General features: G+C 35.4%; 1 long non-coding RNA gene and 2 pseudogenes across 5 annotated transcripts; 1 reads left to right on the plus strand and 2 right to left on the minus strand.

Annotated features, from left to right (window-relative positions):
* Positions 1-19,607: 19,607 nt before the first annotated feature.
* Positions 19,608-45,248, minus strand: LOC135150239 (uncharacterized). Of its 5 annotated transcripts, XR_010288532.1 has the most exons (7): positions 44,536-45,248; positions 43,879-43,939; positions 33,609-33,702; positions 21,052-21,300; positions 20,427-20,916; positions 20,036-20,235; positions 19,608-19,862 (listed from the first exon to the last, which is right to left on the minus strand). It is a non-coding gene; the product is annotated as an uncharacterized LOC135150239 (long non-coding RNA). The 5 variants fall into 5 exon arrangements; XR_010288533.1 differs by lacking the exon at positions 43,879-43,939 and having other exon boundaries at positions 44,536-45,247; XR_010288531.1 differs by lacking the exons at positions 33,609-33,702; positions 43,879-43,939; positions 44,536-45,248 and adding an exon at positions 23,633-24,010 and having other exon boundaries at positions 20,427-20,489; positions 20,583-20,916.
* Positions 21,352-23,341, plus strand: LOC108203416 (thylakoid lumenal 19 kDa protein, chloroplastic-like; annotated as a pseudogene).
* An 18,058-nt stretch (positions 45,249-63,306) lies between the features above and the next one.
* LOC135150296 (uncharacterized) overlaps positions 63,307-72,089 on the minus strand; it is a 13,853-nt pseudogene continuing 5,070 nt past the window's right edge.

A 72,089-nucleotide genomic window follows, 5' to 3' on the forward strand; every position in this document is an offset into this window, starting at 1 on the left:
ACTTCTGCATCACCCATTACTGTCCCTGTCCATGCACCTATGACTGCACCTACTCAGTTTGAGGGACCACCCCCTATTCCTGATCCTGCATTTCCTGCTTTCGACTTTCCACCACCATTTGAGCACCAGTCTTTTATTCAGAGGTACCTACAGGTGAGAGAGTCTGTGCATCAGATGAGAGCTGGTTTCCAGGGATCACAGGATCCTCTGTTTGCTCATGCGAGGCCAGGCTTCTTGGCCCGTGATACTGGCTCAGAGATCATGTACCAGATTGCTATATCAATGTTTCAGAGACTCCGAGCAGATATGCAGACAGTTCCGTCTACCAGTTCTGGCCTTGTTAGCGGCCCTATGATCTCGATGATGGTAGATAGGGCATTTGCTGAGTTCCTACGTCGGGTGTTTGAGATATTCTACTAGTAGACTGGTTGTATATGTATAGTCTTTATTTTTGGGGGATAACACATGTAGTTGTGTGTATCCCAGATATAGTTTTTTATGTACTTAGTAGACTTGTAGACACTGGATATCATCCACTAGAGTATCGTGCACTATCTTTTATTTTGATGCAGATGCTCTAGTATCGATCTATATACATATCTGGCAGTAGTGTTGTAGTTAGGACCCTTTTGTATAGTTATAGCCAGATTAGATATGATGTTGTAGGAATGGCATGATCAGATGTATATTTGTTTCTATCATGACTTGTACTACTAAAGCTTCGGATATTATGACCACCTTTATGATGTTTTCACTTATGAGTTTTGTTGTTATGTCCTTCCTGTTTATTTTTACTCTCGACTTGTCATTTACTTTCAACCTGTTCATTATTGTCAGATATTTTGCATATCAATTCTCAACCAGAAGATTTTTCTAGAAACAGGAATAAAAAGAAAAATATTTTCAAAATAATTAATTATTGTTTAAATTGTTTTAAAAGGGTTTTCAACGACACTTAAGTTTTGCAGATTTCTTTAAAAAGTTTTCAAAATATGCAACTTTGACACAAAATCTATTTTTAAATGAGACATTCAAACTTATTTTCAACTTATGTACTGAGTTTTAAAAAATATTGCACCCTGTTTTACTTTCAAGTAACCATGATTTATACATTCTGATGAAAATTATTAACACGTTTTGTCTCTTCTTAATAGAATCAAGATGAGTTCAAATCCAAATGACAACCCAGTTGATGAGTCAACTCCTGAAGTTCCACCGGGATTCCAACCCCAACCCAACCCTGTTCAAATGTTTGTTGATTTTCTTCAACAAAATCTTCAGGCTAACTCAGAGAAGAGTTCTTCAAGTCAGCTTACTAAACCCACTATTTCTTTTAAATCTTTCAAATCTTTGCAACCCCCAGAATTCAAAGGGACGGTAGATCCCGTCGAAGCCAAGATATGGCTACGAGAGATAGAGAAGACTTTTGAGATAGTCGGTGCAGAAGAAGAGAAGAAAACTATCTTTGCCGCTTTTATGCTTAAAGGTGAAGCTAACTATTGGTGGGAAGCTAAGCGAGTATTAGAGGGATCTAGTATTATATCTTGGGCTAGGTTTACTGAGTTATTCCTAGAAAAATACTTTCCTACGCATTTGGAGAATCAGATGGAGCTCAAGTTTCTCGAGCTCAAATAGGGGAATATGTCTGTAGCAGAGTACGAGGCTAAATTTACTGAGCTTTCTAGGTTCGTTCCGCATCAAGTAGATACGGACGAGAAAAAGGCTAGACGTTTTCAGCAGGGCTTAAAGCCCTGGATCCAAAATAGAGTTGTTGTTTTAGAAATCACTAGTTACGCAACACTAGTACATAAGGCTTGTATTATTGAGTCAGGGAGTGAGCTTTATAACAAAGAAAAAGGCGATAGGAAGCGAAAGACCCCGCAGAATAGTCAGAATTCTGGCAAGAAACCTTGGAACCCGAGTATGAAGAAACCTTTTATAAAGAAAGAAGTGCCACAGAATAGAGAGGGAAGTCAAAAATTTAGGACTACACCAACTGCAAATGTGTTGCAAGGAAGACCCCCATTACCAGATTGAAAGACCTGTGGGAAGAAGCATCCACCCCCATGTTATCGAGAGTCCACTACTTGTTATAATTGCGGAAAGAAAGGCCATTACGCCTCTGCCTGTTAGGAGAAGTCAATTACATGTTTCAATTGTGGAAAGAAAGGACATGTGGCGAAAGAGTGTAGACAAACTCAACAGGAGAGTGCTACACCGAAACTACCTGCACCACTAGAGAACAAGAATAACAAGCCAACTGCGCGAACCCTCAACATGACCCTGAAGGATGCTATGGTGGATAATGATGTCATATCAGGTACGTTCCTAGTAAACTCCGAAAATGCCTGTGTGTTAATTGATTCCGGAGCAAGTAGATCTTTTATTTCTATTCGACTTATGCATAAGTTGGGAATGGAATCTATACCTTTAGGAGAAGTGATGAATATAGAAATAGCTAATCAAGAAGTAATCACACAGTAGATCAGGTGTGTCCAAACTGTGAAATATTAGTTCAAAAACAGAACTTTGCGATAGATCTTATCCCTATTAAACTGGGAGAGTTTGATGTGATTCTTGGAATGGATTGGTTAACAAAATATGATGCGCAAATAAACTGTAGAAGAAAGCGTGTGAGTTTGAAAGGTGCTAATGGAAAGAGAGTCATGGTGAGAGGTCAAAAGCAAGCTAGAAAATTTTTGACAATTATTCAAGCCAAAAGATTTCTTAGACAAGGATGTCAAACATATTTAGCTCATGTAATAGACGTAAGTAAGGCAAGCCCTAAGATTGATGAAATTCCTGTAGTAAAGGAATACAAAGATGTGTTTCCTGAGGAATTACCCGGAATACCGCCTGATAGGGAAATAGAATTCACCATTGATCTTGTCCCGGGTACGGCACCGATATCTAAAGCCCCTTATAGAATGGCACCAGCAGAAATGAAAGAATTAGCAACCCAATTGCAAGAATTGCTAGATAAGGGAGTGATTCGACCGAGTGTGTCCCCTTGGGGAGCCCCTGTTTTGTTTGTTAAAAAGAAAGATGGAAGCATGAGATTGTGTATTGATTATCGAGAATTAAATAAGATGACAATTAAGAATAAGTATCCTTTACCTAGGATTGATGATTTGTTTAACCAGTTAAAGGGAGCATCTTATTTTTCAAAGATAGATTTGAGGTCTGGATACCATCAATTGAAAATCAAACCCGAAGATGTACCTAAGACGGCCTTTAGGACTGGATATGGGCACTATGAGTTTCTAGTAATGCCTTTCGGATTAACTAATGCTCCTGCAGCTTTTATGGATCTTATGAATAGGGTATTCAAAAAGTACTTAGATAAGTTTGTCATTGTTTTTATCGATGATATCTTGATTTATTCTAAAACGAAGGAAGAACATGTTGAACATCTTAAGATAATTTTGGAAACTTTGAGGAAAGAAAAGTGATATGCTAAATTTTCAAAATGTGAGTTTTGGATGGAGCAAGTACAGTTTTTAGGACATGTAGTTTCTAAGGAAGGAATATCAGTAGATCCTGTAAAGATTGAGGCAGTATGGAATTGGGATAGGCCTAGGACCCCGACAGAGGTAAGAAGTTTTCTTGGATTAGCAGGATATTATAGAAGATTTGTGAAAGATTTCTCTAAGATTGCAACTCCTCTGACCAAATTGACTAGGAAAGAAGAAAAATTTGAGTGGACCCCTAAGTGCGAGGAAAGTTTTCAGGAATTGAAGAAGCGACTTACAACGACACCTGTGTTAACTTTACCTGATGAGACAGGAAACTTTGTGATTTATAGTGATGCATCTCATAAGGGACTAGGATGTGTGCTGATGCAACACAGAAAAGTGATAGCATACGCTTCTAGGAAACTTAAGGATTACGAGCTGAGATACCCTACCCATGACCTAGAAATAGCTGCTATAGTGTTTGCTTTAAAGATTTCGCGTCATTATTTATATGGTGAGAAGTGTGAGATATTTACAGATCATAAAAGTTTAAAGTATCTGTTCACTCAGAAAGAATTGAACATGAGACAGAGAAGGTGGTTAGAATTGATAAAAGATTTTGACTGTACAATTAATTATCACCCAGGGAAAGCAAATGTAGTTGCTGATGCTTTAAGTAGAAAAGAAAGGATCAATGTGATGTCTCTACCAAAGGAATTGATTAAGGAAATGGAAAGGTTAGAATTAGAAATTAAGGATTCGGAGCATAAGGAGGGAAGGATTTATGAGATGTTAGTACAACCGGAACTAATAGAAAGAATAAAAAAGAGTCAGGAATTAATGATTGAAGAAAGACGATCTGAATTGACTGGTGATGAGTACTTAAGTGTTAAAGATGAAAAAGGAATTAGGAGGTTTGCCAATAGGATTTGGATTCCTAACCTGATAGATCTAAAAAGGGATATTCTAAGTGAAGCTCATGAGTCAAAATATTCTATACACCCAGGAAGCACCAAAATGTATCAAGATTTAAAGAGAAATTATTGGTGGCCTAATATGAAAAGAGAGATTGCTGACTGGGTAAGTAAATGTTTAACATGTCAGAAAGTAAAAGCTGAGCATCAACGACCTGGTGGATTGTTGCAACCACTAGAAATCCCAGAATGGAAATGGGAACATATCACCATGGATTTCATAGTAGGATTCCCTAGGACTTGAGCAAATCATGACGCTATTTGGGTAATTGTTGATAGATTGACAAAATCTGCGCATTTTCTTCCTATTAGTGAGAAATATACCCTCGAGAGACTAGTGAAAATGTACATGAATGAAGTTGTGTCTAAACATGGGGTACCAATATCAATTGTTTCGAATAGAGATGCTAGATTTACATCAAGATTTTGGCAAGCATTTCAGGTATGCTTTTGGAACTAGGCTCAACCTAAGTACTGCATACCACCCTCAAATAGATGGACAAAGTGAAAGGACAATCCAGACTATAGAGGATATGTTAAGAGCTTGTTCTTTGGATTTCAAAGGAAGTTGGGATGATCACTTACCTTTAGTAGAGTTTTCTTATAACAACAGCTATCACGCTAGTATTGGAATGGCCCCTTTTGAGGCATTATATGGTAGAAAATGTAGGTCACCACTTTGCTGGGATGAAGTTGGAGAGAAAAAGATTTTAGGACCAGAGCTAGTTCAACATACCAAACAATCAATTGAGAAAATACGGAAAAGATTAGTTGCAGCTCAAGATAGGCAAAAGAAATATGCGGACTTAAAAAGGAATGAGAAAGCCTTTGATGTAGGAGAAAAAGTACTTCTAAAAGTATCGCCTTGGAAAGGAGTAATTAGATTTGGTAAAAGAAGTAAGTTAAACCCGAGATATATAGGACCATTTGAGATTTTGAAAAAAGTAGGAAGTGTTTCTTATCAATTGGCCTTACCCCCAGATTTACAACATATCCTTGATGTTTTCCATGTATCTCTGTTAAAAGTTTATAAGACAGACAACCGCCATGTTTTGAGCTACGAGCCAGTAAATATTCAACCTGATCTAACATACGAAGAGCAACTAGTAGAGAAAGTAGATTCAAAAATTCAGGAGTTGAGGAACAAGAGAGTCAAGTTAGTTAAAGTAATATGGCGAAATCAAGCTGTTGAAGAAGCTACGTGGGAGTTAGAGGAAGAAATGAGAAAGAATTACCCGGAGTTGTTCAGCACTAATCGAGATTCCGAGAACGGAATCCCTTAAGGAGGGAAGAATGTAATAACCGAGAAATTTACAAGTACGTAAGCGTGAAATTATTTAATTTAACTAATTTACATGTCAGAAATATTTTCTAGGTCGCGATAGATTTAATCAAATTACAGCACGGACTTAAATTCTCTTATAGAGAAGTGATACTTGGTATGGCCGGGATTTAATTTTTTTTGAGTACGAGAATATTAGAATATTCATTTAAATGAATATGATTAGTAGACGCAAAATTTTTAAATATTATATTCCGTCGTACGAAAAATATAGCTGGCTAGCTTAATTATTTATTTAATGAAAAGAGCAACACTATTATCCTCCGATTTAATAAAATTATAAAATATTAATATAGCATAGTTGAGACTAGATTATAGAAAACATGTAGCGTTAAATTGTGCAGGCCAGGTATTTAGAATTTTGTTTGTATGAAAATAAATGCAGCCTCGAGTATTTATTTAGTTACCGGCTCAGGAGCCAATATTATATTTTGAATGAGCTAATTATTTTATCTCTATATTTTTATTAATTTAGAAATTGATCCAGAATTATTATAATAATTAATAATATATATTTGTATGAATATTTTATTTGATAATTTAAATATATATTATATTTTAGTCTCGGAAATTATCCGAAAAATAATAAAAACGATACGAGAATAGCCGAAATACATGAACTAAGCAGGGCATTAATTTTGTACTAATATGAGTCTCAAATTGTACGTGGTGCCCAAGTAGTACATGAGTACTGTCCAAGGTTTTTAAGTACTGCCCAAGAAAGACACGCAAATCGAAGCAATAAAAAATTAATTAAGCTACTAGTATAAAAACCTGAATAGTAAGCCAAGTTCCATTTTCACAAAACTTAGTAAAAAAAAAGAAGAAGATAAAAGCAGGGAGAAGGTTAAAGAAGGAAGCAGCAATCAGAGTAGTATATAAAGGTAAACAAATACAACTCAAATCTCTTACCTTTCTTATCACCATAAATTAACTAGTTTATGTTGAGTATTTATATGGCCTGTATGACCCTGCTTTACCAACTCATATATGTCTATTATACTACTAATAAGCACCTAGTTTTCTCACATCTCTTTTGGTATCATAAACTATTCTCTCGCAATTCTTGGAGACTACAATTAGAGCTATATATTTATAAAATTTCTGGAACTTATTTGTTTGATTATTGGTATAGGCTGGACCTTGGGGATTGTTGTGGTTTGGATTATATGAGCAAAACCGGTGGTGATGAGTAGGCGGGGCTCACGTAGGAACCGCCAGCAGAACCACGCGCGGCGATAACAAGCGAGGGGGGGAACTTTGGTCGGAGACGGTGGAGAGACGATGGAGAGGCGGTGATTTGGGTGGACGGCATGGGTGCCAAAGACGGCATCGTCACCGTAACATAGTGCGGGAGAGAGGAAACTGATGAGAGGAATAGTGAAAGAGGAGGGGAAACAGGCGGCGCCGGTGAGCACCGCCGGAAACCGATGACGGTGGTGGTAAGGTGAAGGGGAGGATGTTGATGGTGAGGGTGTTTTAGTAAAATCATAAATAAGATTTAATTTATTAACAATAATAAGATTGGTAGATATAGAAATTGGAATAATATGGTGGATCAATTAAATAATATTAGAAGGGAGCAAAATGGATTATGGATGATTGAGTGAATAAATTAAAATCAATTTAGAGAATAAATAGAGTTTTAAGTCTAAAATGAAAAAAAAAAAGACAAGGATAAATTAAGAGAATCACAAATAAGGATGGAAATAGAATAAAGAATTATTAAGAGAGGAGAAAGTTGTTAAGTATTAAAGGTTGAAAAGAATATAGTCAAATTTAGTATATAAATTGGAATTAAGATGGAAAGTCGAAAGAATAATTTTGGGTAATAATAAAAGTTAGTTGATAATTCCTCATTACAATAAGTTTAGACTAGAAAAAGGGTTCTTGTAATAAGTGAAGGAATAATTAATTCAATAAAGCTAAGTAATGGATATGTAAAGAATTGCTAAAATAATATGAATTGTTAATTAAATCAGTTGCAGTATATTATAAGGAGATAAGTATGATTAATAAAAATTCGGTTTAAAAGAATGAGTAAACATCAAAATAATCGGAGTAGCCATCTTTCATAAATTCCTTTTAGTAGTAGTAGATTACAAGAAAGGATAAAATTTATGAGAATGTCAAGGATGGTGGGACAAATCGATAAGATTCATGGAGTTATATAAAGTTTAAGTAAATCACTGACTAGTGACTAAAAGGAAGCAAGTGATTAAGGAAGTAGGAGTTGGAATCAAATAATTAATCAAGGGATTTTTGCTAACATTTTAATTTAATTTCAAGCTAGTGATATTATCTATCAAGTAATAAGTTATTTTGGAATTTTTTTTACATTTTTATTTTGAGTAAGAATACTAAATGTATTATTTTGCATGGCTTAGAATATATATATAATTCCTGGATAAGGTGAAGCCAGATATATATTAAACCTCGGAAATAAATATCAAGCTAAGGACGCCAGGCAAGTTCGCTAGTCCCTCTTCTTCAATATGATACCTTCTTGCGTATTTAATATTTTAAATGTGTTGTTTTATTATTGATTTGACCCGAGTTGATATCAAAACTAAGAGTTTTATTCATTTTGGGTTCTTCCTTTGTTCGGAAGTAACTACTCCTAATAATACTCAATATTTCTTCAACATTATGAAATCTTGAAACTTCTTGATTGATAAATAAAGGATGCATTGTTCGCATTCCTTCGTTGAAGTGAAGTGGAAGATGTGTACTCGGAGGATTCTAAATAAGCTGGTCAACACGAATTTATTAAATTCGTGGAAGAGATGATAAATTCTTGACTATCTGCTGTGTGTGGATAGTCTAGTGTTACAAATGTTAACCCTTGTGCTAGCAAAAATGAGAGTGTGAGGTGTATCTTGTGCAGTGACGATCAGACTGCAAAGATTACACAGGAGAACGGGAAGCACGAAATAGTTATGATCGGACCATGTAGTGTTACCGAGGGGTGGAAGACCAGAATTTTCTTATTTTGAAATTGTTCTGTTGATTGGCGTTATCTACTTCATTGCTTTGTTTTGAGATGCTTTCGATGTTTTACTCGCTTATCCTGCTATTTGTTGTTATGTGCTATGTGGACATGCTGAGCAATATGATTGCTCATTCTTGCATCTACTTTATAGTATTTTAAGCAGTAAAAAGCGAGTATGGCACGACTAAGGAGAATCGCCCGGAAACGGGTACTGGCAAGGGAAAGGAGAAGGCGCATCACGCAAACTGAGGCCGCTAGACTACGCCGCTTGGTAGTATTAACAATAGTTATTATAGTCTGTAATCAGACTTCCTAATATGTAATCAAGTTAGACTTGGAAGCAATGTTGTAAGACGATCGACCCTGGACTTGTGGGGCGAGAGTTTTGTTGTAAGATATTATTAAGTAATGCAAGTGTTGTTTTGAGCCAGATGCTTAGTGGCGAGCCAGATCTGCGGGATGCGGATCTGGGGGCGTCACAATAGTTTACGATAATATGAATAACATAACACTGAAAAACAGTTATATCCTATTAAGTATCAGTGATGTAGTCGTCATTAGCATTGTTAGAGATATATCTGAACAAGATTTTATATCGAAACTTTGAAGTAAGAGATAATACATATATATGTAATTGTTACTAATGTGAGTCACTTGAGTATTCAACAGGGCAAATAATTTTAATTCGCAAGGCAATGAATGAAAGTGTTAGTGAAAGATCCGTTAACTGTCCTACAACGGTTTATCCGGAAAAAGTATTGTTGAAAACACTTTCAAATAACGGTTTCCAATCGGGAAACGCTTGTCTGTTTCAGACAATGGTTTATATAAAGAAGACCATTGTGTGAATGCTCAAACGACAACAATACAATTAAAAACCGTTGTCTCCTAGACGTGTACACAACGGTTTTCTTTTGTAAATGCTTCTCTAAAGGTAAAGTGATTTTGATCCTAAAATAATGCATCTTTTACACAAATCAGATTACGGAATATTATAAATAAACGAGTTACATGCGACAAAAACATTAATATTATCATACCATATATTCGCTTATTAATTATTTAGAATAATATTTTGATTGTACTTGTAAGTTTGATACTCGTAACTGTTCTGTTAGGGTTATACTGAAATATTCGTTTGAAGTATATAACTATTATTTGAGAATCTTGAATGCATGTTTTCACATTGTTTGTATATTATATATTGTAGACAATCTAGTATCAAATGGGATTGCAGAAGATTAGATTGTCGAACTCCCTATATAATATAATAAAGGCTCACAGTCTAAATGGTGTTAGACAAACCATTGGAACGACTGAAGTATTATTTCGAAATAGTTTATCTTGACTATTGAATAATACTTATATACTTTGTGTATATTATTTGGAAGTATTATTTGGAATAATTTTTTCTTTAATTCTGACAATAAAGAACTAAGATTCTACGATGTTATTATTGCTTAGGTTCTTAATCCAGATATAGTGATTGACCCTTGTATTTAATACACATGCCTTGACTCATAAGTTAAATAATTTATTTTAAATTACGAATTTATGTATTGGGCAATGACTTTATATACAGAGTGGGATATTAACTATAAAAGGAAACCATGTCCGAAAAATATATTCGGGTGATGATGTCCTCTTGAAACCTTATAAAGATAATTATGCTTTAGTTTTGCACGCATATTTGTTCTTGCATAATTATAAGGTTGAGTGGATGATCAAGGATAAAATATATTGATTAAATTAATTGTCAGAAATTAATTTAATTAATGGACATGCGATATCTTAAACATGGGGAATTTATAAGCAATTAATATGGGAGCCGAATTAAATAATTAATTTACGGAATTAGGAAAGGTAGTGCAAATATTAATTCTTTAGTGGATTGAATTAATATTTAATGACATTGGGCCTGGCCCGGAATGTCATTGGAAGGCCTGACCTAATGGTCCATGATCCCTAGTATAACCTATATATATTCTCGTTCTCCTAAAGCTGAAAGACACACCAAAAACGAAGTCATCCTAGGGTTTGAGAGAGGCACACCTTGGGAGATCGAAGGCCACACTTCGTCCAAGGAGAATCAGGGAATACAGTAGAAAATGTGGATTTGAATCGCTTGCGCCGTAGCGATTAAGGTTAATATTTTTTTCAAACTTTTAATTAGTATCATAAAACGTAGGCCAAGGTCCAATTGTTCCCACAATGGCATCAGAGTCAGGTTGTGGTTCTGTGTTTTATGATATGTAGTCCATGTCATAATTATATATGCATGTATGCAGTGGTTCTGTGATGCAGGTTGTTATCTACTATTATGGCCGTGTTTTAATTATTCTGTTATGTTTGGATTCCACGTGGTTTATCATAGTTGTGTTGTAAATCACGAGGGTTGATCGTGATAGTTTGATCTTGTAATTCAATTTGTAATTGTTTTAGATTATGATTTGATGTAATAGAATAGGCTGGCCCGTCTGTACAATTTGTATGTAATTGTTTGATCAACTGGGCTGCAAGAAACAGAGATCTTCCGCTGCTGCGATTTGTTTTCGGGGGTGCTTCGTTGTTTTGGCCGTAACTTTTGCGTAACTTTTCCTTGTTTTTTTGAGGGATTCTGAGGCCGTTTAGGCCTCCAAACGGGCTATCAAAGTTTTCTGGAATTTTTCGAAGGATGAATTTGAAGCTGTTTTTCCGGGGCCATAATAGTGGATGTGTTTAAATATGATTTACATAATTCTTGATTATTGTTCTTATGTGTTTCTTGTCTGTGTTGTTATGCCATGTGATACTAACCCTTCGCATGCTAGAATGACATGGACATATGGATCTTTTTCATTAATGCTTTAATCATGATAGCATGCTGCCATGTTATGTGTTATTTGTGTTGCTATAATCATGATAGTATGCATGTGGACTTCGAAGAAATAACACAGGGCGATGCATCTAGATTAAAATCCTCAAAGTAAATTCTAAGTGGGAGAGGGAATTAATATGATATTAAATCCCATGGTCTCCATCATTGTTTGTTTGTAATTTAACAAAAAGACGAATATAAATTATATATACGTCACCCATCGTGGCATGTAATTTATGGTTTCTAGAATGTTATAGATATTACTGGAACAAACTTCTTAAATTAATACGAATAAATATGAATTTTCTTTATCTCTAATTTGGTGCGATTTCTAAGGCTTATGGGTATTAAGTGAGACCGATGTGACTCCTCCACTGCCTAAAAATCAAACCATTGACGAATATTGAATTGAAGTATTCTATTCAAAGAATATTGGAAGGTATACATGCCACCCTTCGTGGCGTACCAGGTTCCATAGGTTTCGGATAATTTAAGATTTGATGATGGTATACACTTACCTATGAAAAATAATAAAGACCACCCCAACGTGGCTTATTGTTCAGTAATAGGACCGAAGTAACGTTTAAACAAATTTAGGTGGTATACATGTCACCCATCGTGACGTACCAGAAACTTATGGTGTTTAAACGTTAGTGCATTTAATTTTAATAATTGTTAGAGGAACCAATAGGTCTTAATTTTTAATGCACCCTTCTTCATGTGTAATGTGATTTTTTCATGCACGATTCTCATGATAAAATGGGCTTTAATCCACTGTTCACCATACTTAAAAAAAACAAACTTACCGGACCTAACTATATTGAATGGAAACATAATTTGGACATTGTGTTGACTGCTGAGGATTACAAGTTTTGCACTTACGAACCCGAGCCTGAGCAGCCTACTGCTAATGCTCCTGATGAGGATATGGAGTATTATAAGCGATGGATAAAGGTTGATGAGATGTCCCGATGTTACATTCTGGCAGCAATGTCGGGTGTTTTGCAGCATCAGCATCAGGCTATGGCCAGTGCTTCGGATATGCTCTTTAATCTAAAAGAACTTTTTGGAGATCAGAATAGGGCTTCTAGGCAAGTAGCCATGAAGGCTTTAATGAACACTTAGATGGCTGAAGGTACACCTGTAAGGGATCATGTTCTCAAGATGATGTCACATCTGAATGAGATAGAGATCCTTGGTGCTGAGCTTGACAGGGAAACCCAGATTGACATTGTCCTTATGAGCTTGCCCAAGAGTTTTGAGCAATTCCGCTTGAATTACAACATGAACAAGAGGCACTATAGTCTTGCGGAATTGCTGACAGAACTTCAGGCAGCTAAAGGATTATTTCGGCAGAGTGTTCAAGTGAATGTGGCTGAGAAAGGTTCTTCCTCTAAGCCGAAAGGCAATAAGAAGAAGAAAAAGGCTCAGACACAGAAAGTTGTGAAGGCAGTGGGAGTTCAAGGTGGTGTGAAAAATCCTAAGGGAAAGTGCTACCGGTGCAAGCAGTCGGGTCACTGGAAATAGGATTGTCCTCTTCCTAAGAAGACAAACAATACTGGTATGTCTCTTTCTCTAGTTACAGCAACATTTATATCGGCTATATCTACGAGCATTTGGTGTGTAGATACAGGAGCCACTGATCATGTTTGTAACTCTATGCAGGGTTCCAGCAATCCAGAATGCTTAGAGATGGTGAGATATACGTGTTCATGGGAGATGCTACGAAAGTAGCAATAGTTGCAGTAGGAGTTATTCATTTATCTTTTGGTTCTGATAGGATTTTGGTTTTGAACAATTGTCTTTATGTACCTTCTTTTAGAAGGAATTTAATTTCGGTTTCTAAACTTGCTATGGATGGTTATAATGTTTTTTTGGATCGTAATGTTTTCTATTATGATGAATAAACAGATTATATGTTCTGGTACATTTCAAGACAATTTTTATATAATTAATCCTAGTCAACGTGCACTGCAACTACAACATAGGGTATTGAACAACACATCTGCTACCTCTACTAAAAGAAAGGAACCTTCTAGTTTGAACCAAACGTATCTTTGGCACTTGAGATTAGGTCATATTAACTTGAGGAGGATTCAAATACTGGTAGTAGACGGCCCTTTAAGCTCATTGGCAGTGGAGCCATTTCCAGTTTGTGAATCCTGCTTGGAAGGTAAAATGACTAATAGGCCTTTCAAGGCAAAGGGGAATAGAGCCAAACAAGTGTTAGAATTGGTTCACTCTGATTTATGTGGACCTATGAATATCCAAGCAAGAGGTGGTTATGAGTATTTCGTCACTTTTATTGACGATTGTTCTAGATATGGGTACGTTAATTTATTGCACTGTAAGTCTGAGTGCTTTGATAAATTCAAAGAGTAGAAAGCTAAAACAGAGAAGCGACATAATAAAAGTATCAAGTCACTACGATCAGATCGTGGTGGTGAATACTTGCTTGGGGAATTCAGGAAATATTTATCAAAAAATGGGATAGAATCCCAATTAACTGCACCAGACACACCCCAGCAGAATGGTGTAGCAGAGCGAAGGAACCGGACTCTTTTAGAGAGTATTAGATCGATGATGAGTTATTCGGATTTACCCAAGTCATTTTGGGGACATGCCTTAGAGACAGCAACTTATCTTGAACTTAGTACCTTCTAAGTTGGTTCCTAAAACCCCCTTGGAATTGTAGACCGAGGACAAACCAAGTCTAAGACACATTCGAATATGGGGTTGTCCAGCACATGTGTTGAACAAGAACGCGACTAAGCTAGAATCTCGTACAGAAGTAAAACTGTTTGTAGGCTACTACATGGGAACAAAAGGTTATTTATTTTATAGTCCTAAGAATTGGGATGTCACTGTTAGCACCAATGCAAGATTCTTAGAGAAAGACTACATAATGAATCACAAACCCATGAGTAGTATCGTTTTAGAGGAACTAGTGGGAGGGACGAATAATGAACCTGTAGTACAAGTAGAACAACCACAGCAGACTGTACGACCTGTCACTAATACCGCACTAGTTCCTCGTCGTAGTACGAGGGTTGTTCGACAGCCTGACAGATTCATGTTTTTGGGAGAGTCTTTGGACTTGCTCTCTGGTGACCATGATGATGATCCCCAGACATATGAAGAGGCAATACAAGACAAAGATGCAAGTCTTTGGCAAAAGGCAATGGATTCTGAGATGGAATCAATGTATATTAATCAGGTCTGGGAGCTCGTGGAACCACCAAAAGGTATAAAACCTATTGGATGTAAGTGGGTCTACAAGAAAAAGAGGAGATCAGACAAAAAGGTGAAAGCTTGGAAAGCAAGACTTGTTGCGAAAGGGTATACTCAGAAGGAAGGTATCGATTATGAGGAAACTTTTTCGCCGGTAGACATGCTTAAGTCAATCCGTATTCATTTATCTATAGCAGCTCATCTCAATTATGAGATTTGGCAAATGGATGTCATGACAGCTTTCCTTAATGGAAATCTTGAAAAAACCATCTATATGCAGCAACCAGAGGGATTCATTAAGGAAGACCAAGAGCATCTTGTATGTAAGCTGAAGAGGTCTATTTATGGACTTAAACAAGCTTCTAGGTATTGGAACATTCGCTTTGATCAAGCAGTCCAGTCGTATGGATTTGATCAAAGTCCAAGCGAAGCATGCGTGTATAAGAGATGTGAGGGAAATACAGTGGTTTTTCTAGTGTTGTATGTTGATGACATTTTACTCATTGGAAATAATGTTAAGATGTTGTCTTCAATAAAGGCATGGTTGTTCAAACAATTTGAAATGAAGGACTTAGATGAAGCAGCATACATCCTTGGGATCAAGCTTATAAGGGATCGCAAGAAAAGGATGTTGGCTTTATCTTAGGAGCCCTACATAGATGATGTATTACCTCGTTTTAACATGCAGGACTCTATGAAGGGTAATTTACCCTTCAGACATGGAGTTACTCTATCAAAGAGTCAGTGTCCTTCGACACCTAAGGAGATAGAAAACATGAAGGCAGTTCCTTATGCTTTGGCATGTGGAAGCCTAATGTATGCTATGTTATGCACGAAGCCTGATATCTGCTTTGCCGTGGGCATGGTTAGCAGATACCAGTCAAACCCAGGACAGGAACATTGGAGTGCTGTAAAAGCAATACTCAAGTACCTGCGAAGGACTAAGGAGTATATGTTAATTTACAAGTCCTCTGATTTATTGCCTCTAGGATATACCGATTCAGATTTCCAGACAGATAAGGATAAGAGAAAGTCCACCTTGGGATGTATTTTTACTTGGAGAGGTGGAGCCGTAATATGGAGGAGTTTGAAGCAGAAATGCATCGTAGACTCAACCATGGAAGCCGAATATGTGGAAGCCTCTGAGGCAGCCAAAGACGCTATATGGTTCCGAAACTTCCTGCTGGATTTGGATGTGGTTCCTGATTTGCCTCAGCAAATCATGATTTATTGTGATAATACTGGTGCTGTGGCAAATACCAAAGAACCACGGGCCCATAAGGCAGCGAAACACATAGAGCGTAAGTATCACCTCATACGATAATTCGTTAACCAAGGAGATATCATTGTGGCTGATATAGCATCGAAGGATAACCGGGCGGATCCTTTCACGAAGAGCTTACCATCTAAGGCTTTTCAAGAGCACGTGGAAGCGATAGGAGTCAGATACTTGGTCACATAGTTATTATAGTTGGTAGTGGATTGCTTGTAATAAACATTGATATACTCAAAGAATATCTTGAGTATAAGTGGGAGATTGTTAGGGTTATACTGATATATTCGTTTGAAGTATATAACAATTATTTGAGAATCTTGAATGCATGTTTTCACATTGTCTGTATATTATATATTGTAGACAATCTAGTATCAAATGAGATAGCAAAAGATTAGATTGTCGAACTCACTATATAATATAATAAAGGTTTACAGTCTAAATGGTGTTAGACAAACCATTGGAACGACTAAAGTATTATTTGGAAATAGTTTATCTTGACTATTGAATAATACTTATATACTTTGTGTATATTGAACGGGATCAAAATAGTAGAATAATTGTTTCTTTAATTCTGACAATAAAGAACTAAGATTCTAAGATGTTATTATTGCTTAGGTTCTTAATCCGGATATAGTGATTGACACTTGTATTTAATGCACATGCCTTGACTCATAAGTTAAGTAATTTATTTTAAATTACGAATTTATGTATTGGGCAATGACATTATATACAGAGTGGGATATTAACTATAAAAGGAAACCATGTCCGAAAAATATATTCGGGTGATGATGTCCTCTTGAAAGCTCATAAAGATAATTATGCTTTAGTCCTGCAAGCAGATTTGTTCTTGCATAATTATAAGGTTGAGTGGATGATCAAGGATAAAAGATATTGATTAAATTAATTGTTAGAAATTAATTTAATTAATGGACATGCGATATCTTAAACATGGGGAATTTATAAGCAATTAATATGGGAGCCGAATTAAATAATTAATTTACGGAATTAGGAAATGTAGTGGAAATATTAATTCTTTAGTGGATTGAATTAATATTTAATGACATTGGGCCTGGCCTGGAATGTCATTAGAAGGCCTGATCTAATGGTCCATGATCCCTACTGTAGCCTATATATATTCTCGTTCTCCTAAAACTGAAAGACTCACCAAAAACGAAGTCATCCTAGGGTTTGAGAGAGGCAGACGTTTTTCTCAAGGAGCTAGCTAGGGTTTTGGGTTTTCGGAACTTTAAGGAGAGGCACACCTTGGGAGATCGAAGGCCACACTTCATCCAAGGAGAATCAGGGAATACAGTAGAAGGCGTGGATTTGAATCGATTGCGCCGTAGAGATTAAGGTTAATATTCTTTTCAAACTTTTAATTAGTATCATAAAACGCAGGCCAAGGTCCAATTGTCCCTACATGTTCATAGTTAAAAATGTTACACTTCGTTACACAATATATGACTGTGAATATGTTGTGTTGCGAAATTGATCATGTTCCTCATTTTGATTCGTTTTAATCGTCATTCCTAGATAAACATCAAAGATCGGACTTGATAGTTTACGATAATTTGAATAACATAACACTGAAAACCAGTTATATCCTATTAAGTATCAGTGATGTAGTTGTCATTAGCATTGTAAAAGATATATCTGAACAAGATTTTATATCGAAACTTTGAAGTAAAAGATAATTCATATATATGTAATTGTTACTATTGTGAGTCACTTGAGTATTCAACGGGGCAAATAATGTTACTTCGTAAGGCAATGAATGAAAGTGTTAGTGAAAGATCCGTTAACTATCCTACAACGGTTTATCCTAGAAATGTATTGTTGAAAACACTTTCAAATAACGGTTTTCAAGCGGTAAACCCTTGTCTGTTTCAGACAATGGTTTATATGGACAAGACCATTGTGTGAAAGCTCTAATTACAATGGTACAATTAAAAATCGTTGTCTCCTAGATGTGTACACAACGGTTTTCTTTTGTAAATGCTTCTCTAACGGTAAACTATTTCCACATCTGCTTCTTACAAATGGCACGTGCATAAATTATCAGTTTATTTAATACAGTATCATTACCAAATATATCTTTGTCTTGTACTAAATATCATTACCAAATATATCTTTGTCTGAATGTCCCCCTCCCTCTCTTCCCTCTCTTCAACAAATATCATTTCCCTCTCCCTCTCTCCGACAAAAATCCTCATTTCTCTCTCAAGCTCAACTTTTGATTTTGTCTTTGTCTCAAGCTCAACCTTCGATTTTGTTCAAAGCCTCCACCTTCTCTCTCAATTTCATCTCAATCTCCCCCCTCTGGTGAAGAACAATCAAGCCTCTGGTAAAGTCTCTTGTAAAGCCTCTGGCCTCATTTCAAGGTATTTAAAACCAAACATAATATTTGACTATCATTTGTATGTAATTTGTGATTCTATCATTTCTATCACTTGTATGTAATTTGTAATTTGTATGAATTTGAAATTAGGGTTCATAGATAATATTTGGGGATTTTGGAGAATTTCATAAATTTAAAACTAAGGGATTCATGAAATCTATAGCTAAGACAACTATGTAGCTAATTTACCAAACCTATTGTTGTTTCCTCTTTTTAACATATGTTTAACATCTGTACTTAAACTAAGAAAGTAATTGTTAGGTCCTGGAACGATTGTAGAAGGGGGGTTGAATACAATCGTCAATAAAATTCGCGGCGGAATAATCTGATTTGAATATAACTTGTTAATCAGATTTTAATTAATTAATATAACAATGTTTGAAGTCGCTATATAATTAATATGGTTCGTTTTAATGTCCACTAAAGTTCGTAGGATAAATTCGACAGGATGTATTCTAACTTAACACTAGTACAAAAATGACTTTTAGCTACGGATAAATTCGACAGGATGTATTCTAACTTAACACTAGTACAAAAATGACTTTTAGCTACGGTCAAATTAGTCCAGCGTAGTATATGAACCCGACGCTATAGGGTAGTCCCTATTGCGTCGGTTAAAAAAACCGACGCTAAAGAGCATCATGCCACGGTTAACAGCCGACGCAATAGACCCGTTAACCGATGCTTAAAGTCTCTTTTGTGCGTCGGGTGTCTAGAATGCCGTAGCCTAAAATGCAATTTTATGCGTCGCAGGTCAAAGACCCGACGCTAAAAGTCAATCTTTAAGCGTTGGTTAGTCAAATAGGCGTTGCTTAAAGTCATGTTTGTTGGTCAGTCATATATGCGTCGGTAGTCAAACAGGCGACGCTAAAGATTACACCTATAGCGTCGGCTGTCAAACTGCCGTGGCTTAAAGTGTTTATTTTAAAAAAAAAATTTCCCGCTGCTGAGCCATTTATATATATATATATATATATATATATATATATATATTAACCCTGTGCATCATTCATTCATGTAAATAAATCCAACAACAAAATGCCCAAAATCAATAGCACTAATTAAACTTAAATCACACAAACTTAAATGGGAATTAATCAATACATTGTATTATGTACAAGTTGTTATACAACATCCAAAAGAAATATATCCATACATTAGTGTCTTGTGCATACTAAGTCTATGATATCCTAATTAACAAACAATGAGAAACGTAGAGACCGGATGAAATATAACAAACTATATTAACTAGTAACCTCACATATCTTTATAATAATTTATTCAAGATAACAAGCTTTCCTTCAACAACACTCGATTCTTCAAGCTTCATCTTCATCCTAAAAAAAAGGGATTCACGACAGTTAGAATATGAATATAAACTAGTATATGACACCTCCTTACTTGGACTAATAATATCCGTCCCTTACATTGTATATTTAAATAGCCAGAATATAATCAAATGCAACTGTGTGTGCACGGATGTGTCAGAAAGAGATATAAAAAGGCTTACATTGACTGAGCCTTTTTTCTCAACATTAGTCTAATCTTTAGCATCAATACCAGACTTCCGTTCAAAATAAACAGTCTGCAGTAGCAGGCTTATGTTCGACAGCAAAAAAGCAAGCAAGCCGATGCCACTGCCTGAAAACTGAATTGTCCAGACTCCACATTGTCTGCAGAGTGATAGCTTCCCCTATGTTCAAATGATACCTGCACTCAACACAATGTAATCCCCATTCCACCAAATATTATAATTCTATAATCACAAGGTTGTTGAAAAAGAATGAGTAAAGTAAATCGCAACTGAAAGATATACTTAGATATGTGTTTTTAATGAGCAAACATTTCTAAAAAGGAAACCTGTAAACGAAGTGGTTAAACTGCTGAAAAATAAATATCACCTTCAGTACAGATAGATAAGGATCAAAAAGGCATGTCTACTTTTCAACTGTAGCAACTCTAACCTGTTAATAATTCACAGAACACTTTAAGGGAAGCTGCAAGGGATTGGAAATAGTAAACTTAAAACAAAATACAGGCCAAGCGTTAGAACATACTGGAACGTGAAGCTTATCACAAAAATTCACTCTAGATGTCCACCCTTCCAGTGGAGATTTATTGGCAACGCTGCATAAAGTTAGTGCGAGTGCTAGACTTAAATTGCCACAAAAAGATAGACTGCATTTATCTTTTTGTGAAGGACTGTTTTTGTGTGGCCAAATAATTCAGCTTCTGTTTCCTATTGTTTATTGTAATATATTTATTATATGATTTTGTAAGCAAGTGAGGATCATGGGTTAGTCTATCCAGAGTATTTACCTGAATTAATGATAAAAAGGTGATCAGGGCATCAGAATTGTTTCTCAGTGAAGTACTGCACTGGCGGCCGAACTAGAAATAAAAAAAAAGAAAAACAGGGCAACTAAATTATAATGTAATACGGGGCTCAAATATGAAAATATACTGATTCAGCGGGGAAGAGAAATTCTGCAGATAAATAATAAATATATAATTAAACTTACTTACTTGCAGAAGCATGTGTCAATGGTCAACGAAATTAATAACCTTTGAATCAATAATTTCTTTCAGCCTATACTTCTTTTCCCCAAACTCTCGGCATCGAATTAGCACTCCCAGTTCTCCTATAAGAGCTGTCCAGTGGTGAAAGCATACTCTGCTGAAGCAAATGTACTTCTGATCACCAAATGCAGAGGATGACTTGACCCCTCTTGGAGAACGCACAACTGTTCCTGTCCAACTTGCAGCCAAATCTTCCTGTTTATTTCAAAAAAAGGAGACAGATAGGAGAAAAGCCTAACATAACGCATGTGGGATAATAATACCTCTGCAACTATAATTAACAAAACAGGATATACTAGACTTGTTGACTAGTACTTTGGCGGCTTATCAAGAACTACCCCATTGCGTTGATTTTACTAAACATAGCATCTGTTTTTGTTTTCCCAACAAATTCTCAGTATAAGGCTGGAGTAGATGAGCACAAAAAGAGAAATTTCTCTAATAATTATCCGTTTTGGTTTTCTTTAATAATATTAATAGACGTTTGTGCTCTGTCATCTTCTACCTTAATTATACACACTACATACCTTAAAGAGTAATTTGTGAGAGTCAAGAGCAGTTTTTTAGTCTCCAGTTATGTTGTCACTTTCATTTCCAGAATACGAGAATCTAACACTAGCAGGAGAGTCTTAATAATGTTGGAGACGTGGAAGGAAAAAGCCATTAACCAAAGATCACCTCAAGAAAATAATAAGCCTACTGTCCATCCATAGAGATATAGTAATGTGAATTCTAACCAAATGTATGTTCTCTCTGTTTGCTGCCTTGGGTAAATATTAAGTTGGTGATTAGGCAATTTAATTTGTAGAAATCTTTTAGGCTATTTCGGGACCGGAAATTAACCATGTCTTGTCTTCCCGCTTATCTTTAAATTTTGCTTAATAGAAAGTTTTTTGTGGTAGATAATTCATTTGGTGTTGCATTTGAACATCTACAGAGGATCAAGGGCATTAGAACAAGTCTTTAGCAAGACCTAATTTAGTAATTTTTATTTATTAGAATTTCCAACAGTTAACCATATGTTTAGGAGTCAATTAATCAGGATGCACATATGCCTAATGAATCATATTGTTTGTTTATATAAATTTTAGGCCTCAACAAATATCAGCTACAATAATTTACAAGTATATCAATGCTATATATTCTAAAAATCTTACCACTTAATTCATATTATTCAAATTGAATAAACGACCCCTTATACCGTCACCCTTATTCCGAGTAAGAAAAGGGAAACACTATATCATATTTTTCAGATTTTTATTTTTTTATTAAGAAAACTAATAAAACTTCCTTCAAACTATACATATTCTAATGTGACAAGTCTAAAATTAGATTATATTGTGCTGAATGACTTGGCACAAATCTCCTATGTGATTGGCCAGGATTATTTGGCTATTGTAGCATGATAACCAGCGACCACACACACACAAAAAAAAACCAGCCTGCTCCATTTATCCAAAATTATTTCCAATGCCACTGTCCTGACCTCCACAACTCCCTCTCTGGCAGACTCAACTTACCAAACATACTATCGCACTGCTGCCAGTGCAGCCAATTATGACGGATACGGTGGCAACTCAAACAAGAAAGACTCTGCAGAGTACATTACGACGTGCCATAATGATGGAAAGAAAGATTAGTGTCTAAAGTTGAGAAGGGAACTAATGGAACTGACAGTGAGTTCTACAATCCAAAAAAGAAAACTGAGAAAGAATATTTGCTATATCTTGCAGGGATTCAACAATTGCGACCTAAAGAAGCTATACACAATAACTAAGCATTATCAGATGTAGACTTGCAAGACCTCATTTCTAGTGCAGACAGTGTTACTTCAGAAGACAGCAATGATGATAAAGGCCAGGTTTATTACATATATGAGATCGACGAGTTTGCTAAGCATAGCTTAATGTCAGTTACTTGTGCAAGGAACAAGCTTGACGCATGTCGTTAATGCGCCAACACCAGAATGGAATAAAGATAAGGAAACTTTGAGACATGTTCACGAGTCTTATAAAACTGTTAGAGTGTAACGGTGCAAGTTGTTGGAAAATTGTGAAAGAAACCATACTCGAAGGCTTTCTTTATATGAAGCCTTTTCTTATCTCTATAATGAATGAAGAGTGCCTATGATCTATCTATCAATCAAAGATTGGTGAATACTAATATTCTCTCTATTTCAGGCCTTTTTTCATTTTTATCATATCTCCTCTATTTCAACTTAATGTTACTGATTCATTTGAACACACACTCAAGATCGATTACTGCAGTCTGCAGTCTTTGTCAACACCTTTCCGAGGTGGAGATTATGGTAACACAATAAGAGATTAAGTTCCTCTTCTTGACAAACATTCTGAAATATATTAAGTGATGTATCTTTGTCTTAGCTCAGGCTAGGAGAAACAAAGGGTAAGCAATCGATCAAGATAGCTTGCAACAAATTAAAACAGGACATAATGTAGCCACCCAAATCGTGCCAGGAACATACTTAACAACTCAAATCTTCAAAACAAATCACAAAAGTACATACCAGGAATTTGATGAAAACCCTAGTTTTGCAGCAGACCAAAGAACCCAGCAAATAAATACAATCCAACCGCTGAATAATTTTTGAGATATGTCCCAATCGACCAAAAAACCAGTGAATTCATGTATTTGAAGCAGACACAGAGAGCACTAGAGACATTGAGCAGACCCAGAGATTCAGATTGAGATTGAGATTAAGATAAGAAGCCTGCCGAGAGATTGATTGAGAGAGAAACGAGAGATGAGGAGCAATTGAGAGATTGAGCAGACTGGGAGAGCAATTGATTTTCATCGAGTGTATTGTAGCAAATTGATTTTGTTGAGCACAAATCGGTGGAAGGCTGTGAGCAAATCTGGTGGTTTTTGACTGAAAGTAAACCCGATGAGCAAATATACGACTATTATTCAGATATTTAATATTTAGTTTTTAATTTTTAAATTGTAAAAACATTATTACGTCGGGTAATTGCCTGGCGATGCTAGAGACTAATACTTATAGCGTCGCCGTTTCTTGAACCATTGCAAAAAAGGTAACCTATAGTGTCGGTGTATTGTAAACCGTTGCAGAAAACTCCTCTTTAGCGTCGCTTTATTTTTGACCGACGCAGAAAACAGACTTTAGGTGTCGGTCATTCAAAGAACCGACGCTATAAATTAAAAAAATTCATTTTATGCGTCGGTTAAAGACTGAACCGACGCTAGAAATAGCTTTAAGCAACGGTTTTTAATAAAACCGACGCAAAAGGACCGTTGCAAAAAGCATTTTCTGTACTAGTCTACTTCCTAGAAGCGCAAGCTAATCGATGAAGAAGACGATGAGTTGGTGACTGTTGACAGTGGAGATGAGTTATCTGGGGTTAATCGTGATGAGATCGGGATCGAATCAAGTCAGAAGAAGCCCAAACCAGAGGTTCTTGCTGTTCGTGGGTATTCCGGTCAGAAAGTCACTTTTGGGTAAGCCTCTCTCCGGCAAAGCTTTTTATACTTGTGGTATTGTTAAGATTTTCGAGGATCTAGGTTTTCAGTCCTTTTTGGTTGATTTACCCAAAACTTGCTATCCTGCTTTAGTTAGAGAGTTTTATGCAAACTTGAAGTTGATTGGGTCAGATCAATATGTTTCTTATGTATCGGATGTTAAGATTTGTTTGTCATCAATGTTTTTGGGTGCTATTCTAAAAATCCCACCATCCACTGTCACTATCCATACTAACAGAGGTCCTAAGGATATTCCAGGGTTTTCTCACTAGGATCAGTTGAAATTGCTCACTGGGTTAGACACTATGTCTGAGAGTGCATTTCCCTTTACCACTCAATTGATTCCCCTAGCACATGCACTATTTAAGATGTCAATTAAAAATGTGAGTCCTAGATGTGAAGAAACAAATTTAGTGCTCAACTGGGAAAAATGTCACTTCATGGTAACCCATGGGATTGTTCTTGGACATGTGATTTCTTCAAAAGGTATTGAGGTCGATAAATTTAAAATTGACTTGATACGGTACTTGCCTACTCCGTCAAGTGTAAAGGAGATTCGATCTTTTCTTGGCCATGCTGGTTTTTACATAAGATTTATTCAGGACATCTCTAAAATAGCAAGGCCCTTAACTAATCTTCTTCAAAACGATGTACTTTTCGAGTTCAATGATGAGTGCAAGGTGGCATTTGAGGAGTTAAAACAGAAGCTTATGTCATCTCAATATTGTGCGATGCCTCAGATTTCTATGAGTAAAGCATGCTTTCACCTTGTGAGATTTTGAGCCAATTTTATGATTGATATAATTTATGTCAATCTAATTTTTTTTGTGAGTGGTGTTCATCATTTGGCGTGTTGCTCTAGGATTTGGTTTAAACCTTATTGAGATGAAACGTTATGTGTATGCATGAAAATGATAAAGGCACTAGGATTAACCTCATCTATCCAAACAATACCAAAAAGAATTATATCCTTAGTGAATCCCCTTGAGCTTGTATCCAAATTTTTGTTTATCACCAATCTATGAATTTTGAGCCTGCTTGTTTATTCTTACCTTGATGACTAGTAGAGCATTTTTTTGATTCATTAGAGCAGTGGTTAACATTCAAGTGTTGGGATTTCTTTGTCAAAGGGTGAAAGTTTGGTGGGAAAAAAAAGAAAAAGAAAAGAAAAAAAACAAAGTATCAAGTACTCCTTTGAGATCGATGGGTGGCAATTGCAATGTCATATGAAAAGGACGATCCATGTGCACATGCTGGTATTAAGCACAATTGTACTAGAAATTAAGGGGATCAAATTAATTCCTCTTATTTTTCTTGGTGACTTTTCACTGCCCTTGGTTGCTTGGGAAAAACTTTACTTTGAAAAGAAAAAAATAGCAAGTGGAGAATGTGTTCATTGGTGTTACAATCTGAAAGGAGGGGAAGTACGGAATATGTACTTGGGCTTTAATGCTTGTGAAAGCTTGATCACCTTTTACATGATTCAAATTCCATGTCGAGTGCTTAATCAAAAGTGAACATTGTGCTCTATTAGTTATCGAGTTAGCCACTTGTTAGCTTATTTCTTTGATATCCTACCACCTACCTAAGCCTCGTTACAACCCTTAACAAAGTCCTTTTGATTTGTGCGTGCATATATACAGAGTAGTAGAGATTTGGTAGACAATCAAGTTTATGATAGTGCATGTCCATATTGATTGAATTTGAGTGAAACATTTACACCCAAACACTCGTGTGAATTGAGAGTAATGTGAGATCTTCTATCCATAGCATGCTTACTTATTTGATGTGACTTTGATGTATATTTCATGATATTTTTGTCTATCTAAACATTGTGTGCACGCTTGGATTGTTGTGTATAAATGGTGCATAAGTGATAGTACTACTACTTTCACACTTTTTCAGATTGTTATGTAATTGAAGGTTGCATATGTGGTACGATGATGTTGTTAGTGCTTGAGATTTGATGATTGAAAATATTTGATTTCGTGGGTATATCTTCTATAAACCCTCACGAGACAACACTCGTCCTACTAGGGCTGCCTAGGGGTTTAACGGCTTGTTGCATATGCTCAATGCAATCGTGTCATCTACGAAAGTGATTGGAGCTTACCTTTTGAAATAATGTGCGATGCCTCAGATTATGCTGTTGGAGCTGTACTTGGGCAAAGTAAGGACAAGAAGGTGCATGCTATTTATTATGCTTGTAGAACTTTGAATGATGCACAACTCAACTATGCTACCACTGAGAAAGAATTGTTGGCTGTCGTCTTTTCTTTGGAAAAATTTCGATCATACTTGATTAGTACAAAGGTGATTGTATTTACTGACCATGCAGCTCTTAAGTACTTGTTGGCCAAGAAGGAGGCAAAGCCACGACTTATCCGTTGGATCTTATTACTACAAGAGTTTGACATTTAAATCAAGGATAAGAAGGGATCCGAGAATGTTGTATCTGATCATCTAAGTCGATTGGTGAGGGAGGAAGAAGATGTGCCCCTGACTGAGACGTTTCCAGATGAACAACTTCCAGATTGAGGTAAGTGCTCTTAATGAGGTCACACTATGGTATGCAGACATAGTGAACTATAAATTTGACAAAAGTCTTCCTAGTACACTGACTCCTGAACAAAAAAGATAAGATTAAACATGATTCAAAATTTTATGTGTGGGATGATCCGTATCTTTGGAAACATTGTCCGGATTTAATAATAAGGAGATGTGTTCCTGATAATGAATTTGAATCTGTGTTGAAGTTTTGTCATAATTATGCATGCGGAGGACATTTTGGAGGAAAAAGACCTGCACATAAGGTGTTAGAGTGTGGTTTTTATTGGCCTACAATGTTTAAAGATGATCAAGAATTTTGTAGGACTTGCGATAGATGTCAGCGAGTAGGGAACATTACTGCTAGGAATGAGATGCCCATGAATCCGATGTTTAATGTTGAAATATTTTATGTTTGGGGTATCGATTTCATGGGTCCATTTTTGAAGTCTAATGGTTTTGAATATATACTTTTAGCTGTTTATTATGTGTCGAAGCAGGTGGAAACGAAAGCCACCCGCACTAATGATTCAAAAGTGGCTTCAGATTTCTTGAGGACTAACTTTTTTGCTAGGTTCGGGATGCCAAGAGTTGTTATCAGTGATGGAGGGTCTCATTTCTGCAATAGGACCACCGTGGCACTATTTCGCAAGTATAACATCTCACATAAAGTTTCTACACCTTATCATCCTCAAACCAATGGACAAGCAGAGGTGTCTAACAGGGAAATCAAGAAAATTCTTGAAAAGACTATAGGATCAACACGGAAGGATTGGAGTCAATATTTAGATGATACACTTTGGGCTTATAGGACGGCGTACAAGACACCCATTGGTATATCTCCTTATCGCATTGTTTATGGTAAACCTTGTCATTTGCCAGTGGAACTTGAACATAAGGCATATTGGGCTATTAAGAAATTCAATATGAGTCTTGATGAGGCGGGTTTGCATCGCAAGTTGCAATTGTCTAAATTGGAAGAACTACGCAATGAGGCTTATGAGAGTGCTCGTATTTACAAGGAAAAGACAAAAGTGTTCCATGACAAGATGATTCACAGGAAGAATTTTGAGGTTGGACAGAAAGTTCTTTTATATCATTCTCGGTTACGTCTTTTTCCTGGAAAACTACGATCAAGATGGATTGGCCCATTTGAAATTGTTGAAGTGTTTCCACACGGAGCTGTGAGCATTAAAAAAGATGATGGAAATGTGTTTAAGGTGAATTGACATCGTCTTAAACCTTATTTGGAGGATCCTTCAAACTATATCAAGGAGAGTGAGACTCTTAATGATGTGATTATCTCTGGTGCTTAAGTTCCGCAGCATCATGTCTAGCCAAAGATGTTAGGTCCTGAAACGATTGTAGAAGGGGGGGGGGGTTGAATACAATCGTCACTAAAAATCGCGGCAGGAATAATCTGGTTGAATATAAATTTTTTAATCAGATTTTAATTAATTAATATAACAATGTGTAAGTCGTTATATAATTAATATGGTTCGTTTTAATGTCCACTAGTTCGTAGAATAAATTTGACAGAAAGTATTCTAACTTAGCGGAACAAAACAACCGAATGATCAAAGCGCAGTAAACTTTGGATTTAACGAATAGCAAATTTAGCACAACTTGAAAGCTTTACAAGACTTTGAACAAGAACAAATGAAGTTGGATGGCCATATTTATAGGCAAAACCCAAGAACAAGGCAAGACAATAGTAAGCAAGACAATGCAAAGGTTACTAAGACAATTAAGCACTTTGTCTTGCTGAAAAACACAAGGCAAGACAATGGGAAGGATTGTCTATAGCCTAGCAAGACAATCAGAAACGGTAAGACAATTTCCAGGAGATGGTAAGACAATCTTCAAGATTGTCTTATAAGCCATTCGGCAAGACAATCTTGAAGATTGTCTTGGAAGGAAATGAAGGCAAAACAATGCAAGGGACGGTAAGACAATCACTTGGATTGGTAATGTGGTTGTGATGGAAGTGGTTGTGAGGTTGATTGTGTTTGTGGAGAGTATTGTGTTTGGGTGATTGGTAATGTGGGTTCAGATGAAGATGGTTGCGGTTCGAAGAAATCGTACTGTAAAGGCTCATCTTCAAATGATTGGAATTGTTGTTGGTGGATAGGTGATTGAGCAGGTGATGGTTGTGGTGATGGTTCAGGGGATTGATGTGGTTAAACATGAAGTTAAGGTGGTTGTTGGAGTCGTAGTTGTAGTTGATGTTCTAGTTGCTGTTGTTGTTGTTGTTGTTGTTGTTGATGTTGTAGTGGTTGAACCACTTGAAATTGATAAGGGACAACCTGAGCGTTGAACCTTTCCTACATGAATGGAGTGACAATGAGTGGAATGTTGTTGAACTTTGTGGCCTTAGCAAGCTTGTTGATCAACTTGATGCTTGTCTGTTTGACATTGACTCTCTCAGCATTGAAGTAGAAGTTCTTGTCGGCCTCCGTCATCTTATCATTCAAAAGCAACATCAGGAACCGTGGATAGAAGCATTCAACTTTTTCATTTATTTCCACATTATGACTCTCGAGTGGTCCCAACTTTCGCAGAATCTCCTTCAGAATGATTTTACCAAAATCAATTGGACGATTGAAAGCAATACATACTCCAAACAATTGCAGTATGTTGGATATGTTATGAAAATTCCTCTTGTCAGTGGGAGAGAACACCTTTTCAAGCGTGTCGAAGAATATCTCCCATTCTGGCTTGAGTTTCCCTTTCGTCATCTTTGACAAGTGAATTTCCCCTTGATATAAAATGGTTTCAAAGAACTGCATCAACTCAGGTTCTTCAGGAGCATTAACAAAGTTTGCCCGGGGAAATCCCAATACACGATTCACATCATCAGCTGTAATTGTGATCGTCCTTCATCCATTAACATCTCCCACCCTTATATCTCATTATGTGGTTGTCCAGAAGGGTAGTGTTCAGAGCCGTGGAGTAAAAGTCATACAGAGGTTGAACTTGAATCCTTTGTTCAAAAATCTAACCCAGGGTCTGAATCGGGCAGGGACAGCTTCAGGGTCCTGGAATCCTTTGTAGTTTGTCTCCATGATTTTGAATTTACCAACCATTTTATTAATTAAAAGGTGAATTAAGCGAGAATTTTTCAAATAAAATGATAATTGTCAAATGTCTCACAAATTTCACGTAATATGTAAGAACCGGTAATTTTTGAACTATTTCATAAGCTCGATATATATATATGTTCTAGGTTATAATGTCGAATACGTGTAATCGTTTAATAAGTGTATATATATATTCTCCTATTATGTGGTATTGCAAGTATCACTAATATAATTTCTACGCGATATATTTTGTACGCGAGTAAGATTTCTTGTTACGCGATTTAGTGATAATCGAGATTGATACGTGACTTGATGGCATATTAGATTCTATTTCGTTTTTAGGAAGTCGTATGCGAGAGATTTCGCTACGCGATTAAATATCTTGCACAATTCGGTGTTAATTTAATAGTTGCGGCTACGCGATTTAATAATAGTAGAGATAATCGTAATTAGTGGTAAATTGCAATACGATCGACTACGTGATATGATATGTGTATATAATTGCAGTGCAAAGTCGATTCGTTGTGAAGTAATACGTGGATTGCTGTGTGTAAATTCTATTTATACATAGATTATACATTAGAATGTAATACTTGAAAATTCTTTTGAAAATATTTCTTTGTCCAAAATTTTCGATCATGATTTTGTTAAACATGTAAAATCTCATAGTATTTATAGTATTAATTTGATGATTTATGGAATTGTAGTTTATTTATTAAAATCCATTCATTTTATTCGTACTTTTAATAATTATAAGTTTACACTAGTACCCCTGCATGCATTTTGGTGGAGAATAGGGTCCAAGGGCATGACCGACCATTCACCCTCTTTGACTCTTGTAGTTACCACAAAAACCTTGGATGCAATTTGATCAAAGCTTGGGAAAAGGTTAGGCTAGTCAATTGTCAAATCCACTAACACTCTTGGTCAAGTCATGATGATAAAAAAAAAAGAAAATAATCACTCTCTCCATTTCACAAGAATCAGGCCCACCAAACTCCCCTCCCTCTCTCTCATTTCAGCTGAGTAGAAACCCTCTCCCAAACCCTTATACATTTCATTTCATAACTTCAATTACACACATAATTTACCACTCATCCAAGAGGGAAAAATCATCTCCTAGTTACAAGCTTTCCATCAAGGTTAGTTTGAGTACTTGCATGTCACCAAGCCAAGTGTTTCGACTTTGGTTCTCATGGACCTAGAGTTGAACTCATTGTGGCTTAGATACTTGGACAAGGAATGGTCTTGAGGGGGTGTATCACCCCCATTTGTCAAGCCATAACCTTGGTTCAAGCCCTCGGCAATGACTCCCAAGGAGCCGAAGGGAGTCCATCGATTTTGGATGATTTTTGTTGATGTAATAAGATGTTTCTTGATGGTTTCTTTGAGTTTTAGTCTCTACAAGATTGTTTTACAGAGTTTTAAACATTGCATGTCAAGATTTTGCTAAGAAAAGTTAGAATTTATAAGTGCATGTCATGATTTTCATAGTATAAAGTGTATGCTGATTTTGTCACTTTTAAACCGGTTTTTAATCAATGCATGCCTCGGTTTTTGCCATAAAATGCTAGTACAAGATGTGTCATGATTAGTCATGTTTAGTTTTGGTGTATTATGTGGTTTTATATGGAGTATTAGATCGAAATCATGCTTAGAAATGCTAAAAACAAATCTGCTCCGCTCTGCTGAGATTTTTGCTTCGGTAATATGATTTTTGAAGCTTGATTTGTGTTGTAATTTCTTGTATAAAGCTATACAGTAGTTGTATATAGGTTATAGAATAGAATTGTTGGCTTGGTTGTTGTTGAATGGTGTTAAGATGGGTGATAAGGTGGAAAGAGGCACACACTAGCACTGGACAGAATTTTGCACATAGAAAGTAGGAGTTTTGGTGTTGATATGGTTGGGTTTTGCTTGTCCTAAGTGTCCAGGAGTTGAGAGTTGAGTTTAGTCTTGATTCCAGTAGCCTTGGATCACCAAAGCCACTGCATTTAGATACGTATACCTACCCAAAACAGTAGATACCCCAAAACAGGGCAGAATTGAGCAATCTGTGTTCTTGAGAGGTTTTCACCTTGTCATAAGTGAGGCCTTCATGGGGCCTTGACTTAAATGAGCTTAGTGAACCCTTAGGAAGCCTAAAAAACCATTAGAACCCAAAACCAAGTGAGATAACAGAGTTTAAAATCAGTAAACACAAGGCAGTTGGGAAACAGGGTAGTTTTCAGCAGTGTCAACTTTGAGTAATAGCCTGGGAAGTTTCAGATGGGGCCTTGGAGTGAAACCAAGTCTGAGAGATAGAATTAAGAGTTGGGAATCCATGGGAATTGATTTGGTAGGAATGCACTTAGTACATATCAAGTTATCTCAGTTAGGATGCAGGTAGTGCAGAGAGATTGCAACAGAGAACCTCACTGTGCCCTTTGAACATTTTAAACCAATTAGTGCAAGGCCTTTGTGTTTTATCAGTTGCACAAGTAATTTTAGAGTCTTAGCAACCTATTAAGAGTGTTTTAGAGTGAAGGCCCTAGTTAGAGCACTTTATATTCACTAAGTACCCGAGAGCAACCTTAGAGAACCATTGGAGAGTTGTAAGTGCAACTCTTGCATAATTGTCAAGGGTATAAGGTCTGAGTTTTTGAAAACACTTTTAGGATTAAGATAAGATCAGTATGGGGAAGAGTTTAGAACTTTAGAAATAAGCCTTTATGTGTTACTTGCTTATGTGTTTAAGAGTTTAAGCATATAGTGTACGATATATATATATATATATATATAACCAGCTAATAAATCATGCCATGTCATTATGTGACTATGTGAATTATGTGACTATGTGGAGTATGTGATTACATGATTATGTTAATTGTCTTGCATATGTATAAATGAGCATGTATACCTATAGTTATGTACGTGTAATGATTTTTTATATCGATAGTTATATAGTAATAGAAGTATTAGGATACGTACCTTGAGACTAGGCGCGTGTAATATAAATTAGACTTAAAGTGCCATTTAGTGACGAGGTGAATATAATGTGTAGGTTCCGAGGCAAAGGGAAAGGCCCGTACCATCAAGATTGAATAATCCTAGAATCTTGAAAAGGCATGTTACTACATCCTTATCTTTACAATTGTTGCTAATATATGTGTACCTGTGACTCTTAAATCCTTATGAATATTTAGTTGGAATAATCACCATGCCTATTATATTCGCAAATACCTTGATATAAATTACCGATCGTATTAGTACCTTTCTTTTCGCATATTCCCTTACACTTAAACCACAAAACGATAGATTTCCTAATAAAACCTCCAATAAGATCATGACACGTATACTTTCATAAATACCGAATGACATTTGGACAGAATTGACTACCTTCATATATAACTACCTTCACCCTCAAACAGTTCTCGGCGTAACCAGTGGTCGACTTACGTGCGGTTTGCTTCGTGCGTACTATAGTTGCTAGCTGTAAAAAGGGTTAAATACGTGAAAATGAGCAAAGACACTCAGCAAGTACTAACAGTCCTAAACACATGGCATTATAATAATATCAAAGGTGTCCGAAACAGAACCAAGAATAAATGATAAAGCAATCATTAAGGGTCATGATAATATAATGAATAGGCATGGCAAAACACATATATAATCATGGTATAGAAATCATGGCATCATGGCAATATGGCAACATTTTATAATCATATCATCATCAAAATTCATTATAGGACGCTACGGATTACAGCCGGTGATCAGCCACGAAGTAATCCCGAATCGCACTGGGTTCTCAAATATAATGGGATCCCTAGGCTATATGTGAGCCTAATAAAATGTGAAAAAGACTTGCGTCTAGTCCAAATCACTAAAGAAAACATTTTATTATTCATTTTGATTTATAACATGGATGCCGGAAAAGGTTCAATCTCATTTTATTGAAATATGTCAAAGGGACTCAAGTTCACTAAATGATGTGTCACAATAATTAATTTAACGACTAATTAATTAATTAATAATTCGAAATATTAATTAATTCCGAATTAAAATTTAATTAACTTTAACGGATTCATATTCAAGTCCAAAATCAATGCAAGGGTTCCAAATAGTCTCCAAATAATCAAAATAATCCCCAAAATTCGAAATACCCCAAAATCTCCAAGAACACAAAAGAGGGTTTTGATTTAAACTTTTCGAAATCAACAAATAATCGGCCAAACTCGATGAGAATAAGTCGAAAGCACGCTAACACCCAACAAACCAGTACAAATCAGTCGATTTAACCCCCAAAACGGTGAAATCAGTTCCAAAAACACGGAGAAATCGAGTATAAAAACGGGCAGTACTTCGGTAGATTTCGGGCTTAAAATCCAAACAAGCAGGTTGTATGACACTTGAAAACAAGAAACCGCAAGTTTATGATACAAAACTTGAAAAACTGAAGTGAAGTGCGTGTATATTTGTGTGTATAGGCGTGAAAATGGTGAAGAAGATGTATAAGGAATGGGTAAGACAATTATATGTATTGTCTTGGGGGTTTTTGAATTCGGTAAGACAATTGGTGAGATTGTCTTGCCGAGTTTTACTCGGTAAGAATATCTATCGAATTGTCTTGCCGTTGTTGGGAGGCGTATGAGAGAAGCCAGATGAGAGTCTCGGTAAGACAATTGGGACAATTGTCTTGCCAAAATTTAAAAGAAAAATATATAAAAAAATCGGTAAGACAATTGCTGAAATTGTCTTGCCACATAATTAACTGAATAATCAGTTGAAAAATAAAAGAAAAAAGCTTGAAAAATGCGGTAAGACAATTACTGGAATTGTCTTGCCGAGTTTTCAAAAAAGAAAATAAAAGAAAATTATGTAATATGTGATTTTTGATTTATTTTTAAGAAATAAAACGTTTTTGCACATTAAATCAAAAATCTAATATAAAAACATTATTAAATATTACACATATAATTTGTAAAATTCAACTTTAATTAAATATAAATACTTATGAACTTAACTTTAATTTATAAAAATGAATTAACTTAAATTCAAATATTTATGCTTAATTAATTTTGAAAAATACAAAATATATACAAATAATTATCTAAATGCTTAGAGAATAATACAGGGGAGTATGCAGGCATTTAGAAATATTACAGATAAACATATAAACATGCATAATTACACATATAATTATCAAATAATATACAGACAATCATATAAAATCTAATAAAATACCTATAATTACATAGAAAATTCACAAAATTATATAAAAATATATAAAGCATATTAAAAATATATACAGTGAGAATCATGTCATATTTAACATCCCTAGCTCAAACCAACTTAGAGAAAGTGGATTCATCAAGTCGTTTAGTGAAGATGTCAGCGATTTGATCTGCCGTGGGTACAAAATGTAACACCACTGTATCATTCATGACATGTTCTCGAATAAAATGATACATGATATCTATGTGCTTGGTTCTGGAATGTTGAACCGGATTGTTGGAAATGGCTATGGCACTTGTGTTGTCACAAAATATTGGAATTTTGTCGACAAAAATCCCATAATCATTCAGTTGGTTTCTGATCCACAGTATCTGAGCACAGCAGCTTCCAGCAGCTATATACTCAGCTTCAGAAGTAGAAGTAGACACTAAGTGCTGCTTCTTGCTGTACTAGGAAACCAATCGACGTCCTAGAAATTGACAGCTTCCAGACGTACTTTTCCGATCAATCCTGCATCCTGCATAATCAGAATTTGTATAGCCGGTTAAGTCAAAACCAGTATTCTTAGGGTACCAAATACCTAAACCAGGTGTACCCTTAAGATATCTAAAGATTCTTTTGACGGCTATAGGATGTGATTCTTTAGGATCAGCTTGGAACCTAGCACACACACATGTTGCAAACATAATATCTGGTCTACTAGCAGTGAGATAGAGTAATGAGCCAATTATACCTCGATAGCTTGAGATATCAACTTTCTTACCAGATTTATCCTGGTCAAGCTTTGTGGCAGTGGCCATGGGTGTCTTTGCCGGAGAAGAGACTTCCAGATTGTACTTTCGCAGAAGATCTCTGACATACTTTGATTGGAAAATGAAAATGCCATCTTCCTTTTGGCTTACTTGAAGACCAAGAAAGTAGGATAGGTCACCCATCATACTCATTTCATAATTGCTCTACATTAACTTAGCAAACCTCTTGCACAAGTTATCATTAGTAGAACCAAATATAATATCATCAACATATATTTGTACAAATATTTATATTATTATCATGCAATTTGGAAAAGAGAGTTTTGTCTATGACACCACTAGTGAAATTGTTTTCAATTAAAAATTCAGAGCATGTCCTTGGTGACTGCTTGAGCCCATAGACAGCTTTGAATAGGAAGTACACAAAATCAGCAAATTCTGGATTTTCAAAGCCGGGGGCTGTTCCAGATATACTTCTTCTTCGAGCTTTCCATTCAGAAATGCACTTTTCACATCCACCTGATAAACCTTGAAGTTGGAATGTGCAGCAAATGCAAGAAATATTCTGATGGCTTCAAGACGAGCAATTGGAGCATAGGATTCATCATAATCAATTCCTTCTTCTTGAGAATACCCATTTGCGACCAGTCTGGTTTTGTTTCTTACAGCAATGCCATCACCATCTAACTTGTTATAGAAGACCCATCTAGTTCCAATTGTAGACTTTCCTTTTGGCCTTGGAAATAGGGCCCAGACTTCTTGTCTCTCAAATTGATTGAGTTCTTCTTGCATGGCAAGAACCCAATCAGGATCAGCAAGTGCTTCATCCACTTTCTTTGGTTCTAATTGTGATACAAAACCAGAGAATAGATATTCATTTGTCGTAGCACTTCTAGTCCTTACACCAGCATCAGGATCACTAATAATAAGATCAAAGGGATGATCTCTGCTCCAAATCCTTTCCCTTGGAAGTTGCGTCCTTGATGATTCAACTGTATTGTCCGTAAGCTGAATTGTGTGACTAGTTGATCCACCAGCTCCCCTTGAGTTGCTGCCACGTTGACTTGTTGATCCACCACTAGCATTAGTGGAATCTCCAGCATTATTGCCACTTTTTTCACCATTGCCTAGATCATTATCATCATTGTTGTCATCACCTGCTGCAGCCTCAGGTGGCACATCATCATCTGAATCAGAATCTGGATAGTTATCAAACTTCAGAGACTCAGAAGGATTAGCAGATTGCAGACTTGGAAGTTTAGTGTCATCAAATGTAACATTGACACTAACTTTCACTGACAGAGTATCAATTACAAAAACTCTATAAGCATTATTTGTATAACCAACAAAAATGGCTTCAGATGCCTTGGGCTCAAACTTGTTCAAGTTCTCTTCTCCATCTTTGAGAACACAGCACTTAGCTCCAAAGACATGAAGATGCTTGACATATGGTTTCTTGTTGTTATACGGCTAAAATGGAGTTCTCATATGATCCTTATTGATCAACGTTCGATTCTGGGTATAGCAGGCAGTAGTCACAGCTTCAGCCCAAAAGTACAGTGGAAGCTTTGCTTCAACAATCATTGTTCTTGCAGCTTCAATTAATGTACGATTCTTTCTTTCGACGACTTCATTCTGTTGAGGAGTCCTTGGTGTTGAATACTGCCTTCTAATTCCCTTTTCAGAGTAAAAGTTTATTAGAGTTTGATTCTTGAATTCCATGCCATTATCTGACCTTATAGATTTCACTGGCACACCCTTTTCCAATTCAACTTGCTTTATATGATCAATAACTATGATCGGAGTTTCATCCTTAGAAGTCAGGAAGTGAACCCAAGTATATTTCGAGAAGTCATCCACAATGACCAAGGAATATCTTTCTCCATTAATTGATGTGACATTCACGGGGCCAAACAAATCCATATGCAGTAAATGGAGTGGATCTGTAATAGTATTGATGACTTTGCCTTTGTGAGATGCTCTCTTCGCTTTTCCTTTCTCACAAGCTTCACAGAGATCATCAGTTGAGGATTCCAGGAAAGGCAAACCTCTCACCAGATCTCTCTTGACTAGAGAGTTCATAGTTTTGAGGTTGAGGTGTGAGAGCTTCTTATGCCATAACCAACTATCTTCAGCAGACGCCTTTGCGTAGAAACAGTGAACTGCATTTCCTGATCCTGAAGACAAATTAGCTACGTATATGTTACCTTTCCTTATGCCACAGAGTGAAGGACGCTTATCCTTGATATGTTTAATGATACATATCTCCTTTTCAAAGCGAACATAATATCCTTTGTCACAAAACTGACTAACACTCAGGAGATTATGTTGAAGTCCTTCAACTATAGCAATATCTTCTATGATGATCCTTCTGTTAGGGTTATACTGAAATATCCGTTTGAAGTATATAAAAATTATTTGAGAATCTTGAATGCATGTTTTCACATTGTCTGTATATTATATATTGTAGACAATCTAGTATCAAACGGGATAGCGGAATATTAGATTGTCGAATTCCTTATATAATATAATAAAGGTTCACAGTCTAAATGGTGTTAGACAAACCATTGAAACGACTGAAGTATTATTTGGAAATAATTTATCTTGACTATTGAATAATACTTATATACTTTGTGTATATTGAATGGGATCAAAATAGTAGAATAATTGTTTCTTTAATTCTGACGATAAAGAACTAAGATTCTATGATGTTATTAATGCTTAAGTTCTTAATCCGGATATAGTGATTGACACTTGTATTTAATGCACATGCCTTGACTCATAAGTTAAGTAATTTATTTTAAATTACGAATTTATGTATTGGGCAATGACATTATATACAGAGTGGGATATTGACTATAAAAGTAAACCATGTCCGGGAAATATATTCGGGTGATGATGTCCTCTTGAAAGCTCATAAAGATAATTATGCTTTAGTCCTGCAAGCAGATTTGTTCTTGCATAATTATAAGGTTGAGTGGATGATCAAGGATAAAAGATATTGATTAAATTAATTGTTAGAAATTAATTTAATTAATGGACATGCGATATCTTAAACATGGGGAATTTATAAGCAATTAATATGGGAGCCGAATTAAATAATTAATTTACGGAATTAGGAAAGGTAGTGCAAATATTAATTCCTTAGTGGATTGAATTAATATTTAATGACATTGGGCCTGGCCCGGAATGTCACTGGAAGGCCTGACCTCATGGTCCATGATCCCTACTGTAGCCTATATATATTCTCGTTCTCCTAAAGATGAAAGACACACCAAAACGAATTCATCCTAGAGTTTGAGAGAGGCAGACGTTTTTCTCAAGGAGACAGCTAGGGTTTTGGGTTTTCGGAGCTTTAAGGAGAGGCACACCTTGGGAGATCGAAGGCCACACTTCGTCCAAGGAGAATCAGAGAATACAGTAGAACACATGGATTTGAATCGCTTGCGCCGTAGCGATTAAGGTTAATATTCTGTTCGAACTTTTAATTAGTATCATAAAACGCAGGGCCAAGGTCCGATTGTTCCTTCAATGGCATCAGAGCCAGGTTGCGGTTCTGCGATTTATGATATGTAGTCCATGTCATGATTATATATGCATGTATATAGTGGTTCTGTGATGCAGGTTGTTATCCACTATTACGGCCGTGTTTTAATTCTGTTATGTTTGGATTCCACGTGGTTTATCGTGGCTGTTGTAAATCACGAGGGTTGATCGTGATAGTTTAATCTTGTAATTCAATTTGGTAATTGTTTTAGATTATGATCTGATGTAATAGAATAGGCTGGTTCGTCTGTACATTTTGTATGTAATTGTTTGATCAACGGGGCTGCAAGAAATAGAGATCTTCCGCTGCTGCGATCTGTTTTCGGGGGTGCTGCACTGTTTTGGCCGTAACTTTTGCATACGATGTCCGATTTGGGCGAATAAGCACTTTTAGGAGCCGGCAGAACGAGACGGACCTAGATACATCCAAGACAAGCCTGGTTGGGATGTTTTCGAGGCTGTTTTTCGGAATTTTTCGAGGCATTCTGAGGCCATTTAAGCCTCTAAACGGGCTCTTGAAGTTTTCCGCAATTTTTCGAAGGATGAATTCGAAGCTATTTTTTCCAGGGCCATAATAGTGGATGTGTTTTATTATGATTTACATAATTCTTAATAATTGTTATTATGTGTTTCTTATCTCTGTTGTTATGCCATGTAATACTAACCCTTCGCATGCTAGAATGACATGGACATAGGGATGTTTTTAATTAATGCTTTAATCATGATAGTATGCTGCCATGTTATGTGTTCTTTGTTTTGTTGTAATCATGATAGTATGCATGTGGACTTCGAAGAACTAACATAGGGCGATGCATCTAGATTAAAATCCTCAAAGTCAATTCTAAGTGGGAGAGGGAGTTAATATGATATTATATCCCATGGTCTCCATCATTGTTTGTATGTAATTTAACATAAGACGAATATAAATTATATATACGTCACCCATCATGGCATGTAATTTATGGTGTCTAGAATGTTATAGATATTATTGGAACAAACTTCTTAAATTAAAATGAATAAATACGAATTTTCTTTATCTCTGATTTGAGGTGATTTCTAAGGCTTATGGGTATTAAGTAAGACCGATGTGACTGCTCCACTGCCTAAAAATCAAACCATTGACGAATATTGAATTGAAGTATTCTATTCAAAGAATATTGGAAGGTATACATGCCGCCCATCGTGGCGTACCAAGTTCCATAGGTTTCGGATAATTTAAGATTTGATGATGGTATACACTTAGCTATGAAAAATAATATAGACCACCCCAACGTGGCTTATTGTTTAGTAATAGGACCGAAGTAACGTTTAAACAAATTTAGGTGGTATACATGTCACCCATCGTGACGTATCAGAAACTTATGGTGTTTAAACGTTAGTGCATTTAATTTAATAATTGTTAGAGGAACCAATAGGTCTTAATTTTTAATGCACCCTTCTTTATGTGTAATGTGATTTTTTCATGCATGATTCTCAAGATAAAATGGGCTTTAATCCACTGTTCACCATACTTAAGGATAACAAACTTACCGGACCTAACTATATTGAATGGAAACGTAATTTGGTCATTGTGTTGACTGCTAAGGAGTACAAGTTTTGCACTTAAGAACCCAAGCCTGAGCAGCCCGCTGCTGATGCTCCTGATGAGGATAAGGAGTATTATAAGCGGTGGATAAAGGCTGATGAGATGTCGCGATGTTACATTCTGGCAGCAATGTCGGGTGTTTTGCAGCATCAGCATCAGGCTATGGCCACTGTTTCAGATATGCTCTTTAATCTCAAGGAACTTTTTGGAGATTAGAATAGGGTTGCTAGGCAAGTAGCCATGAAGGCTTTAATGAACACTCAGATGGCTGAAGGTACACCTGTAAGTGGTCATGTTCTCAAGATGATGTCACATCTGAATGAGATAGAGATCCTTGGTGCTGAGCTTGACGGGAAAACCCAGATTGACATAGTCCTTATGAGCTTTCCCAAGAGTTTTGAGCAGTTCCGCTTGAATTAAAACATGAACAAGAGGCAGTATAGTCTTACAGAACTGCTGACAGAACTTCAGGTAGCTGAAGGATTGTTTCGGCAGAGTGTTCAAGTGAATGTGGCTGAGAAAGGTTGTTCCTCTAAGCCGAAAGGCAATAAGAAGAAGAAAAAGGCTCCGACACAGAAAGCTGTGAAGGCAGTGGGAGTTCAAGGTGGTGTGAAAAAGCCTAAGGGAAAATGCTACCGGTGCAAGCAGTCGGGTCACTGGAAACAGGATTGTCCTATTCCTAAGAAGACAAACAATACTGGTATGTCTCTTTCTCTAGTTACGGAAACATTTATAGCGGCTATATCTACGAGCACTTGGTGTGTAGATACGAGAGCCACTGATCATGTTTGTAACACTATGCAGGGGTTCCAGCAATCCAGAATGGTTAGAGATGGTGAGATGTACGTGTTCATGGGAGATGCTACGAAAGTAGCAGTAGTTGCAGTAGGAGTTATTCATTTATCTTTTGGTTCTGATAGGATTTTGGTTTTGAACAATTGTCTTTATGTACCTTCTTTTAGAAGGAATTTAATTTCGGTTTCTAAACTTGCTATGGATGGTTATAAAGTTTGTTTGGATCTTAATGTTTTTATTATGATGAATAAACGGATTATATGTTCTGGTACATTGCAAGACAATTTGTGTATAATTAATCCTAGTCAACCTGCACTGCAACTACATCATAGGGTATTAAACAACACATTTTCTACCTCTAATAAAAGAAAGGAACCTTCTAGTTTGAACCAAACATATATTTGGCACTTGAGATTAGGTCATATTAACTTGAGGAGGATTCAAAGACTGGTAGTAGACGGGCCTTTAAGCTCATTGGCAGTGGAGCCATTTCCAGTTTGTGAATCCTACTTCGAAGGTAAAATGACCAATAGGCGTTTCAAGGCAAAGGGGAATAGAGCCAAAGAAGTGTTACGATTGGTTCACTCTGATTTATGTGGACTAATGAATATCCAAGCAAGAGGTGGTTATGAGTATTTCGTCACTTTCATTGACGATTATTCTAGATATAGGTACGTTAATTTGTTGTGCCGTAAGTCTGAGTGCTTTGATAAGTTCAAAGAGTACAAAGCTAAAACGGAGAAGCGACATAATAAAAGTATCAAGTCACTTCGATCAGATCATGGTGGCGAATACTTGCTTGGGGAATTCAGGGAATATTTATCAGAGAATAGGATAGAATCCCAGTTGACTGCACCAGGCAGACCCCAGCAGAACGGTGTAGCAGAGAGAAGGAACCGGACTCTTTTAGAGAGTGTTAGATCGATGATGAGTTATTCGGATTTACCCAAGTTGTTTTGGGGACATGCCTTAGAGACAGCAGCTTATCTTCTGAACTTAGTACCTTCTAAGTCAGTTCCTAAAACCCCTTTGGAATTGTGGACCGGGGACAAACCGAGTCTAAGACATATTCGGATATGGGGTTGTCCAGCACATGTGCTGAACAAGAACGCGACTAAGCTAGAATCTCGTACAGAAGTAAAGTTGTTTGTAGGCTACCCCATGGGAACCAAAGGTTATTATATCCGTTACGATAGGTACCAAACATAAGGCAACACATTGGCCTTTGGCAGAGGTATTATAATGTTTCATATAATACGTATATAGCCCTCACTGGACCGCCGTCACGGCCTCTTACGCATTCATCCAATCAAAATCTTTTTCTTTCAAGGGGTCGAATCAATCGACTTCCTTATTCAATTACTCCCCATGTCACATGGTCCGGAGTATCTCCCAATTAATGGCAACATAACTAGAATAACTAGTTATTTGCTAATCATAAATTAAAAAATGTATACTGTATGGAGTATATCTGGATAGAATAGTTTGAACTATCTATCTAAAATAAATTGAGAATTCTAGTAGAATGATTACTAGAATGTAGTGAATTCAATCATTGGAATGTATTGAATTCAATCATTATTTGAGTATCTGTATGGTGTATCTTATAATGGAATACCGAACAATAATTATATTCCAAGCATATGATATTCTATGAATTGAAATACAGAATATAATAGTTGCATTGGCAATAATTAAAAGTTGTGGAATAAAATCACTTGCTCTTAACAAATAAGAGAAAAATAGAAATACTTGCCTTTTGTTGTACTCTAACTGGTATTCGCTTTAGAACCTGGAGTCACTATCAACTCTTGAATCTATAGTTCAAAAAGTATTGATTCAACAACTCAGGTTAACTCAATTGACGTAATCATACGTCTCGTAATAATATATACTACCCATTCGCTTATACTAATCATGGCAGTGTCACATAGTTCACGTATCACATAATCAAGTATTGCATATAACATGCAATTCGTGTTAATAATTATTAAGTGCCGCATAAAATCAATCAAACCGGATATTCTTTCTAACTATGAATTTTATTCAATTCGAATAATTAAATCATAGTGATTCTGATAGTAGGTCAATCCAATGGTCAACAACAATTCAATATCAGTATTCATCCAAGCATTAGTCTTTCCAACTAAACATGTGGTCATTTAAAAACTAACAGTTTTGATACCTTTAAGACAATATTTATATAATCATAATCAAAATCTGAAACAATTGTCGTAATATTCAATACTAACAATCTGGAATCTAACATTACGCATATAATAATAATAATAATACAATTTGCATTCAACATAGCACTCCAAAAATAATTATTAATTTTATGAATATTATTAATATTATTATTATCGCTAATTATAACAATAATAAAAATATCAATAATAAAAATAAAACTAACATTTTCTTTTAGTTTTCTTCAAAACCCAAACCCGGCAGCCTCCTTCGGGTTTGGCACCAGCAACCACCTCCCACCTTCTCCGGAAATCATCTCATATCTCTCTCTCTAACCACGCTTTTCTCAGCCTGAAAAGGATGTGGAACACAGCCACGCTGGCGACTGCATATGGCCCTGTCTTTCCCGATCGGAACCCCTACGAACTGACCTCCATACCACGGAGTCGCCGCCCCATCCATCCGCCGAAACCCACCGGCGAACCATTGCCGCTGCTGCGTCTCCCCAACCCCTGGACGTCGTTTCGTCTACAACCCAGCGCCTCCCTTCGACTCCGAACGATGCCAATCAATCCTCAAAACTCAACTTCCAACTTCCGGCGAAATCGCCGCCGCCTCTCAGCCTCCGACCACCGTACGCCCCCAATCATCTCCGTCAACACACAACAATACATATATACGAATGGCAAGCAGATAAACACTGACATAATTACATATGGACAAGGCTCAAATCCTCACCTGATTCGATGTAGTCGCTCGATTGAATTCTCAAACCCTAATCCCTTTTCTTTTCTCCTCCGAAACCACCGACTCTGTCTGTGTATACGTGTGGGCTTTTGTTTTTACTATATCTATTTGTTTTCTTATTAACTGTTGAATACCCTCGATACCCACTTTACAACCACGTAGCCAGTGACTCTCTTCTTTTTTTTTTCTTTTTTTTCTATCTATATTGAAGCATATCAACTATGTAGTGACCTGAGTTAGCCACGTCTCAGCTACTTGATGACTACCCACTCTAATTATAATCTAGTTATGAAATTAAGCCCCTAATTAAGAAAATAAGGACTGCATTTTAATAATATTATAATTTTGGGGTCCGAAAATAGTCTCTGAAACATTTAACTAAAAATACCCAAAAATGCTAAATTTTCTAAATTGAATAAATCTGTGAAAAGTTTTATTTTTGAATACTTTTAAATATTTAAATTAAATTGTCCGAATAATTTTAAAAGTGCAAATAATCAAAAATAATTATCTGCAAGATTTATAAATATTTTTTAAATCAGTCAAAACATAAAACACCAAAATTAAAATATTCAGGTAATTTTAATTGGACAATATTTTGTAATATAAATAAACACGGATTTTAATATTTTTAAATCAAAGAATAACTCTGATTTATAAAAATTCTATGTAAGTCTAAATGTAAAGACAACCCTATCTGTTACATAGGGATGATAACTCAACAATAGAACAGGACAAGTAAATAACACTACGCCTGCACAGGAATCGGAAGATACGAAGACAAAGGTTGAAGAAGCCATCTACAGTCTTGAAGGAATAAGTTCACTGGAAGAAGTTCATTAATATGTTCATGCCTCAGTGAAGAATAAAGATTGAAGTATTCAAGATTGTGGAAGCAATGAAGATGTTGTCCAAGTACTCTAAAGATTTCAGTGCAACCCCTGAAGCAAGATATTTTTATATATCTTGGTTGGTTAATTATAATCAACAAACTGAAGCATAAACTAACCCGGAACCGACTGATCAATGTTTGCCGACAAAGACGGTACAATGTTTGACTTCAGTGTTAGTCGCTTGTGAACCAGACCAGTGCACTAAGCGTCAGCACGTACGGAGCTTTGCAAAGTATTTATCGATCGAAGAATTGATCTAGTCATAACAAGTCATTTGTTCCAAAGCCAAGCCAAGTCAAATGTCTAGTCTCCATCAGCTATGCCAAAGTCTCTGCTCAAATGCCATATGTCAAGCTTCCACACACAAAGACATATCAGGAAGTGACCTATCTTTTATATGTGTGCACTTATATATTTGTATATGTACAAATATATTTATATATATGTATATATGTATATTTAATTAAATATAATATATATAATATATATGTATATATGTTTTTTTTTAAACATATGTATATGTATATTTATATGTATGTATATTTAAATAAATATATATATATGTATATAATATATGTATTTATATTTTACATAAGCAATTATATAATTAAGTGTATATATATATATTATATTATGTGCATAAATATATGTATATTTAGAGAGAGTTATATATATCTTTATATATATATATTATATTTATATTTATACATAGTTATATGTATATTATATATATTTAAATATATGAGAATATATTTAAATATATGTGTATATATATGTTACTATATGTTTATATAAATATTATATATATGTATATATTTATATATACTTTTCTTTATATATTTATGTTTATATTGATATTTATAAATAACAATATATATCTATCTATATATATTTATATATATTTACATTTGTATTTACATATAATTATATATTATATATATTTAAATATATGAGAATATATTTAAATATATGTACATATATTATTATATGTTCATATAAATAAAATATATATGTGTGTATATATTTATATATACTTTTATTTATTAATCTAATCACAACATAATATATTATATTATATATTATATGCATGCATGTTGGCAGATGTCATGTGTCTAGGGCACTCTAGGGTTTGCATGGCTTTGCATGTATATGTATGTTATGAAAATCGACTAAGGCAGTACTGCTCTTCACTGTGAGCACAAGGAACACACTGTGAGGCGCAAGTTCCTCCTTCCCATGAAAATCTCTAAGTCATATTCTCCTATGGAACAAGAAGAAGGCGCAAGTTTGTTTTTGCTTAAACAAAAACTAAGTCTGGTGTCTGCTACTTCTATATGGCGCAAGTTTGGAGAGAGAACAGGGAAGCACAGGGTACAGATATATGGAGCGCAACTTGCATGGGCAGAATAGTAAAACCCTAAGTGGCGCTTCTTGCTGAGAACAATGTACAAGCGCCAACTCCATCCCTAGGGCACACTCTAATCAAGCGCAACTTCAAGGAGAGAGAACAGTGGTCTCCAGGCGCAACTTCAAAGTACTTGGCGCAAGTTTATTGTGACTTAGATAAATTTCTAAGTCATGACTGCTACAAGGGACACAGTAGGCGCAAGTTCATAAATGAAGGTGGCGCAAGTTTACTTTGCCAACTTCTAGCGCAACTTCATCCTGGCGCCAATACTATTTGTTAACCAGGGTTAGTTTATGAAAAGCCTATAAATACCCATGGATTTTGTTCTCATTTGTAACACACTCTTCACCACCTTTATGGTGGAATGGCTTTGTGCCTTGCACACTACTACACACAAATAAACTCTAGCTTAGTTTTGTATTATATATATATTTAGAAGCTAGGGTTTGTGAGTGTAAGTAGTAGTAGCCATTGTAGCCAACCTTCGGGTTTGGATTTATAGCACCCTTCGAGGTATTTATCAATATACAGATATACCTTGGAAAATATTGTGTGTTGGTTTAATATTTTCATATCCTCAGAAACCGACCCAATAAATATCCGGAACACGAAACCCATTACAGGACTGCAATTTATTTATCCGCAAGATTCGAAAGAATTTTAAATTGTAGTGAGTATCGTATTCAACCCCCCCTTCTACGATACTTTGGACCTAACAATTGGTATCAGAGCCAGGTTGATTGATATACAAATCAGGATCCTTATCGTACGGAAAATCAAGAACCCAGCTTTTGATATTTGATTAGGGGAAATGTTCTTCCGGTTTGTGTTGCTGAATTTGTCCGTAGGCCTAAGCAAGGATTATCTGTCGGATACTGAACTTTGGACCGGGACTTATAAATTTATACTTTAAATTTTAATAAGTTTATTTTATAAATTTAACTTAATTTACTTTAAACTTATTAATTGAGTTTATTGTGAATTAATTAAATTTATCTTATAAACTTAATTAAATTTACTTTATAAACTTTGCTAAATTCATTTAATAAATTTGCTTAAATTTATTTTAGACTTGTAAAGTTTACTCTTAGACTTTATCAAGTTTATCATAAATTTTTATAAATTTATTATTTAAATTTGTATAGTTTATGATTTAAATTTAAGTTAAAATATAAAATATAAATTTAAGAGGATTTAACTGATTATGGATATAAGTTCAAGTTCAAGGGTTCAATTTCATTTGTTCTGGAAGCTATGATTTAATTGGAGACGAGACACTTGAATATTTTCAAAAATTAAATTTATCTAATAAATTTTAATATATTTACTAAATGAATTTGAAATAAATTTATTCTAAACTTATTCAGTTTATTATGAATTTATTTGAATTTATTTTTTAAATATAATTAAATTTACTTTATAGATTTAACTAAGTTTATTTTATACTTTATTTTCTTTCATCTTTTAAAACTTAATTTTAAAATTTATTTTCTTTATAATTTAAACTTAGTTTAAATAATCAAGTGTCCCGTAACCTTTTTAATTATTCTACTCCAAGACAAATCAGATTGACATTTAGTTGAGACAGATCAGGCTGACAGATTACAAGACAAACACCGGGCTTTCAAATACCAGTTTCTCAGAACCGGTAATGGAATTACATTGATGACCCAATCCAATTGATTACTCAAAGGATTATTAGAAGCAGTTTTCCATGTTCGACAAAGATGATTGTGATTCGAAGAAGATTCCATTGAAGACTAATTTGGTACTACTAACAGTGGATTTTGAAGAATGTACTTCAGGCCTTGATCTGAGTAATTACTCCGACTTGATTATCAGATCACCAGATCAGGATGGGAATTTGCTACATCTACAATGAAGCATCTTTCCAGGGCTCGGAATATCAACTTTGAATGGTACCACTGGTAGTAGGAAAAGAGAAGTTTTTACGAACGAATCTTCAAGGGATTTCAATCTAACTCAGTGATTCAGGGATATACAATTACACAGTGAATTGTATCAATGCTAAATCCATCCAGAATCAACTGAATCAAAGACAGAGAATTGTGGAGGTTTAAGGATATAATTATCGAGTTACTACCGCACCAAATCAGTTTCGTGCATTTATGTCAGAACCTTAGGATTGAACAGAAGAGTTTGTAACTGCTGAATTTGAGGAAGCTCAAGTCGACGAAAGTTAACACTTTTGAAGAATGTGAGGACAGAACTTCAAGGATTAACATAACACTGCCTGAGAGGTTTAGTCATGTCAGATTCAGATGGAATCCATTGGTTTCAAGTGGAGACTCTTCGGGGTTCAGTTCGACAGGTTGTTTGAGAACTGAGTTGGTCAGTACACACAATATTGATTGGTATCTTTAGCAAAGAAGAGTTGCTATATATATTGAAGCCTCGACAAACAAGGAAGATAGGGCTTGTCTGAAATTCAAGTGGATGTTTTGAAAGAAACATCACAACAAGTTCTTATGCTATTTTAGGAAAGGTGTGAGCTGGATCAGTTGCTGATGAGAAGGATGATTATGGTTATCTGGTTATCCTAGCATTCTCTGAAGATGACTCAACTCGCACATCTCAGGTACGAATTCTTTCTAACTATGCATTACATATTTCTTTATATTCAAAGCATGTTATAAATCTCTGAGTAGAATTATTTAACACACAAGCACAAGCATTATAGCATCACAATAGATAATGTTGAACTAGTATGCTAGATCACTGTTCTGGTAACTAGGATTGATGATAATCTTGTGCATGTGTCTTTAGCAGATTCTTAACATATGTATGAATATTTAGGATTTGATTATTTGCAATGGTGAGATTAGAAGCTTTCCTTTGGAACACGACTCTTAGTTTTAGGGGTTATGATCCTAGCATGTATAACTTTGTTAAAACACTTTGTTTCAGATTCCCTAGTACAATTAGACTTGCTTATTTATCTGAATTGTTTGTTAAGGAATTTATTTGTTCTATGATGGAATGTCTACCTTGTGTCAGTAGAACTTTTAGAACTTCATGTTAGATCTAAAACTGACTTAGGTAATAGAGATAGTATAATGCCATATAACAACAGATTGGAATCAGATCCTTATGCTCTTAGAAGATTATTGAATATCTGTAATTCTACTTGCTACCTGTTGCACTTGTGTTAATTGGTTTAAGTAGAGAGTACTGAATCTTCTGAATTGCATAACTGCCTGTCTTGCTCTTGTCTTATCTTTGATTGTTTGCCATGTGTATTCAACATCATGTCTGCTTATTTTCATGTCATGAATGCATGTCTTTGTACTTGCATTAATTTTAGAAAAGCATGTTTGAGAATCACATTAGGGCAATGTCTAGATAAGAATTAGCATGTTAAGGTTGCTTCTGTTGTTACCACTGTTAAAGAAAAAATCTCTAATCCATCCGGACCCAGTTATGATTGGGGACCATAGAACTCTTTCCATTTGTGATTGCAGGTTACATATGATCCATATGATTTTTGGTGCACTCTGTTTGCTGAGTAGCTGAAATCATATGAATCTCCAAAAGTACCCTGTTAGCAAATGTGATCATGTGAGCAGTTCCGTCAATAATCTTTGAAAGATGACAACGAAGATTCTCTTGCGGGACATGCCTGTTTTCCTGGAATGTCATCATGGAAGCATATCTTTCTTGGAAGAGTCAAAGCACACAAATTCCTAGTATCAGACTATTCTCTGACAAAGGACATTATGTCAGTTCATGGAATAGTGTTTTATCTCAAATCAGGAAGGATTTGAATTTGCTCGTAGCTAATATGTAACTTCAATTGAAGATGGAGTGAGCTGTTTCGATAGTAAAGCTTCATGAGATAAGTGTTAGCTATAGCATCTGAAGCTCTCGCACTTGTATGTCAAAACAAGGAGCTCTTTCTATTCGTAAGAAGAGAATTGGTGAGAGGACTACCTCATCTAGAATTCAAATTGGATGAAGGATATGAGTTATGTCAAAATAGGGAAGTCGAAGGAGCATCGCACAGAAGCAAAGATATGATCAACATTACTGAGCCGCTTCAGATGATACGTATGGATTTCTATGGATCAGCTAATTAATGTCATGTCTGCAAACAGAGACATATATCTTTTTGCGATGATCATTGACTACTCTAGATTCTTTCGTGTTGTTCGTATGTGTTCGAAAGACAAGACGTCACAAATGAAGGTTGATCAAGATGAACCCTGATCATTGATAAATATAGAAAGACACCATTCTTGTCAGTGGCCAATCAGAAGCAAACACTAACTCTTGGTACGTGTTTGGAGGAAAATGCCTCTTTGCAAGTCTTGCATTTGAAGCTCAAAGAATATTTTCCTCGGCTACTCAATGGAGTCTTTAGTCTACAGGGTGATTGTGATTAATCAACAGAAGGTGATTGTAAGTCTGGACAAGAGATTGAACAACACTTTGCTCAAAGCTGTTAAAGGTGATTGTATTGGTTTAATAATGATTCAGATCCAAGCAGAATCTCTTTGCAAGGATAAGGATTATTAAGGAGATCCCAGCAACAGCTTAGGGGGAGCATTTGATGGATCCACTAGTCAAACTCAACACCACATTGAAGATGAACAGGACATATCAAGAATGTATCTGCTTAGACAAAGGGTTTGAGTCTATATCATTCCCGGATTCTAGTTCTTAAATGTTCCTAATGGTGAAGTGAAGACTAGGAGAGCTATTGTGAAAGGATGTTGTTTCTTTGGGTTTCAATCTGAAGTGAAACTTGAGGAAGATTCAGAAGCTCTTAAAGGGATCCAGATTGAGTGATTGCACAACAATATGATCTCAATCAAGTTGTAAAGCAGATTGTGCGGATTCTGATACCCTGACCTAAAGACAATTCAGTACTTAGTACTTGTCGGGTATTCATATTCCAACTGGATAGTTTTGGCTCTGTTACGAGGGACAAGCCAATTTGGTTGCTTAGAGTTACTACAAAGGAGAAGGTTATGAAGATGATGGAAATAGAATCTTCAAGTTCAGGACTCTACATCTTAGGGGACTCAACGACCTTCATGATTGAACTAAAGCACCATTGACGAGACTGGGGTTTAGGATATTACAGTGAGCTAGAAGATGAAGATTCATACAATATTTCAAGGACTTTGCAGTTGCAGATCCAACGGAATTTGTATACCTATTTCTTCACCAGCTCTCTATGAGTTTCTATTCAACACCTGATGATCGTCAGAGACATGGTATGACTTCTGACTAGCATATTATTTTAATATCTGTTTGCTAGAGTCATATTTGGTATCCAAATTATTACCTCTCATGATACAAGGCACACACAATACAACTATCTGTGCTGTAATACCATGATTATATTATATGTGGACTAACGTCACTTGTGCAAGATAATTGCTAAGTGAATGCAGATTAGTGATATGATGAGTTTGTTGGAAAGTTGCAATTCTTTATGGTCTACTAGTTAGCCTAAAGAATGATGGCAATAAAAGGAAGTCAAGGATCTTTTGAATATGCGCATTTTGGAAGATTCTAGACCTGTCAAGACTTATGCCAACAACAACTGGACTTGATCAGTACAAGAAAGGTACATCAACTGAAATGTCAAGTCTCAGAGGTATTCAACTTATCACTTTACTTAACTGCAAGTAGATCACATACTATATTTTTCATAAGGTATTACTTATTTCATGAGCATGTCTATCGTATTTATTAAATGAATTCATGAGTATTAAATTGTCTATACTTAGGACTTGTGAATTTATTTAAAATCCAGTACCTCGTGCTTTTTGCTATTATATGTGATTGCCATGTTTATTTTTTTTTTTTTGCTAAATTGATTGCCATGTTTATTGCTTTGCATACTTAGATGGTGATTATATGTTTTAGCATGAATGTTTGTTATTTCAATTATTTAAATTGTGTTGCATGACAATTAAGTGACTTATTTGTTCATGATTTAAATAATTAGGGATGACATGAAGCATGACTTAATTATGTTATTTTTCTTGATCTATACCTCTTCAACAATTGGTATCTAGTAGAGAACTTTGTCATAATCTAGTCGTGATATATCTGTATTTGTGAACATACTTAGGATTATTTTCTAGGTTGAATTCATTTTTATAGGTATAAAATCTGAAGCATGACTTATTTGTTTCTAGACTTGTGACTTGTATCAGTAATTGGTATGTGGTTAGAATCTAGTTAGAATTTAGTCATGATAATACTAGTATTTGTGGAGTTACTTAGATTCTCTCTAGGCTGAATCCATTTATATTAGTGTATATATTTGAAGCATAACTATTTGTGTTGGATATTTGATGATTTATTAATTGATATTTTATTTCATGTCTAACTGCATATAGGTGTGATACTTTTAGTGTTAGTGATGTTTTGCATGCTTATATGTAGATCACTAATATTAATTGTTAATATTTTCTGCGAGGAGTTGTGTGAGTTTACTTGTACTCAATGCTTACATGTATAGGACTTGTGAACTTTTCTTCAACTTTCCCTCGGGCTTGCGTATATCTTTGTATGATTGTCATGATTTTAGTTGTTATATGATGATCTGATAATTATATGATATTGCGTAGGTAATTATTATTTTATCTTAGTTAAATTGTGATCCATGACAATTATATGCTTATTTGTTTCATGATTGACTTTGATATAATAATAGATGCATGATTAATTTACGTTTTGAAATATTTAATTGGTATCTCTTTCTGATACTTTATTGATGTTTTATTTGTGAATTGATTGTGATGTATTGGCACTGGTGAAATATTGTTGCATATTTCTTAAAACCACTGGTGCTAATATATTTTAGGTGTTTAATATTCTGAGTACAAGGGAGACAACATAATCTTTATTCTGTCTCATATTTATGTTCTGGAGTGGTGAGTTTCTTCAAAGAAATTTTCTTATCAATTGATTTCAACAATTGGTATCCACTACTCTATTTCATAAATACTTCTTAGAATATTTTGCATCTATACATGTAGCGTCATAGGACGAGATATTGATTATCTTGTATTTGTGTACTTGGTGATCTTTGTCAATTGCAGCGTCTGTTTTGACGATGTGCTAGTATGAGGCCTTTTCACTAATTAGTGTGGCGAGTGCTTTATACACTGTAGCGCATAAATTTTCTTGTTTCCTTTTTAAAATTGTAGTGAGAAACAGGAGTCTGTGTCTTTTTCAAAGACAAGTTCATTTAAACCTTTTATGCATAGATTCAGACTCTCGTACTCAAACCAGTTTTTAATGGAAAACTTTGATTCTTTCATCGGTTGTGATTGTCATTCTTTATGCAAATCATTTTTACAATCACAACTGATTCATTTTTCTCAAAAGATTAAATGCAATTTCTTTCATTCAAAATCATAGATTTTCTAAAATGCATTTATATCTCTTTCTGTTCTTCGGAACTTAATCAGCCTCTTGGCTTTCCTAGATAGTCATAAGGTTGAAAACCAACAATCTTTATCCCGGACTATAAAACCAAATTCAGAACACATCCCAACTTTCCCCCTGGAGTAATAAGGAACTTATTAGACTAGAGGTCAATGAGGGAGAAACTGTACTTGTTGCAGCAAATAAGGATGTGAGGGATAGTGTACCCACAGCTCTACCTCTCAAGGAGAAAAGGTGTTTTCAAACTTGAGGTAACTGTTGCTCATCTGTATTCTCCCAAAAGAATATAGAGCTGAAAAGGCAATTAAACAGTCTCTGGAATCATTCTCTCAACAGGATGAGTCCATTGAAATTCGCTCGTCAGCCAGAGCATCTTGTATTAAGTCAAGCACATCATCAGTAATCACTCTGATGAAGAGCCTAAACAAAAATCTTATGGACACAATACAAGAGAGTGCACAGTAAGGTTAAAAGTTTTGTTCCAGAAGCAACTTCTTCATTTACCATTTTACGGTAGATAAGATGGTTGATGCCTTTACAGGTGTAAGGAGGAAACGAGGATCTCAATTGCCAAATCTTCAGGATTCTCGTCTCCCTCCCCAGATAAGAACAGATCTGGATCCAATCGGAATGGATTTCCTATTTATAGGAGATCGGCAACTCTCAGACTATGAGTCAATTTATTGATGAGTCAGTTGAGGATCGGGGATTTACGAAACCCCATTGCACCGCCAGTGACCTCTCTTGAAGGGGCTATGGTGATTTTCTCATGCAGGTACAGAAGACCATACTTTGAGTGATGAGAGAAACACTGTGAGCCAAACACTGAGAGTCAAACACTTGGTGAGATTTTGAGAACATTCAGTGAGATATCAGAATGAGAAATATGTGAGCATGAGTGAGTGCAAACACATAGGATATTGAGAAGAGTGAAACACTTGTGAGGTACATATAATAATAATTGGTATTGAAAGCTCACAAGTTGTTGAAAGAATTGACGGAAGCAACTACGGTTCATTCCATTTCATGTTGTGAACCTATGGTTGATGATTCTGTTGAATCAAGTGTCTTCACAGACATCGAGGAGGACTTAGGCCTTTGCCATAATAAAGTCTTTGTCTAACCTCCCAGAGCAAACAACTCTGGATCCTTAATTGGATAAGCCACTTAGTGGTTGGCAACTTGTGGACCATGATTCGGATTTATCTGATGAGTCTGCAGGGACTGGGAATTACGAACTCCCATTGCACCACCGGTGACCCCCTTTAAGGGTGGCTAAGGTGATTTTCTTGCAGGTACTCAGCATTTTGGAAGCTCAGTATTTGTGTAGAGGGATACACTTACAGAACTTGTGAGTGACACCATTACCCAAAAACCGAGAGAAAATTGAGTGTTGAGTGATACACCTGCAGAACATTTTAGTGAGACACCTACTAATTACCAAATTTATACCTAAAGACAAAGTGGATGTTGTTACTGGAATGTCAGTTTTTATTTATTACTTTTCCGTTTGGAACCTATTCTTTCAGCATAGGGACCAACCCAATCAAAGTAAACCCTTCTTCTGAACTCTTTCTTCGACCCCAGCTTTAGCGTTGTTTAGTTCTCTACGGGGATATTATCTTTTGGTACAGGATGTATTGGACACGTTCCTTGACCATATTTGATACCACATATCCTCGGAGGATTCCACAACTAAGGGGGAGAATATATTTAGGGGGAGAATATATGAAAGGTGGAAGAAAAAGTAAGTTAGCTTTCTTCTATTGTCTACAACTAAGGGGGATTAAACTACTCTTTAGCTGTGTACTACTGAGGGGGAGATTCTTCTTCAGCTAAGGAGGAGGATTGATCTTTCATCTAAGGGGAGATAGCTACTTATCACCAAGGGGAACCTGATCAAGGTAACGGGAGGAGAAGTATAAGGTGATACATTTATTCTTCAGTAAGTGGTAGACATGAACTCATTCATTACCACTGAAGAATTCAATGAAGCTGCTGATTGTTCTTTGCATAATGGAATGTTTTGAATTCTCTTCAAGACAGACTATGAGGATTATCTGGCAGGAAAGCAAGAACCGGAGAAATAAAGGTGATATGCACATTTGTTATTTCTATTCATGAAATCTGGAAATGTATTATATGATCCAGAAACTTTGTAGCATTATTTACTAGTCCAGGACTTTACTTTTTCTAGTGTTAGTTGAGTTATCCTCCAGAGGATTTGCTTGTTATGATTAACAAACAAATAGGGGGAGATTGTAAGTCTAAATGTAAAGACAACCCTATCTGTTACATAGGGATGATAACTCAACAATAGAACAGGACAAGTAAATAACACTACGCCTGCACAGGAATCGGAAGATACGAAGACAAAGGTTGAAGAAGCCATCTACAGTCTTGAAGGAATAAGTTCACTGGAAGAAGTTCATTAATATGTTCATGCCTCAGTGAAGAATAAAGATTGAAGTATTCAAGATTGTGGAAGCAATGAAGATGTTGTCCAAGTACTCTAAAGATTTCAGTGCAACCCCTGAAGCAAGATATTTTTATATATCTTGGTTGGTTAATTATAATCAACAAACTGAAGCATAAACTAACCCGGAACCGACTGATCAATGTTTGCCGACAAAGACGGTACAATGTTTGACTTCAGTGTTAGTCGCTTGTGAACCAGACCAGTGCACTAAGCGTCAGCACGTACGGAGCTTTGCAAAGTATTTATCGATCGAAGAATTGATCTAGTCATAACAAGTCATTTGTTCCAAAGCCAAGCCAAGTCAAATGTCTAGTCTCCATCAGCTATGCCAAAGTCTCTGCTCAAATGCCATATGTCAAGCTTCCACACAAAGACATATCAGGAAGTGACCTATCTTTTATATGTGTGCACTTATATATTTGTATATGTACAAATATATTTATATATATGTATATATGTATATTTAATTAAATATAATATATATAATATATATGTATATATGTTTTTTTTTAAACATATGTATATGTATATTTATATGTATGTATATTTAAATAAATATATATATGTATATAATATATGTATTTATATTTTACATAAGCAATTATATAATTAAGTGTATATATATATATTATATTATGTGCATAAATATATGTATATTTAGAGAGAGTTATATATATCTTTATATATATATATTTATATTTATATTTATACATAGTTATATGTATATTATATATATTTAAATATATGAGAATATATTTAAATATATGTGTATATATATGTTACTATATGTTTATATAAATATTATATATATGTATATATTTATATATACTTTTCTTTATATATTTATGTTTATATTGATATTTATAAATAACAATATATATCTATCTATATATATTTATATATATTTACATTTGTATTTACATATAATTATATATTATATATATTTAAATATATGAGAATATATTTAAATATATGTACATATATTATTATATGTTCATATAAATAAAATATATATGTGTGTATATATTTATATATACTTTTATTTATTAATCTAATCACAACATAATATATTATATTATATATTATATGCATGCATGTTGGGAGATGTCATGTGTCTAGGGCACTCTAGGGTTTGCATGGCTTTGCATGTATATGTATGTTATGAAAATCGACTAAGGCAGTACTGCTCTTCACTGTGAGCACAAGGAACACACTGTGAGGCGCAAGTTCCTCCTTCCCATGAAAATCTCTAAGTCATATTCTCCTATGGAACAAGAAGAAGGCGCAAGTTTGTTTTTGCTTAAACAAAAACTAAGTCTGGTGTCTGCTACTTCTATATGGCGCAAGTTTGGAGAGAGAACAGGGAAGCACAGGGTACAGATATATGGAGCGCAACTTGCATGGGCAGAATAGTAAAACCCTAAGTGGCGCTTCTTGCTGAGAACAATGTACAAGCGCCAACTCCATCCCTAGGGCACACTCTAATCAAGCGCAACTTCAAGGAGAGAGAACAGTGGTCTCCAGGCGCAACTTCAAAGTACTTGGCGCAAGTTTATTGTGACTTAGATAAATTTCTAAGTCATGACTGCTACAAGGGACACAGTAGGCGCAAGTTCATAAATGAAGGTGGCGCAAGTTTACTTTGCCAACTTCTAGCGCAACTTCATCCTGGCGCCAATACTATTTGTTAACCAGGGTTAGTTTATGAAAAGCCTATAAATACCCATGGATTTTGTTCTCATTTGTAACACACTCTTCACCACCTTTATGGTGGAATGGCTTTGTGCCTTGCACACTACTACACACAAATAAACTCTAGCTTAGTTTTGTATTATATATATATTTAGAAGCTAGGGTTTGTGAGTGTAAGTAGTAGTAGCCATTGTAGCCAACCTTCGGGTTTGGATTTATAGCACCCTTCGAGGTATTTATCAATATACAGATATACCTTGGAAAATATTGTGTGTTGGTTTAATATTTTCATATCCTCAGAAACCGACCCAATAAATATCCGGAACACGAAACCCATTACAGGACTGCAATTTATTTATCCGCAAGATTCGAAAGAATTTTAAATTGTAGTGAGTATCGTATTCAACCCCCCCTTCTACGATACTTTGGACCTAACATTCTAATAAACTCGATTTCTAAACTACTCACTCGGGTCGAGAATAAGCAAGTATAATTATAAAATTAATCACGTACCACAATTAAATCAATTTATGACATCAAACAATTATTATTGCAAGTAATCATGTTATTCACCGAAATTAATATGATCACAAAATTTGCAATTATGCGAGAGTTCATTTTATTAAAAATTGATAGAATAATAATGCTCTATGAAAATGACAATAATTGCACATGGCCAGATAAAACATTTAACAGTTATTTATTATAATTAAGATTGCACTAGAACCAGCACTAGCACTGGCACCCGCATCAGCGCTAGCTTTGGAACCACCGCCTTCCGCCTCCAACAGCTCCCTTGGATCAGTATAATCCTTCTCCGTTGCGAGTCTACGTTCCTTTTCCTAATTGCACATATAATAGACAATGACAACGAATAAGACAATAAGCATACTCGATCAATACAAGTAGATAAAAAATATGAATTCGTACCTCTTCAACCTTACTTTCCATTTTGAGGAGTATATCCTCGACCATCGACCCCGCAATGTGTACCATCTCTCCACCAATCATAGAATTTTATTGAACCCTTGCACTTGGGTCGGCAGATGGATCGGAGGCTTCTAGTGCGGTCTTTGAAAACTTCGCAATATCTTCTTCAGACATTTGTCGCTGAAATTGAAGGGGGTTCGCATGGACCTCATTGAGCACATTGCACACGACCGAGAGGTACACACTGTCGGGAATGATGGCTTCTTTTCTACGACTGAAAGATCCACCGGTTTCGCCTCTTGTTGAATCCCTGTAACGTGAGGCGAAAGTTGGAATAAGTTGACTAGCACGAGCCTCGGGGAATCCAACAAGGTAGTCCTTCTTAGGATTTTTTCCTTGGGGAACTCCGGTAGCTGACAACCACCATTCCAAGGGCTCGTCTCTATCCCATGTTTGTGTAACCAACACCGGCATGATTTCTAGAATAGAAGCATATCGTGTCTACAGAGAAATGTACATGAATCAGTACATTGAACAACTTAAAAAGTAAAATGGACAGTGAAACTTTAAAAAAAAATACAAGACAATAATTTATTACCGCCATGGCCATCGCAGCCGGCGTGGTATACACGGGGTGGTCGGGATCACTTTCAACCCTTGTATGCGTCCGGTTCCATACTTCGAGGCGAGTTAAATTCTTTCCTCGTTCTTTCCTTTTCAATTCCTTCCAAAAATAATTTAAATCATCAATGAAATATATACGGGAATTGAATCCTAATTAAGAAATTAAGGTGTGTATGACAGATATTTCTAGATACCTCCTTCACTTTATTAAAAGACCGGGCACCGGCACTATGCAACCGCTCGACGTTGCTGCGGTTCGTAGATCCAACGGATGATCTATGCAAGTGCCCCTCATTCTTTTCCCAATAATTTAATAAATCCTTCCAAAAAAGTTCGGACCAATATTTAGGTCTTAAACTCAATTTTGAAGCTCCGCTTTCCTTGGATTTTTGCTCACTGTTTGTCTTGAGCTCATTCAATGTCCTCTTTATTGTGTTCTTGATATGCTTCTCGATTATATTTTTTGCTTCGGAACGGCTTTGTCCCTTTTGTTGCTTGAAATATTCCTACAGTTATAATAAAACCAAGATAAATTACATACATATGGTTAGACTATTTACACATATGTATGAACATAACATATATACATATTACAAATTATTCTGCACAAAATAAATAAAAAAGCATGCATACAAATCACAATGTGATCATAAGAAGAGGAGCTTACATTAAATTCTTCGACCACATGTTTTAGCCATTCGGGATCAAATTCATCAATGTCAGTGAACGTGTAATGTGCAACCGGCCACCTTTCACGAACAATAGCAAGCAAAGTCTTCTTTGCTTGAACATCTTCAATACTACCAAAATTTGAAAAGAGATTATATGTACATATATATGTATGTCAACAAAATTTAAACAAGTGCAAGATACATATATATATCATGTGAAATTAAATTTAAAACATTTATATAAATGGGGTTCAAGAAATAACTACAAGTAGACATACTGTCCTCCTGAAATATTGATACAGATTGGTTTCGGAGGGACTTTTCCAAACAAACCGGCTGAATGGGATCGTGACCTCCTTACTCCCCTCTGTCTTGGAACCTCCTTTCTCGGGTTGCCTTCATTCGGATTCTCCCCTCCTTCATCAGAATCAAAACTGAAAAATAGAATCAAAAGGAACAACCCTACAAATTAAAAATACAACCACAAAACCAACAACAAAAACCAAATTCCAAGCCCTCCTTATCAATGTGAGTACCAATTTTAAGCAGATTTACCAATTGAGCAACAAATACTTGCATATACAAAAATAAAAAACAAATAAAAAACAGAGAACCCATCGTTTTCATTCTCATGACATAACCGACGACAAGAACTTGCATGTAAATTTCCAAACTAACATATAAAAATTATATATACATACAACGCATACATATAAAAGCTTAAAAACTAAACAAATTAAACAAATTAAAGTTGAATATAGCTCTATTCTAACACAAATTTAAGTTCAATCCTACCCAAAACTATAATAGTTAAACTTGAAAAGAGTTTGGATTCTACCATTGAAAAGGAGTTTGAAGAGGGTTTTTTTGTTTATATACTGACACGACAAAACCGACTGGCCACCCGATCGGTTTTGACCTGGAAAAATGTGCAAAACCATGGAACGACGTTGTTTGTCTCGCGCGGGTGATTTAATTTTTCACGAAAAAATTTCATTTTCGGCATAAAAATACTTTCGGTCGGTTTTATGATAATGTCGGTCAGTTTTGTGTTTTTTAAAAATTATTTTCTTAATTTAATATTTTATTTATATAAAGTATTACTATAAAAAGGTTATAAAAGTATATTTCGATTCATCGAAATCATCTGATTTTTTGTCTCCACGCTGATGAGATTATTTTATTAACATCTGTGCGGTTGGATCGTTCAAATAATAAAAACATCTATTTTTGAATAATTGAGAGTGAACAACGTAATTCAAAATAAGACTTCTGGTATAAGATTAGTATTCTGTTTAGGGGATTCGTACATATAAGAATGTCTTTTAAATTGTCAAAAAAATTAAAACATCTTAGTCAAATTTATAATTAACATGTGTGGCTTCGTAACGTGAAAAGTAGGCGAACTGAATTTTTTAAAAATATTTTCTTAATTTAAAATTTTATTTATGTAAATTTTTACAATAAGAAGGTTATAAAAGTTTATTTCGATTCATCGAAATCATTTGATTTTTTGTCTCGACGTTGATGAGATTATTTTATTAACATCCGTACGGTTGGATTGTTTAAATAATAAATCATCTATTTTTGAATAATTAAGAGTGAACAACGTAATTCAAAATAAGACTTCTGGTATATCATCAGTCTTCTGTTTAGGGGATCCGTACATATAAGAATGTTTTTCAAAATGTCTAAAAAATTAAAACATCTTAGTCTAGTTTATAAATAACATGTGTGACTTCGTAACGTGCACATTAGGCGAATTGCATTTTTTTAAAAATATTTATGTGTATTCGGTCGGTTTTACCAAAAGGCGGTCGATTTTCTGCATTATCTAATGGTACAATCGGTCGGTTTTCTGCGTTACCAAATGGTAACGTTGGTCGGTTATATAGTAAATCGGTCGGTATTCTGTGTTTCGAATGGTAAAAGCTGTCGGTTATGAGCATAGTCGGTCGGTTTTCCGCGTTTTTTAATAAAAAAAAAGGTTTTGTTGCTTCATTGCTCTGCCTTTACCTGCGACCAAACCAACAACCATCCAACAAACCAAAAAATCAATAATCAATAATTTCATTAAAGTTGAAGTACTAAATTCAACAACATTATAAAATAAGCAATTACATTAATCAATTTCATCAAATCCGTCATCATCATCATCCTCTCCATCCCCATTATTTTCATTCTCATCATCACTTCCTTCTTCTTCTTCTTCTTCTTCTTCTTCTTCTTCTTCTTCTTCTTCTTCTTTCTCTTTTTCTTGTTCTTCCTCTTCTTCATCTTTGTCTTCTTCTTCTTGTTCATCTTCTTCATGTCGAACGAACGGTAAGGAACAATATTGTGCAAAATCAACGAATATAGAGAATGCACTTGTGGCATTTGATCTATCTTCTTGATAAGCTTCTTAAATATCATTTGATATTTGATGGATTCGCTTATCGGACGACTTTTAGACTTGACGACCGTAAAATATTTGCCATGTGGATTCAATACACTGGGAGCATAGTGAACCTGGGAAGCTTGACTAGCCAAAATAAAAATCTCATATGACTTCAATCTTGAAGTAATATCCACGGTCACGTCCCTATTTTTATCAATCAAAACACCATTTACGACACTATCAAACCATAAACATTTGAATAAATATACATAATTTCCTCCTCGATAAATAAGCTTGACAATTTCCTCCAATTGTCCATAATAATCAAGATTGTTATCATGTGAAGTGCCCTTAACAATGACACCAGACCCGGAAGATGTTCTCGTACAAAATTTGTATCCATTGACTTTACAAGACTCAAATGTCATTACCTACATAGCCGGTCCCTCAATCAAATATTGAAAACGAGGTCGGTTTACATCATCTCGTCAAACCTAAAAATTAAACACTAATTATCATTAAAAATATATTGATGAAATAAATTCAAATTTCAAAGGAAATTGTAAAAACAATATATACCTTTTTCAATAAACACTCTTTAAATCGGGTCTTTATGAAACAATCTAATGATTGAGGTGTTGTCTACGGACGTTGACTCATAACACGATCTGTATACCGCCTGAAATAAATTATCAATAAATTACAATAAATTATCGATAAATTATAATAAATTATAAATAAATTATAAATGATACCTTAGATAAGGTTGACTTTCTGGAGAGTTCAGTTGTACATATTCTTCTGCTAACTTTCGCTCTATATCGGTCAAATAACGAATTCCCTCTTTATCAAGACATTCAATTGGATATCCAAAAACTTCTAATTTTGCGGAGCCATCACCATCAAAAAGAGGTTCATTGCGATGTATTTTATTATGAATTGAGTCCGTGGCAAAGTAGAAGGAACAAAATATTAAGAAACTCATCTTCTATATATCGTTCGACAATTGAGCCCTCAACTCGTGCTTTATTACCAACCTTCTGTTTAAATTTCCCTAATAACCGTTCAATTGGATACATCCAATGCCAATAAGCGGGTCCTGCTAGTCTAATTTCTTCTGCTAAATGTATTACCAAATGCTCCATCGAATCAAACCAAGTCTGAGGAAAAATTGTTTCCAATAAACACAATGCTCTAATAACCGATTTCGTCATTAGATCCAAGTCGGATCTCGTAATCACGGATGAACATAAATCTTGAAAAAAATTGGAAATAGTTTTCAAGGCATCCACAATTGGTCCCGGTAGAAGCTCGAGAATTGCTAGAGGCAACAATTTTTGAAGGAAAATATGACAATAATGCGATTTAAATCCAAAAAACTTATACTCCTTAGCATTGCAACAACGAGATATATTTGAGACATAACCGTTTAGAAATTTCAATGACTCAATCCATTGACATGGAAGTTTGGGTTGTTTCCTGTTAAGAGAGCACGGTGCTTTTCGTTTTTTGCCATTTTCATCAATCCAAAAATGAGGCAACACACCAGAGTGTTTGCAATCCGACCTTGCCTTGTGGTGATCTTTTGACTTCTTACCATTCACAATGGTAAGAAATACGTTCTCAAACACATTTTTTTCGGTATGCATGATATCAATGGAATGTCACAAACTATGGGACCAATAAGGGAGCTCATAGAATAATGGGGCATGAGTTCAATGATGCTCAACCCCATATCCAGCACTTGTAATCTTTTTGTTAGTATTTCCGGGTGGTGGAAAATCTATGCTATCAATCCAAGTTTAAACTTCCTCCTCGGATAAGCGTCCACGCCACAACCTTTTCTTCGAATGGTCAAACAAGCTACCCTTCTTACGCAATGGATCATTAGGTTCAAGAAAAATTCGGTTAGTGCCATGAAAAGAACATTTCCCAGAATGTTTTAACTGAAACCCCTGTACACTTCCCAGACACACTGGACATGCCAGCTTTCCTTTCCCCGACCAACCACTTACCATACACATGGCAGGAAAATCACTGATTGTCCACATAAGAGCCGCTCATATGGTAAAATTTTGTTTCAGAGATTGGTCATATGTTTGCACTCCGGTATACCATAATGTCTTCAATTCATCAATGAGAGGTCTAAGATATATATTAATATTTTTCCTAATACTCTCCGGACCCGGTATAATATCCGTCAAAAACATATACGGTCTCTTCATACACATGGAAGGCGGAAGATTATAGACAACAATTACCACGGGCCACACACTATATGTTTTGTTACCCGTATTCCCAAACGGGTTGAAACCATCCGTCGTAAAACCAAGTCTTAATTACGAATTTCTTGAGCAAATGATGGATATCGGAGGTCAAAATTCTTCCATTCGTCTCCATCCGTAGGGTGAGAAATTTCTTCTTTATTGACCTCTCGATTTTTGTAATACCTCATATGGTCGGATGTATGTGCCGACATATATAACCGTTGTAGTCTTGGAATCAAAGAAAAATGTCTTAAATTTTTTCTCGGAATTTTCTTACCATTTTTCCTTGATTTATCCAAATATCGATTACAACTACATATATCACACACAATTTTATCTTTGTCATCTCCATAAAATAGCATACAATCATTCTCAGACACATCATTTTTTTCATATTCCACCCTTAAACTTTTCATAACCTTTTTCATCTCATAATAAGACTCGGGTAATGTGTGCTTTTTTGGTAACACGTCCATAATGATCTTAATCAAATTGTTGAAGGCTTTGTCACTACAATTAGACGCATTCTTGAACTCCAACAATTTTGCGGTAAAACTTAATCTTGTAAATTTTGTGCAACCGGGATAAATAGGAGCACTATTTTCAACAATCGTCTCATAAAATTCTTTAGCACTATCATTAGGAGCTTCTTCAACATTAGTATTACCCGTTGTATCATAAAATTCATGATTCGAACTAGAAAAATCATGTAACATGGAGTTGATATCAACATGATCATCTACTACCCTACGACATTCCCGCGTTTCACATGATTTTCGCTTGTTTCTTTCTTGTGAAACCTCTCCGTGCGAACTTCATACCATATAACTCTCCATCATACCCTCGGATATCAAATGAAACCGAACATCATCTACCCCTAACCAATTCAAATTTTTACAAAGCTTACAAGGAAATTTCATCATACATCACTCCATTTTCAGACTTGCAAAATTCAAAAATTCCTCTACACCTTCCCTATATTCTAAATTTAGAGTAATTTTATCTCGTTGCAACCAGTTACTAATCCAACTCCGATCAAGATTTGTCATCTACATAAATATATATATATATACACCACATATGTATGAACATAACATATACATATTACAAATTATCCAAGAAATTTATATAAACAACATCCATACAAATTATTCTCAACAAAATAAATAAAAGAACATGCATACAAATCACAATGTGATCATAATTAAGAATAGTAGCTTACTTTTTTTTTGATAATTGGATTTCCTTCCCTTCTTCTTCTTTTTCTTCCTCTCTTACTTTTTGATAATTTTTCAAGTTTTGTTGTAAAATGAAAGTGGAGAATGGTTTTGTATTTTTAGCTACGACAGAACCGACCTACTGTAAAAAAAAGCAGTCGGTTATGTGTATTTTAACAAAATGGTGTCGTATTACAGCTCCAGCGTACCTACCCGCTGTTTTTTAAATAATAAAATATACAAAAGCTGCAAATTTATTCGTTAAAACCGACCACTATATGGTCGGTTTTAGTTAGTGTTCCCAGGAAGGCATTGTTTTTGTCACATAACAAAACCGACCACCTTTTGTGGTCGGTTAACCAGCAGAACGGTTTTTTCCCAGCTATTAAAATCGACCACGTAAAATCGACCGGTCAAAACCGACCACCGCGACGGTCGGTTTTATGTTACACATAACGACTTGTTCTTCTGTGACGCATAGAATTCTCAGCACATAACGACGTAGTTCTTCTATAACAAAATTAAAAACTCTAAAACCGACCGATATCGGTCGGTTTAAGCGTTTAGAAAACCAACCATTCCTTCTGGTCGGTTAACCAGCAGAACGGTTTTTTCCTAGCTATTAAAACCAACCACATAAAACCGACCGGGCAAAACCGACCACCGCTGCGGTCGGTTTTCTGCGTTAGGATATGGTAAGAGCGGTCGGTTTACGGGGTAATTGCAATGGTCAGGTTGGTTATGCTGTTTTCCGGTCGATTTTGGGGCTTACATTTTTTAAAAAAATTGACGGAACTGGTTTTATATCAGAAAACTTGAAACAAATGCAACCATTTATTTACAAGTCGTCTGATAAAAACCAACCCCGTCAACCATTAAATTTTTTTTTCTGCAATGTAGCTAGTGATATTCACAAATATTTTTTAATATAGTACCGGAGTAATATCAAATTTCAAATAAAATTAATCTTAATAATATTTCAATTTCAAAATTCTATAAATTCCCTAAGTAGTCAAGGGGTGTGAATATATGGAGTAACTCTTAGAATTAAATGGAAAATTGAAGGGTGACTCTTGGGATTGGTTCATAGCAATTAATAAGAGACTTTTAACTTGCATAACTCTTGTGCTATAAAAAGGGCACTAAGCCACCACAATTTAACTACAACACTACAATCACAATCAAAATTACAATGGCAATCACAATCAACTACAACAACAACACCGTCACAATTGACGGAGTATCCTATGGCATTTTCGACATCCCCAATGAAATTTGGGTGGAAATGGATTGGGATTACAAAATCCCAATGATGTTTATGCAAATGGATCACTATCTCGAAGAGGAGCAGTTAGAGGAAGAAACGCGGTACGCAAGCAAGAGGGCATCATCAAATTCGCGGGGATGATGGCTACGAAGTTGAGGAAACAAAAGGAGGAGGAGGACAAGAAGGACAAGGACAAGGCTAGCCCTTCGAGGGTTTAAGATGTTTTTTTAAAGTTCTTTAATAAGTATTTTAAAAATGTTATTATGAATTTTATTTCGAAGTTTTAATAAAATTATTGTGTCTTATATATATACATACAGATATATATATATATATATATATATATATATATATATATATATATATATATAATTCGAATGAACAAGCATATATATATATATATATATATATGTATGTATGTATATATATATATATATGTATATATATACATATATATATATGTCTATAATCATGGATATTCTAAATTCAACCTAAAATCTAACACAAAAATATGAATAAAAATCAAACTCAAATACATACACAAACATATATACACATATACAACCATATGTAACCAAATTCAAATTCATACACAATCATGTAGATACACAAACATGTGAAGAGAAACTAAAGGAGAGATTGATACCTGCAAATTAAGATTATGAAGATCCAAAATCGTAATTGAGATTCAAATCCGAAACCAAATCGAGTCCCAACCCCAATTTTGATCCTTGAGTGTAATGTAAATAGAGGGAGAGGGAGAGGTTTTAGGTAGAGAGAATTTTGTAGAGAGTAAGAATTTTGTAGAGAGAGGTTTTTGTGGAGAGAAAGAAAATGAGATGGTGGGGAAAAAGAAAGAGACCGGTGAGGAAGAATGGGATTTATGCAAAAAAACAACTGGTTAAAACCGACCGCCTTCGGTCGGTTATGATTTTTACATCAAAACGGCGTCGTAGCCCCTCTTTGAGGCGCCTATTTTATCCATTTTCCAATTAAATAAACTTTTTTAAAAATAAAATCGGATTAAAGCCGGCCGTTGTCGGTCAGTTATGTATTTTCAACAAAAACGCCGTCGTTGTCTGTCATCGACGCGTATATTTTATCCATTTTCTAAAATTTTTAAAAAAATATATTCGGGTTAAAACCAACCGGCGAGCAGTCAGTTTTGTTATAATAAATAAAACGACGTCGTTTTTTACGGACAAATTATTAAAAATTTGATAAAATAGACACAAACACTTAACCGACCGCCCAAGTGGTCGGTTATATTATCGCCATGTCAGCAGTAAAACCGACCACATGTTTGTCGGTCGGTTAAAATAGTTGGATTCCTTGCCAGCAAGGAAAAACGACATTGTTCAGCCGATAACCGACCAATAACGGGCGGTAGGTTTCATCCCGACGCTTTTTTGTTGCCGGTCGGTTTTGTGCGGTCAGTTTTGTCCTGTTTTTTTGTAGTGTGTGTAATAAAACATTGGCTGTGCTAGTAGGAAAGTATAAGAGAGAAAGGTCAGGTTCAACTTTTTTGGTCCCACCAATGTGCCAAAAAAGCAAAAAAGAATCTGCCATCCTCACTAATTATATATAGCTAGGGTTCAAGTGCTCCAAACCTTTCTAATGTATGCGTGTAAATTATTTGACCTAGATATCACCTTGATAAGGTCTCCTCCCAAGTTCAAAATATATGATGTGATGATATTAGGTACGATCAAGTACCAAAAGTTTCAGAAATGAATTACTAAGAGATCTGTTCTTCGTACATTAGGTTACGAAGTGTTGTTTTTCTTGTGTATTTTTTTAAAATAGGTTAGACAAAAATTTATTATGGCGAATTGTATTCTTTTCTCACGAAAATTTTTTCTCAGTATATTTAATTAATATATACATCCAAATCTATCTATTACCATTACTTGCTCAGCTTTCTAGCTACAAATCTTAATTGTTAATTGTTAAATCATGTTACATTAAACACGAGAGACGTCTTGTTATGAAAAACGGAAAGAGAAGATGGCCTAGTGGGGAGACTGTCATGTTCCGGAAAACGGAAAGAAAAGATGGGCTAAGTTTATATATAGTTCTTAGAATTCTAATGGCTCTCCACGAGACAAGCCTACTTAAAAGTTTTCATGGTAGTTTTGTTAAATTGTTTCCAGATTTTGGCGGCAGAATCTCAACTTCTGCAATGCATTAAGAAACTGTTGTTTCCAAGTCAAAGAAACACTTATCATCAGGAATCATCGTCCATTTTATTGCGTTGGATTAGTTGATGTAGAAATTGTTAGGGTTATACTGAAATATTCGTTTCAAGTATATAACAATTATTTGAGAATCTTGAATGCATGTTTTCACATTGTCTGTATATTTTATATTGTAGACAATCAAGTATCAAATGGGATAGCAGAAGATTAGATTGTCGAGTTCCTTATATAATATAATAAAGGTTCACAGTCGAGGTGGTGTTAGACAAACCACTGGAACGGCTGAAGTATTATTTGGAAATAGTTTATCTTGACTATTGAATAATACTTGTATACTTTGTGTATATTGAACGGGATTAAAATAGTAGAATAATTGTTTCTTTAATTCTGACAATAAAGAACTAAGATTCTATGATGTTATCAATGCTTAAGTTCTTAATCCGGATATAGTGATTGACACTTGTATTTAATGCACATGCCTTGACTCATAAGTTAAGTAATTTATTTTAAATTACGAATTTATGTATTGGGCAATGACATTATATACAGAGTGGGATATTGACTATAGAGGGAAACCGTGTCCGAAAAATATATTCGGGTGATGATGTCCTCTTGAAAGCTCATAAAGATAATTATGCTTTAGTCCTGCAGGCAGATTTGTTCTTGCATAATTATAAGGTAGAGTGGATGATCAGGGATAAAAGATATTGATTAAATTAATTGTCAGAAATTAATTTAATTAATGGACATGCGATATCTTAAACATGGGGAATTTATAAGCAATTAATATGGGAGCCGAATTAAATAATTAATTTACGGAATTAGGAAAGGTAGTGTAAATATTAATTCTTTAGTGGATTGAATTAATATTTAATGACATTGGGCCTGGCTCAGGTTGTCATTGGAAGGCCTGACCTAATGGTCCATGATCCCTACTGTAGCCTATATATATTCTCGTTCTCCTAAAGCTGAAAGACACACCAAAAACGAATTCATCCTAGAGTCAGAGAGAGGCAGACGTTTTTCTCAAGGAGACAGCTAGGGTTTTGGTTTTCGGAGCTTCAAGGAGAGGCACACCTTGGGAGATCGAAGGCCACACTTCGTCCAAGGAGAATCAGGGAATATAGTAGAAGACGTGGATTTGAATCGCTTGCCCGTAGCGATTAAGGTTAATATTCTGTTCGAACTTTTAATTAGTATCATAAAACGCAGGGCCAAGGTCCGATTGTTCCTACAATGGTATCAGAGCGAGGTTGCGGTTCTGCGTTTTATGAATCCTGCCTGGAAGGTAAAATGACCAATAGGTCTTTCAAGGCAAAGGGGAATAGAGCCAAAGAAGTGTTAGGATTGGTTCACTCTGATTTATGTGGACCTATGAATATCCAAGCAAGAGGTGGTTATGAGTATTTCGTCACTTTTGTTGACGATTATTCTAGATATGGGTACGTTTATTTGTTGCGCCGTAAGTCTAAGTGCTTTGATAAATTCAAAGAGTACAAAGCTAAAACGAAGAAGCGACATAATAAAAGTATCAAGTCACTACGATCTGATCGTGGTGGCGAATACTTTCTTGGGGAAT

This window comes from Daucus carota, chromosome 2 (genome assembly GCF_001625215.2).
Source record: "Daucus carota subsp. sativus chromosome 2, DH1 v3.0, whole genome shotgun sequence".
NCBI classification, from domain to species: Eukaryota; Viridiplantae; Streptophyta; class Magnoliopsida; order Apiales; family Apiaceae; genus Daucus; species Daucus carota.